Source organism: Corvus kubaryi, unplaced genomic scaffold (assembly GCF_017639235.1).
Source record: "Corvus kubaryi isolate FWS band 111438036 unplaced genomic scaffold, C.kubaryi_AGA036_p1.0 37334, whole genome shotgun sequence".
Taxonomy (NCBI): Eukaryota; Metazoa; Chordata; class Aves; order Passeriformes; family Corvidae; genus Corvus; species Corvus kubaryi.
The window spans coordinates 17887557-17958883 of NW_024581108.1; the positions used below are offsets into that span (position 1 = coordinate 17887557).

At 45.6% G+C, this 71327-nt stretch overlaps 2 protein-coding genes across 9 annotated transcripts; both read right to left on the reverse strand.

Annotated features, from left to right (window-relative positions):
• Positions 1-7663: 7663 nt before the first annotated feature.
• On the reverse strand, positions 7664-16333 carry TMEM275 (transmembrane protein 275). Its single transcript, XM_042030623.1, has 2 exons — positions 15601-16333; positions 7664-11337 (listed from the first exon to the last, which is right to left on the reverse strand). The coding sequence occupies exon 2, from the start codon at positions 11245-11247 to the stop codon at positions 10699-10701; it is 549 nt and encodes a 182-aa protein (XP_041886557.1). The 5' UTR covers positions 11248-11337; positions 15601-16333; the 3' UTR covers positions 7664-10698.
• A 28482-nt stretch (positions 16334-44815) lies between these two features.
• Positions 44816-67481, reverse strand: MKNK1 (MAPK interacting serine/threonine kinase 1). Of its 8 annotated transcripts, XM_042030619.1 has the most exons (15): positions 67379-67449; positions 66684-66826; positions 66390-66479; positions 63796-63890; positions 60686-60784; positions 59931-60028; positions 58410-58489; positions 56915-56988; positions 53729-53833; positions 50649-50704; positions 49997-50092; positions 49026-49220; positions 48243-48407; positions 47581-47624; positions 44816-46648 (listed from the first exon to the last, which is right to left on the reverse strand). In XM_042030619.1, exons 5-15 carry the CDS (start codon positions 60780-60782, stop codon positions 46420-46422), a joined length of 1239 nt encoding a protein of 412 aa, XP_041886553.1. In that variant the 5' UTR covers positions 60783-60784; positions 63796-63890; positions 66390-66479; positions 66684-66826; positions 67379-67449; the 3' UTR covers positions 44816-46419. The 8 variants fall into 8 exon arrangements, with proteins under 8 accessions (XP_041886553.1, XP_041886549.1, XP_041886554.1 ...); XM_042030615.1 differs by lacking the exon at positions 66684-66826 and having other exon boundaries at positions 67379-67481; XM_042030620.1 differs by lacking the exon at positions 66684-66826 and having other exon boundaries at positions 66390-66501; positions 67379-67448.
• Between the last annotated feature and the right edge of the window lie 3846 nt (positions 67482-71327).

The following is a 71327-nucleotide window of genomic DNA, read 5'->3' on the forward strand; positions in this document are numbered from 1 at the left end:
TGTGGCTGCCCCATCCCTGAATATGCTGGATTGGGCTTTGAGTGACCTGGTGTGGTGGAAGGCATCCCTGCCCATGGCAAGGGGTTGAATTTGGGTGATCCTTGAGGTTTCTTGGCACCATAAACCTCATAGCAGGTTGGAAGAGACAAACAGGCTTGTCTACATGACATGCAAGAGTTACAGGCTCAGCCTTTAGCAGATACTGAAGTGTGTTTTGAGGACTTTCACCCTAATCACAGAATGGGATTGATGGGATCACATGGAAGGATGATGACACTGTAGCCCAGATGGGGACGTTGCAGTCTTCCAGCATTGCATTTCCTTGTCCTGACTGCTGCTGCACACAGGCTGGATGGTGCTGTCCTGTACTGCTGCTGCCTAATTGGATCAAACGGGCTCTGATTGCATTTAGGGAGCTGATAAATGGCATATCTGAAAGCCACTGGCGCGTTACAGCCAAAGTGTCTCTTGCTGTAGGGAGTTAATTAGAGCCAAGGCTATAAAGCTCTTTTTGCTGCAGTGGAACTTGGCTTTTGGGGGCAGCTGGAGGCATCAGTCTGAATGGAAACAATCTGAGGAGCCCACACAGGCTTGCCTTCATTTAGAAGCAGAGTTATCACAGCAGTTCCAAAAAACCATGAAGCTGAAATGTGAAATCTTGCTCAGAGCTTGTGTAGAAATCATCACCAAAGCAGGTTGCATTAGAATATGTTGACTCCTTGACACTTACATATTTGGTGAGAGTCCTTGGTTTTCACTACATTTTTTCTGCAAGAGTATCATTGTTCTAGGATATTGGATACAGAGGGGAAAGGCAAGGTTAGAAGATAATGAAGAAACTGTGAGAGTCAAATGAACTTGAGGTATTTTTTTGGCTCACTCATATGAAAACCAGAAAAGCCAGTTCAACCCTTCAGTCCTTCCTTTTGGTGAATCCCCTTCCCCCAAGGCTCTCTCGGCCCATGACAGCACCAGAGACAGCATCAGACATCTGTGAACGTGAACTGGAATCACCATGAACCCACCTGTGTTGGTGACACCTCAAACACAAAGTCACAGGCTGAACTGCTGCCATGCAGGGGCAGACAGACATCAGTCCTGGGCTGGGAGGAGCAGGAAGGTTCTTAGGTCCTCCCTGGGTGCCAGGGGATGTGCAAGAGCCCCGTGGTGGAATGTACAGCATCCCCAAAGCCCTGGGGAAGGCTGTCCAGCCCTAGCCATGCGCTGTCTGCTGCAGCTCTGTTCCCATGAGACACACGAGCTGGTCACCTCACCCCTGTGGCCATGGGGATGGACTCAAGGCCATCAGGCATTTGCTTGTGGCTTGATACAAATAAGTTCCTTTCCCATCACCATCACCCTGCTTCACACATCATGAAAGAAGACAGATCACCGCTGTTCTCACTCTAGACAGCCCATCACCTCCTCTGAGTGACTCTTCAGTTTTATTCACACAGATCCATGCTCATGAAATGCATGTACCTTGCATCCTCCCCCCTGCCCAGACCCATGACACATCTGCAGGGTCTGTAATTGCTGTTCCAGGCGGGTGCTGCTCATCTCAGCAAATATCACCTTCCTGCCTTCAGAAATGTGTTTCATCACTCCTGCTCCCCAAACTGAAACAAAACCTTTTCCCCGTAACTTGGAAAACAACAGAATAAAAAAGTCTCACACAAACCCACCCCCCCAGGCTGGACTGTGGCACTGTTGATATGAACTTTTTGCTCTGCCATTTGCCTGCAGGTACTGAGCCTTGGGCAGAGGAAATACAGATGACTGGGAGAGAGTTGATGTACTTCTGTGACCCCAGCTACATTCAGTCTGGAAGGGTGGCTGTGTGCTCCTGCACAAATCACATCTAGGGAAAAGGGAAGTCTGGTGGGTGAGTCACAAGATGCACTGACTCTAAGCAGCATTTTCTCCTCTGCCACCAAATCCTTATGTGACCTTAGTCACATCACTTCATCTCCTGGTACATCCAGTTCCCTACCTCCAAAGCATCCCCTTTGCCTGTTTATTTCCACTCAGACTCCCAGGTTTTGGTGGCACAGCTTCCTGCTGTGCTTTGTACCTACAAATCCCAACACCTCTGGCTCCCTACATCACTCTGAGCACTAATGCACTAAAACTCAGAGTGCCTGTCTTTCAAATGCCCTTAAAAATGTGAGGATCAAGATGTACACCCTTACTCCTATTCACTGCCTCCACCTGCTGCTACCTTTTCCCCTGTGGAGAATAATGAGGCAAAATATTTCATATGGAATGGGCTCTCTCCTTTTCTCTCCTCAGCAAACGCACTTGGCACCTGCTCATTAATGAACGTGCACCCTGCACATCGACTGGGGCTGGTGCTGAATTGAACTTTGAATGCCTTTTCAGTGCCATAGCCTAGTTAATAATTACTTCTATGACTCACTCAACTCCATGCTGCTGGAGCGCCATTAGGAGAATTGACAGCAAAATAACAGAAACATTAAACCTAATGATGTTGCCAGTGTTAGTCCTGATAAAGTGTTCCCAGTGTCACCAAAGAAGAGCCTTTCCCTTTAGCAGTTGTCCCTCCCAGGGGGGTGTTTTCTTCCCATCCCTGGCGTCACAGAGGGACGTCAGCTGGCTGCTCCTTTGAGTTTTGGCAGGGGGAGCGTGGGGTGCCCATGTGTGTCATGTGTGCTCAGGCAGTGATCATCCCCATTTCAGAATAGAATCATAGGATCTATTGGGCTGGAAGGGACATTAAACATCATCCAGATCCAACCCTGCTGTCCTGGGCAGGGATGCCACCCACTAGACCAGGTTGCTCAAGGCTCCATCCAAATTTGCCTCGAGCACTTCCAGGGATGGGGCATCCTCAGCTTCTCTGAGCAACCTGTTCCAGTGCCTCACTGCCTTCTGAGTAAGGAATTTCTTCCTAATATATAAATCTCTCCTCTTTTAGTTTTAAAAGAGGTTTTAAAACCACCTCTACCCATCCTATCACTCTCTGCTTGTGTAAAAAGTCACTCTAAACAAATACCTTTGTTCCCAATCAGCAAACTTTGGTATCTTCGGTTTAAGTGTGGTCCTGCAGCTCCTTACCACCCTTACATGCCCCTCCACCAACCATGCCCTGCCAGAGACCACAGGCTCACTGTTAGCTTGCTAAATCCTCAGGGAGAGCACTCTCTTGGATTTTCCTCCCTGTTTCACATGGACAGAAGGTTGCCCACAGCCTCGCCAATGGGTGGATGGTAACTGCCATGATCACAAAGCTTTTTGAACGTGGCAACAAACCTGATAGATTCAAGAAGAGATTTTGGTTTAAAAGGAGTTTCTCCAACTGTTATTCCCAAAAGCAGAACTGTTTTGGTGAAATGGGCATTTCCTTTTTTTTTAACAGGAAAATTCAATTTCTTTTCCTTTTTTCTTAGCCAGTTCCTCCTCTTTGCCTTCATTGCCACAAATTCCCTAATCTCGTTATTCTTGGGTGTTGGAAAAGTGTAATCATCCGAGCCATGAAATCGAAGACAACAGCATCACTTCCAGGGAGGTGACTTAAGTCAGAGGAATTAATTCTCCCAGCAGACAGCTCTTATTTATAACAAATGTGATTTTCAGAACTGAAGATATGTATTTAATGAGGCTCTATGAAAATATATGTAGCCCAGAGCTGCTGGGAAATTCAGTGTTGTGCCAGACAAATGCATCAAGTCAGGAAAACAACATCCAACAGGATTGTTCAGCCAGTTCATCCCTCAGTTCCCTGCAGAGAAAACCCACCTCTGTTTCTCACCCTCAGAGACTGCTGCCCTGAACAAGGGAATCTACATGCATTTATTGAATGTCTGAATCTGGCCCAGCCACAAGGTGCATTTTCAGGTTTAATCAGGAACAGAGATGCTGTTTCCTCCCTCTCCTTCAAAGAAAGCCAGCACGAACAGGTGGATCGCCACACAACACAGGATCAAGGCGCGGAAATCCTTGCCCTGGGATGTTACAGATGTTGAGAGTTGTGGTTTTATTCTTTCCCTGGGAAAAGCTGAGTTCCCCCTTTTCAGCTCTGTGTCTCATTTTCCTTTCTTGCGCGTTGTCTTTCTCTTTACCCAGAGCAGGGACTTGCAACCACAGAGCAAAACAGCAGGGGCATGGAGGGGACTGCAGGTCATCTCTGTGCTGTCAGACCACATTCAGAGAAATTTCCAGAGATTTATGGCCATGAAAATCCATTTATCCAGCAAGAATACAGCAAAAGTTTTGGGGCAGGTTGGTGTTTCAGACAAAGGATAAAAAAGAAAAGCCATTTGAAAGCCTTGGGGAGCTTTCCATGCTCTGCTGCCTGGGTTTACCTCTCTGGAGCAAACAGCTCTGCCAGGTGCAGGTGTAGTTGCCAGATAAATGTTGTTTTTCTCCATGGCCCTGTGAAAGGTTCCCAGAAAGCAAATCTGGCTACTGATGTACACAAGCAGCCTTGGGGTGCAAGCAGCAGCAATGTGCCCACCCCTAAGTGAGCTGCAGGAGCCAGATCCCCTGGGTTTGCCAGCAGCACGTCCTTCCCACATGTAAAATCTGCCTCCAAATGGAGGGTGCAGAGACCTGGAGACAGCAAACGGGATAAAGCATCAGCTGCTTGCCATGGGAGAAGGAGGATCAGCTCTTAATGACAGCATCGTGTTTGCCTGGCTCAGCTGGAGATAAAAAGATGAACCATAGATCATACTGATTTCTCATGCCGAGATAACATCAGAGAGGGATTTGTCTCCAAAAGAAGCATCTTTTCTGCCTATGTGCCAGCAGAAGAAATCATTTTTCTGTCTGGCTTTGTAACTTCATCAAATATCCATCTGGCATTAGTCCAGGGAACTGTGTATGAAACTGTATTCACTGTCACAGCAGATGGATGTGAGAAACTCCAGCGAAGATTTCAGCAGGAGAGACCTACTGTGATAGTTTGGGGAGGGTACACACATCTTCAGAGGCATGGCTCATTAAAGCACTGTTGCAGAGAAATTTGGCTTTTTGGATTTGATTGCAAACAGGGGGTCTGATAAGGAACTGTAGTCCCAAAGCTGCCTTGGAAGTTTGGTCCTGATGTGGAGAGAAAGTTCAGCAAGATCTTTTTTTAGGGGTGCCTGGAGGATTGAGTAATGGAGCAACTCTCAAGTGTTTGGATCGGAAATTTCATCTGGAACCTGGGAAGTTTATTTCCTGGCAAAAGCATCATGAGAACCAGTGTATTCTCAGGACAGGCCAATTTCAAGAAATCAAGATTTCCAGATGACTTTGGGCTCCCTGGAAATACTCCTGGGGACTCTGTGAGCATGGATGCCTTGAAAAACCTCATCTGTCCTCCCAGGCCCGACACTGTCTGTGCTCTGAGAATCCAAAGCCATGTCAGCATGTGCAGGTGTGGCAGAGACAGGCTGAGAGCGATGATGAGTAGCAGGAGATCTGCTGATGGAAACAGCGACATGTCCTCTGCACAGGCTTTGTAAATGAGATGGAACAGAGCTGTGAGAAGGAGCCTGTGTGGAGAAATCGTTGCTGACCAGCCTTGATAGCCCAGCTGCCTTCTACAGCCTGGGGGTTTCCTGGGTGAGCGGTGGTCCCCTCCTTGCTGGAGCTCCCTGGGTCAGCAGTGGGGGCAGCTGGGACAGCAGAAGCCTCTAGAGTGGCCACCACTGCATGGAGTCAGTCTCCAAGACCTTAAATTCATTTTAAAATTAAAGGAGTCAAGCTCCCACCTTCCTTAGGAAGTGTGTGAGAGCAAACTGTGTAAGACAACCCTGGGGAGATGCTGCACATCCCTGATGCATTCAGAGGGCTGTGCTGCTGGACAGGATGGACATCTGCTGTGGCTTCACATCGCTCTGGGGACATGTGGCAGGGTGTCACTCTGAGGCCACCCCAAACAAGGAGCTCCTTGGGCTCGTCAGTCTGAAATCCAGGAGTTTTAAAGAAATGCTCAAACCACTCCTAGAGCACATGGTGGGGGTGCTGGCAGTGTCTGAGGGTCTCTCCCAAGGCTGCTGAAAGCTCAGCTGAGCTGACAGCATCTGACAGTTGGAGCAAACCAGCCTTTCAACCTTTAAATTGAGCACATTTGCCACGGGCTCAATGGAGACTAATGACATAAAAGCTCATTTTATTTTTTTTTAACAGAGAGACTCTGCAAATGGAAATTTCACATTTTCATGGATATTTTTGCTTTTTCATGGATTTTTTTTCTCTTCCAGGACTTATCCAAGGAAAAATGCCCCATTTCTCACACAAGACAGACCTGGAAGGTTTGTACTTTGCTGTGGACTTGTGAGTTCTGCAAAAGAATGGCTGTTCAGGAGCATTCATGGAGCTCCTGAGCCAAAATCTGAGGAATAAGCCAGAGAGAAGTAAGGGCTCCTGGGCAAAGGTGAGCACTTCACAGGAGGGAAGGATGGAAGGAGTCAGCCAGCTCAGCCTAATGAAAGGAAAGCTCTAGGAGATCTTCAGCAAACCTAAAATGTTTCAGGGATAAAAATTTCCAGGAGGTAAAAAGGTATCTTGGTTAAAAGCCATTGTTGGTACAAGGATAAAAGGAAATAAACCAGCCACAGATAAATTTGGGCTAGAAATTAGAAAAAGCTAATTGCATTTCATATAATGTTTCTGGTTTATTCTTCCAGATGGAAAGAGAAGCTCAGGTTAGTGTAGAGCAGCTGCTGTGGCAGGAATGCTACAGGCTGCAGGTCCAGGAGGATGGCAGTGGATGCTCAGCAAACACTCCTCTGCGCTTTTCTCTCTGGTCCCTCTTTTAAAAAAGAAAAACCTTTCCAGGGACCTTTTCCTAATGGCCAAAAAAAATCCTTTCTGAAGGGAAAAGGTTTTCATTTTACACACATTGTCAGTGGAGCATTCTTAGCCAGCTCATTTCTCAGGTCTTTAACCAGCCAGGCTGCCTGGAATGGAGAGATTTCCTCTCATCTCAAATCACTTGCCTGCACATGGGAGAGAAGCCCTTTGACGAGGTGAATTTGCAAGGCTCTCAAATCCTCTTTATACTCACTGTGCTATCCCTCCTTGACTCATCTCCAAGAGACCATGTTGGGCTAAGCCCAGAACGAGCACGGAAAGGTGACAGCACTGATCCTGGACACGCACAGGCACACACAGATACAGCTCCCAGCCCTTCCCTGCCCCACAAACTAAATATCATCTCTACCCAGGACTGGGGAGGAACAGCTGAAATAATCCAGTCCAGTCCTCCATCACCAGAGACACTGAATCAGAACAGCCCACAAGTCCTCACCCACCCCAACCCACAGCCCTGCTCCTCCTGTGTCCCTGAGAACCCAGAGGCCCACAGTTCACATCTGGCCTGTGCAGGTACCCAGCTGGGGGTTAAACACACACATGCAGACAAAAAAAGGGCAGAATTTGGTTATTCCTGTGTTAGTCAAAGCAACGATAGTGGGAGTCTGCTGTGGGAGTAGTGTTTAGGCAACCAGGACTTCAAGGAAAAGTGGCACTCAAGAGGCAACGTGAATTCTTAGGGACACTTTTTCCTTGCAGCTCCTTGCACTGTCTGGGAAGTCAAGCAGGAGAGTGAGGAGCACGAAGCAAAATGAACACAGGCAGGATTGGGGCACACACAGTCTGGGGATAAGGGAGAAGGCAGTTGTTAGAGTGAAAAAGCAGGCAGGACAAATGCTTTCTGAGTGCAATTATTTTAATGTGTCTGTCTTTTCCAAGTTCCACATTGCACACACAAGAATAGCAATTTTTTAAAAAAATACTCACACCAGAAATGCTGACTTGGAGAACAAGGGACTCTCTCTATCTCCCACTACACAAGCAGGCACGAGATTCACAACATCAGTCACAGCTGCTCATGGGGGTGAACAGACAGACATGGAAATTACAAAAGACAGAAAAAGGCAAGAGTGGGAAGGCAGCAGACGTCCTCATGGCCACCTTGCTGGGCAGGCAGGCAGCTGGGGTCACAGCTTGGTGGGCAGGCCCACCACACCAGGGGATCAGCATCTCACTGGTCCTACCCCTCTGCCTGCCCAGGTACCAGCTCTGCTGGTTGTCATCTCTTGGTCAGCCACTGTGTTATCCATCTCTGGTGGTACTTCACAGGGCAGCTGTGGTAAGGAGGGATTTCAGGATGCTCTTCAGACTTGGCTTTCAAGGCTTCAGCGAACAAAGAAAGGAGTTGTATGGTTATAACTTGATTTTACTAATTTTTTGGCTCCAAGTGCTCCAAGAGAAGTCCTGCAGTAACCATATTCACATGGGAACTTGAGCCCACATCTACCCAAGCCCACACAAACATCCTTCTCCCAAACCTGCTTCTTCTCCTTCTCCTCCTAATCAGGATAGACCATCCCTGCTAAAACCACAGATATAATTCCTTGGTGGAGAAGGAGCTGTTGAAGGCAGCAAACAGCTGGAGCACTCAGGGACTCACATTAAGACTGAGTGTTTGGTTAACCTTTCGTCAAGGAATTATTTCAAGTCAGGCTGACTACCTGTCATCCTACCTGGGCTCATGCAGGGACCATCAGCTGCCCAGTGGCTCCCCAGAGCAACCAGGACACCTCCTGCATGACCTGTACAGCACCGTGGCTTTTCTCTCCAGCTCCCTCATGATCACATGTGGTCCATGGCACAGCATCCATGTGGGTCTCACAGCCTGGCCTCACAGAGGTAGCTGGTGGCACAGGGGAGCCTTGGCCATGCCACAACCCCTCTCTCTCCCTCAGCATTTCCCCTTCAGCCCTCCCACCTCTCTCCACACACATTTCTGATGGCTAAAGCCTCAAGGCTGTGTCGTCCTCAGCCAAGCAAGCAGCTGATGCTGGGCTGAATACCTCCCTGTGGCTACAAGAGATGTAAAGTACTGTAAGAGAGAGATGACTGAAGGGAACGTGGCACGGAAAACACATCTCAGGAAACCTGAGTGGTGGTGAGGGCATGGACTTTTTGCTGACCCTTCTAACCTGGGAAATTTGGGGCATCAAAGGGAGGTAGTAGAATGCAGGATGAAAATAAGCCAAAGTGTGCAGCTCTCTGCTGCAGGATCACAAATGATGAGGATTGACAGACAGTCAAGGTGCAAATGGATTATTTCATGGAGAAGAAATCCATTCAGGGCTACTACATACAGGCACCACTTCCAGCTCCAGGAAGCTCCTAAGCAATAGCACATTGGAAGCTGGGAAAGCACTTTGGGCAAGCAACATCCTGGTTTTCCCCTGTCTTTATGTTCTACTCCAGACCTCGCTCTCAGCCTTGTCAGAAACTGGATTCTGGGCTAGCTGGGCCATTGTAGTGGAGTCAGTGGAGTATGGTCCAGACGACTTCCTTGTCATTCAAAGTTCCAAAAACTTAGTTTCAAATACAGAGTTTCCATGAACAGAGGACCTGTGCAGCCATTCCTACTTGATAGCCACTCTCCTGCTGCTGCCTCCTCACATACAGGTCCTGCCTAGCAGTGCTGTCCTTCCCCACACTGGTCCCACATCCCACATGTGAACAGGAGTCAGAGGCAAAGCCCATCAGTACAGCACTGTGTTCCCAGCCAGAGTAACCCAGAGAAGAACACAAGTCCTTTGCAGCACTATTCCATCAGATTAGGGTCTTTCTGGGGCAGAGGGGGTGTCTTTGCTTGGAACAGCTTTTGATAAATTCTCTTCTGTAAACTCATCCCACTGCTTTGCAAGCCCATGAGCACACTGAGCAGCCCATTTCCTGCAGCAAGGATCCACTCCTGGGTGATGGATCTCACAGTCCCTTCAGGCAAGGAGGTACAGTCACCACCTTCCAGCACAGCTATTCTGAAGCCCATACAGTTATCTATGCCCTGCCCCGATGTGTGTCCCACGCCAACCTTCCACAAAAACATGGGAAGGAAGTTGCCTGGTACTCAATACATAATGATGGCCCAAAAATTTAATTTGCTGGCTCCTCTTAGTCTCTGGTTACCCCAGGAGCTTATCCCCAAGGGTTCAGCCTGACTGATCTTCCAAGAAATATACTGTGAGGAGTAGCACAGCTGCAGCTCAAACTCATTACCACGAGAGGAAAATACCAGTGCTAATTGTGATCCTTGTGGTTCCTTCTCTTAGAATGGGCAGTAAAATCACCCAAATGAGGGCAGGATGAGACAAGAATTTTCAACAGAGGGGAGATGGTTTCATACTGCCTTTTCAGTAGCAAACACATTGCTTTGTCCCTACTGCCAAAAGGTCTGGCACTAAAAATGGTGAAATCTTCTTGTGACTGAGTGGCAGCAAGCTGTAATTTACTGCATTCCTGCTTCTTTTATGTCCAAGAATTGCTTCACTTCTGAGAAGAAAAAGCTGTCATTTGTCAGTCCCATGTAGCCTCTCCTTCCAACTGTGTTTTTTTTCCACATTGTGTCAGACAAATTAATTCATTCCCCTCTTTCTATCTGCTCCCCAGAAATGGCAGCGTATTTCCAGGAACTGAGATTCATCTTTTCACAGCAGCATCATTATCAGTTTTCCTTTTAAAACCGTATAATGAGCATTTTTCAGCAAAAACCTGGATTTTATTTTTTTTTCTGCTGTTGCATCCATCTCCCTTAAAGTAGCTCAGAGAGACCCGACTGTCTGCTGGCTTTTCACAAGCACCTTCCCCACACCTCTGACTGATGGTACCTTTCCAGCTCACCCATTGCAAGGTTTGGCTGGCTGCTGACAAAAGCTTTGCCCAGGTTTAGGATGTGGCCAGGTCCCTGGGCAGGTTGAGCTGTATGGCCTCTCCTCCTGTGGTGTATTTGGCCACTGGCCCATTGCCTTCCATTGTGAAGAGTTTGCAGGTCTTGGTGTTCTCATGAACCGGTGTGGACTTTTTGGAGGAGATGGGGGAATTGGTGGGGCTCAGCTGGACAGCAGTGGTGTCCTGCACCGTGTGCTCGCTGGTTTCAATTTCAAAGGCTGTGTTGCCAGGTTTGATGAGGCCAATGTTAGAACCTGGCTTGGATTTCCGGGCCCCGTGGGCTGGGGGCCTCCGGCTGCAGATGCAGCAGGCACCGAAGAACGTGAAGGCCACCACCAACAAGATGGGTCCGATGATGATGGGAGGGTTGTTCACAGGGAGGAAGGTCCCAAAGGCAAATGCTCCCACTAAAGTGATGTTGATCCCTGCTAGCATGATGCAGAGTCCACAGGCGCAGCAGAGAGCAGGGGAGGGGAGGCCCTGGGGTCGGGTCTTTTTCTGGGTGGGTTTTTGGGACAAAGAGCCACTGCTCTTTTCACTGAACATGCTGGGAAGGGTCTTGGAGGTCACTTCAGTCCTCACAGGGTGAATGCTGTGTTGAGAAGGTCAGTTCCAGTCTCCTGTTACCTTGAGATCCTGGAGAAGAATGAAGAATCGGTTGTTAGAGCACTGAACCAAGCACCTTTTCCCCACCATTCCTGGTGACCAGCATCTTCTCCAGGTTTGCTGGTGCCAGCAACTAAGCACCAATCCAAGCCTGCTTTCAAGGCTGAGCTCTCCTTGACTGTAGTGGTCACATGTGGTCACCCTCAGGCTGGAGCATGGAGCCCAGTGTGCTCCATGTCCTTTGCTATTCATGTGGATGATGCCCAAATGAATCCAAGCATGCGATGGCCAGAGCCTGTGCTGCAGCTGGTCTCACAGTGTTTGTCACCACCCACACAACACCTGCCCAAAATGACAACAGAATCCAGCACAGCCCTGAACATCCCTCACTGCAATATGAGGTCGATATATTTTTGAATGGGTAATGGTCCACAATTGTGACAGAAAGGGGGACTCTTTGTTCCATGTCTCAGTTGTCCAGCAATTGAAACGAGTCATCCAGGTTGCCTTTCCAACCAGTGGAGAATAAAATGTCACAGAAGATGACCCAGAACATCCCCAAAAGATGTCCATACTAGAGGGCTGAGCTGACTAGAGAGGCAGTCTTGGAGACGACTCGAGCAGATAACATGTGGATGTTCGGTGACACAAATGCCATCAACAGATGCAGAATGACACCCTGTCAGTCACACAAGTCTCTAATAAAATGGAGCAAATGTGAGTGTTTTGTCAGCTAGACCACGTTTTCTACCATGCATCTCACCATCTTCAGTGTGATCACAGGAGACCCCACAGAAAGGGGACTGGGGACCTTGTTTGCCTCAGCAACCACAAACCCAAACTTCTACAAGGTTCAAACCTCTACAAGCAGTATCACCTCCAGGATGGAGGCCCATGGAAACTGAGGTGCTGAAGTTGAAAAAGAGCCTGTGTGGGGATCTGTCTAGGACCCAAGGCAGTAACACTTAGCCCTGACTGACAGTAGCAGCTTCTCCATGAAGGAGATTATTGGATGTGATGGGAGCTGGCTTTGTGTTTGCCGTACTTGCTGGGAAGTCAAATTGCCAGCAGCCAATTTGTCAGCAGTTTGCTGGTGATGTCTTTGATTTTACAGGCAGGAGAGCATTTCTCTTCCCAGCCTGATTGCAAACAACAGCAGTCTGCTCTTCCTTGCTCCCCGCCTAGCTCCCTAGCTTCTTCTCTCCTCTCCTGTCAAATCCCTTTCAAAAGTGTTGTCAGTGAAAAACTGATACCGCTCAGTTTCTATGGCAAGAGCCAAGAATCTCTGTTGTGCTATCAACACTCTGTAGCTACTAAATAAAAAAAAATCTCCACAAACCAACAAATAATAAGCCATCACCCATCACACTGAAACATGCCAGTGGGATCAGCCGGGCATTTTCAACTTTTTTCCCAGGTTATAAAATTTTCTGGCACCTCCAGCTGAGGCAAAGCTCTCTGCTGCTCTATCGGGTGTCATATCTCATTTCCTTGGCTTGGGCTTTTATTTAGACCTGAATGCATGCATCAGTCAACTTTCAATGGAGTTCCTATTCAGTGAGACATCAGCTGGAGCTGACAGGGACAGGTGCTTCAAAAGGATTAAATGCTTCCTCGTCTGGGGATGCCTGACTGGGGAGGGGTCTCTCAGCAGGCAAAGATTTTTCAGGATACTGAGAGTGTGTGAGAGAGAAAGGGCATTTTCTCCATTAGCCAGGCTAACACATGTGCATGTTTCCCTAGCAGTGTCCTTTTGTTCTGCCTGGGAACCCTGGCATGCTAGTGTGAGCTGGAGCCCTGATTCTGTCTCCTTCACCAGCCCTGGACCAGCAGCAAGATAGCTTCTGGTTAAAGATACAGATGCACAAACTGCAGACCAGATCCTGCAGATGCCAGTCTGAACCTCTGGCACACAGAGGCTGCAGACACCCCAGTGTGGCTCTTTCCCTTGGTTTGCCCCACATTCTCCCACTGCAAAGTGCTCACAGGGCACTGTGTGGCTTCTTGCGGTTAAAAAACATCACAGATTCACTCCATCAGCTTTGTTCCTCCTGGCTTCTCAGCACTCACCTGCTTCCAGTCTGAACGAATTCTCCCTCCTGGAAGAGCCAGGCAGCTGGGCTCCAGCAGGACACAAAATAAGCCAGCTGCTTCTGCTCTTGGGCAAGGCATCACCAGAGGTCAAGCTGCTACTGAGACTTTCAAGAGCAACTTCAACCCATCCCATCTGTCAGGGGGCACCTGTAGTCACTCCAAAGAGACCCTGCTGGTTTCTGGCTGCTTTCAAGGCTGCAGCAATAGCACCCAGAATGGTCCCTTGTAGCTCATTTTCTCTGCCTGGTAATTTTTGTTCATCATTACAGATCCCTGAGCACAGGGGCTGAAGCTTGGGCAAAATCCTCACTGGACCTCCCCAGGCTGTGAGGGGAGGAGTGGGACAAGAGGGCTTGTTCAGGCACCATTGGCAATGATAAATCAGGGTGGCTCATCCAAGGACAGCTCACCCCAGCAGGTAAAAGAGAACCACAGCTCCACTCTAGAAGGATAAGTGACACAGGAGAATAATCCAGCTGGGCTCACACTGGGTACAATCACCATCAGCTTCCCAGGCATTCCTGGTGCCTTCCCAGAAGGAGGGAAACCAGATCTACAGTAGAGAAATAGGGATGTGGCACAAAAAGGCTGAGACCTCTCACACTGCAGCTTGACTGGAGGAGGTATTGGCTACTCCTTGGGCCCCCCTAAGACACCTGACAGGTTGTGCCCAGGCTCAGGAAACAGCCCCTGCCTTCTCCTGGCAAGTGTCAAGGGAAGAAAGGAGTCAGGGCTGAGATCTCATCTAAACTGTGTGAGCAATTCTGGGGCTTGTCACACCCTCTCTATAGCTGCACCATAAGTGTTCTGGCCATGCTATGTCCACGGCAAAACTTCTTTCCCCTCCTCTTTGCTCGGAGCACCTACATGGGGTAATGGACCCTCCCCAGCAGAAAGCAGTGGACTCACTGGAGATTCCTGCCTGGAACCTCTCCCATCAGCTTGGGGGCAGAAGATCTTGGAAGTCAAGCATGATTGCAGGGCTAGGACATGATCTGCACGCACACCAGAAGGTGACCAACAGCATGCAGAAGACAGTGTGTTTGGACCAGGAACATTTAGAAAGTAGATCACTGGTTGCTTTTGTCTTGGTCTCCATATAAAACATCAGGGATTACACACAAGGGATTCCTGTTAGAAAACTAGATGACATAGGGATGAGAAAGCCAACAGAGCAGTGGAGGATAAAGCAAAAAACAAACCAAAGCCACAGAATGCCTTACACTATCCTCTACCTAATAAGGCCCCACAACAACATAAAGTCTGTGTTTATTCTGATTGCCATGTACAACAGAAGCATCTTTGCTCTTCTGTCATCTCCTAAAGCACAGGCTGATGCTTCTCCATCCCCTTCTCAGCCACAAGAATAGGCTGATGTGGGTTCAGCTCCCACTGCTGACCTCCCTGAGGATATCTGGCAGCTTTTACCTTCCACTACAGGAAAATCAATGGCTTAAAAAATGACCAACTTTTCAGACAAATTAGTCTATGTAAAATGAGTTACTTCTGTTCCATCAGGAGTGGAAAAAGTTCTCTTTGGGCTCTTTGTCTGAAACAGATTCTTTTCTTATCAGTTAGAGTGTAGATTTCTTCTGCAAACAGTATTTCAGCTTGAAATGCACTACTGTGAGCACTGCTGTGCAAAAAGAAAAGCTGCACACTCAAGCTGGTGTGATGGAAATCCAGAGGCTCTAATGATTCCTTCCAGGGGAATATCCACCCCTCCCTATCCTCTCAGGGGGACAAAGAGAAACTTTCATCCATATCTGTGAGAGTTCCTAGAGCTTGAAGGGCATACTGACATATTCAGCCAGCATTTTAGGAGCATCATTTAAAGCCATAGCAGCAGCAGCACGTACAGCTAAGCACGCTCCCCTCTTAGTTGTAGTGGAAAGAAATTGAGCTGTCATCCTTCCACACCATCTCACTGCAGCAGCACAACCAAAATATTTGACAGACCCCAGATGAGTCTCCTTTCCAGGAGTGTGATGGCACAGAACAATAATGACAGTGATCAGCAAACAGAAATTGCAGTCAGACAGCTACAACCACCCCACACACAGGCAGCCTCACAAACGCACAGGCACACAACGTTTAGCTACCAGGAGAAGAACAAGACTTTTTTTTTTCCTGGGTAGAGTGCTGGGAAACTCTCTGGCCCTGCCAGAGCCTCGGTGTCTGGAAGGGGAGGACACTTACCTGGGCTGGAGCGTGGAGACAGGGAAGGCGATGGAGGGAGCGGGTGCCCCGGGTCTCCCCTTCACTCTTCAGTCGGGGATGACAAAGCCATGGCTAGTCCCAGCAGAACCGGGGCTGGAAGCCCAGCTGTGCGCTGGGGGGGAGAAGGATCTCACATCTCTCCTCCCCTCTCGTTACCGAGCTCAGGAAACTTTGCTGGGGTGTCAGGCGGGCAGTCCCGGGGAGAGCTCAGCGGGCTCTGTGCGAGCTCGGCCGCTTTCCCCCGACTTTCTTCCTTCCCCTCGGAGGACGATGTTGTTCTCCTTAGGCAGATGGGTGCTCAGCCGCAACATCCCTGCCCCGCAGCATCCTCTCCTTCCTCCTCCTCCCCGAGCCCGCGGTGCCCAGGAGGCTCAGCCCACCGCCCACCGCTGTCCGGCACCGCTCACCCTCTCCACGCTGCTTTTCCTTCTTCCTTTTCTACTTCAAGGCTACAGCTCCCGCCCCCTTCAGCTGACAGAGGTGCCCGGAGCAGAACAGCCCCTTTTTCCCCCAGGGAGTGGAAAAAGCCGGGAGCGCATCTCCGCCGAGGGTCAGCCCCAGCCGCGCTCCGGCGGCCCCGGGGCGGAGAACGGAGCGCGGCGGCCGCGGGGAGAGAGGGAGACACGGCCAAATGCCAGGCAATAGGATGCAGGCTCGCCGATGCTGCTGCGAGGCACGGATCTCTCAAAGGTTTGAAACGCACGTAACGAATTAAAAAAAAAAAAAAAAATATATATATATATATGTATATATACTACCGGTGTGTGGTGCCTTTGGATGATGGGGGGATGCCGGAGGGATGCGTGCAGAGAGTCTTTGCTGTGAGAGGTACTGAGACAGGACCTCCAGAGCTGCAACGTCCAGGGTGTGGGGAGGTGCTGGAAAAAACAAAAAAAAACCGTCCCCAGATGTACAACTAATATTTCAAACCAGCAATCAGATCTATGGTACACTTAGAGGTGCTTGGTCTAAAACCATGCCTCGTGCTAGACCCTGTTGCAAGCACAGCCAAATCTTAACTCCCATATTAAGAGGCCAATCTCTCTGTTTGCAGAGTTGGTGACCACAGGGAACATGGCAAACTGCGAGCTGTGCACTGGATGAAGTACAGATAATTCTTCCAGAGCTTGAGAGGTGCTGACACTCAAATGTCCTCGTCTGCTCTCCATGCCCACACTGCTGTAACCAGCCTGGCTGCTGCCACTGACAGCTGAGCAGAGGCTCTTCTCCAATTTATTGCCGAAGAATCCTGTATGAACCAGGCTGGAGCTGATTGAACATTAATCATGCTCCCCTCTCTTTCAGATTGTTGCTTTCATGATAGAGAGAGAGAGAGGAGAAAGGTAACAGAGGCGGTGAAAAACAAAGGTCAAGGAGAGAAATCACTGAGGAGGAATGAACACTCCTCTCTATTCTCCAGGCACCACTTCAGCCTGAGGATTCTTAATACAGCAGCATCCTCTACTGCACCATATCGCATTTCACCTCTGAGGTCATCCTAGAAATTCAGGCAAAACCAAACTTTGCAGAAAGGGGTTCAGTCTCTGTTGAGGAAGACAACTCTGTTTTCTCCTTAGCTTCAGCAATGCCAACAGCACACTGCATGGCTTGAGCAAGAGGGCAGGAGGGTATCAGAACAGCAGCACTGATCAGATGTGTTGACTGCCTGGGCTTCTAGAAAGAAATAACTGAAATCTCATTTCAGACCTTTCCAGAGATGCAGCGTCTCCTCTAGGGATTCCCTGGACCTGTAACATGAAGTTCAAAATGGCTCAGTGTACTCAGCCCTACCAGAAAAGTGATGAGAGAGTGCACAATGGAAGATTTGGTAGAGGAAATCTCCCCCTGGCACCTCTGAGAGAGACAGTTCCACGTGTGGCAGAATTGGTGTTTCGTGTTTGCTGATTGTTGCTGGGTAGAAAACCAGAGTGGCTGAACTCATTCTTGGTGTACCTCCCCAGAGTCCAGCGGGAACAGTCCAATAAGGCATGTTTATGTAGGAACAGCGGCTGTCAGAGAGGGAGAGACTGTCAGGGTCATTGATTCGAGCCCATTGCTCTCACATTGTGTAATAGCATCCAAGGGGGCCAATTAATACTGAATGACCTGTCAGTTGTTCCCTAATTGCACAAAAAAAGATGAAGAAGGCTGCTCCTGCTTCCCTTTGGCTGTTACATGACTCTCCATTACACTTTCTCCTTAATGGTCCATAAACCCCAAAAAAAGGCTTTACTGAAACGTTACATATTTCGGGCTCCACTGAAGCAGTAATTCTGTGTTTCGCATATGTGGCCCTGACAACTGGCAGGCTGCATTCATGTGATTAAAACAACTGCTAATTCAAGAACTAAAATTAAAGGCTAGATTTCCCACTGGTATAAATCAGAGCAGATTCATTTCCTTGCAGAGCTTTGATAGCTCATGAGCATTCATGATTTGCCAAGGGGGTTCTGCCAGACTGATGGTTTCTAGCTTCAAACTTGCCAGGAACTGGGAAGCCCTGCCTTCTTTAGAGGAAAGATCCCAACCCTTTGCTGACTACAAATAATATTCCTCTGGGAGAAACTGTTTGTTCCCAGCTTCTGCTGAATCCAGAAATTAGCTGAAGTCAGAAATTTCTGAATGTGAGGCAACATTGCCTGCTTGTCTGTTCCCACTGTCAGTTCCTGACTCTGATTTCAGCCCTAAGAAATCTATCTCAGGCGCTCTTGCACCCACCAAGGCTGGGCCTCAGTGCCACCTCCTCCTGCCCTGAAGCAGGTCAGCATGGTGACTGCCACAATATGAAGCCCTTAGATATCACACTGGCTATGTGAGGTTTTTCTCCATGCAAGAAGGACTAAAAAAGGGTGGGAAGAGTGAGAATGTTCTGTAGAAGTTTCAAAGGATTTTGGTTGGGACTAATACTTGAGGGAAAGCACATAAGCAGCATTCATGAGAGCAGCAGCAGGCCAGCAGCCTCAATCCCTCAGCACAACAGGACCACACTGCACAGCCCATGTTGCTGCCTGCTGGACCATGCCCATCAGAGACACAGAGTGTTGGGGAGTTTGTGGCCTTTAATAAGATCATTAGACAAAGGTCACGGCAGAAACGTCCCCCTGCAGATTTCCCTGAGGTCTCCAGATCTGGCACCTCTCTGTGAGTTTACAGTTTAATTGCTTTTTATGGGAAGGAAATGCCAGGTTGAACCTGCTGTTGCTCCAAACCAACTCTAAATGCCACCATGTCTGTGTGAAAGTTTGCACTACAGCAGGATCCTCACCGGCTCATGGTTCTGTGTTCTGTGCTGTCTCTGGAAATTCAGAAGAGGCAAATGCCAGTTTCTGCAATGTTTATGTGTCTATAATATCAAAAAGGAGGCAAAAAAAATTAGTATTTGTCATTCCTAGAGGCAGCTGTGAAATTACTATGCAGAAGATTTAAACCCATGAAGGACACACCTCCCTGTACATTGTGTAATTAAAATCACAAGACTCTTCTGTGGACAACACCAGTATTAATGTGCTCGGGCCCAAAACACAGACACAGCTGGACCCATCAAACACAAGACCAGCTGCAGCTCCAGGCACACAATGTTAGCACTGGGAATGACCTGAGGAAGAGAGCCTGCTCTAGGTTTGCCACCGTCCTCCTAATCTGTGATACTGACAGCTGTTCAGGCAGAATAATAGGTAAGGTAGATTTTTTAACATAGTCCCATATGGCTTTTCTCATTTCAGGGATGAAACTTTTGTCTTTTGTGAATATGGACCCAAACTGGCTTTTCTGATCAGAGAGACCTGGCAGCCACACTTCATGCCCAGTCTCCCTCAGGACAAGCGCAACCCCCAGTGTACTCGGTGCATCTCAGCAGGGATGATTCCTACTTTTTTCCTCCTGGGAGCTCTCTCACCATGAGCAGCACTGTCTTTGTGAACTAAAGCATCAGGGCCAGCTGTCCCTGATTCCATCAACTTATGCTCCCATGCCCAGAGCTTCTCATGCTGTACATCAAACCCTTCAGAGCAGGGTTCAAGTAACAGTGCTGGAAGACAGCCTAAGAAAGGTGTAAAGAGTTGTCTTCATGCCACACTGCTTGGGATTTGGGCCCTGGACAGGTGGGGATCTCAGCTGGTACCACCAGCCTGACATCCAGCATCACTAAAGCTTTGCCTCTAGCCTCTGATCTGCAGGTCTACCGGAACACTTTTGTGGTTTATTATGGGTTTTTAAATAATCTGGAGATAACTTTTTCCCCATCACACAAAAAACCAACCAACCAAACAAACTAACTAAACAGGCTTCTGGAATTTCAAACAAGTTTCTCCTTCCTATGACATCTTCTCACAACACTGAAAGGTTAGTGGACAGGAAACATCTGTGCAAGTGGCTGTCCTGTTACACAAACAGCTCAGTAATTTTTTATAAAGCTTTCTCAAACAGGAGGAAATCAGTGGGTCAGTTATCAGCGAGGCGCAAATATTTTTAATTACTTTGCAGGGGAGATTATGTCTACTCTGTGTAATTTTCAAAGGTTCCCACTGACAGTCTAATTAGCAAGCAGCATCATTGGAAGAGAAGGCCTGGAACTTTGTGGTTTTATTCACCCAGGAGGCAAACACCCACTTCATCCTCCTCTGTCACATCGTGGTTCTCTCTGCCAGCCAGATCACACCAAAGTGCAGTTGATCTGGAAGAGACAAAACCACGCAGTGAGCCCAAGCTCTGCTTCATCATTTCAAATGCCGTTCATCACACACTTCAGTGTTACATCTTCCCTAAAATAAGTGCTGGTAGAGATTTTAGTTGAAGGACTGTTTGCTCCTCATAAACTGAAATCAGAATGTGCTTCATATGTTAGAGATGATACACTGGATGTTACATGTTATAATAGTTTTCCTTATTTTTCCCTTCTATTGCAGGAAGAATACACCAACACATCTGATCTGCTTTTGGGTGTCACCACAAGAACCACTGATGTACATGGGAACAGAGTCAGGCCCCAAACTGGAGGCACCACGTGAAGAAGGAACTGTCCTTCCAAGAGGATTTATGCTCTGTTGTTGAGAATATGCCTTAGGTGAATTTGAGGACATTCCTGAGGATGGGACTCAGGTGGCATCACAAACCAGCAGTGGAATTTTGATAATGAAGGAAAACAAAGATGATGGAACCTGAGAGGAAACAATAACCATTCTTGGGGCTGAGCCCCACACACAGGGAGAGGCCAGCCAGCTGTGCCACCGTCTGACTGCAGATGATGGACCACATGAGTTCAGTCTTGGGAACCAAATCCACCCAGGGATCCATTGTCCCGCCCACAGTGTTTTCCTGTCCATCCAGGCACTCCAGTACCCCTTTGAGCAAGGTACTGCTGCCCTGTTGAGCCATGGACAACATCAGAGCCTGACTACAAACATGCTCTCAGGTGCCTCAGGTGCAAATATGTTCATTTCTCTCATCCCCATGGGGAAAAGCAGCCACATGGTGATTTAGACCAACAGAATCTATTTCCCAGGGGAAGCAGGCAAAGATACTATGGGTAAAATGAGGGATTACAGCTTTCCACATTCAACCTGTCCCTGGACGTGGAGACCAAACCCCCTTTGGAACAGATCTGATGCTGTTTTCAGAGCCAACAGAAAGAAACTTAATTTGTGCCTGTTACATCCACCTGATGGTCAACTTGTAGCATGCCAGACCACAAGAGATACTAATTACCAGCACCACAAATCATGTTACTGTCGCCAGTTTGGATTCCTGGAAAATCTAGCTTTGAGGGATGTCAGATTCAATATCATGAACAGATGGTGTTTCTGTCTGAAGAGGAGACATGCCCTTGATCAGTCTGTCAGTGCTTAGGGTGCTGATGCTTTTGGTTCTCATCCAACCATCTTCACCCAGGGGCTGAGGCTTTACAAGGCAGCACACAGTCTACAAGGATGATTAGGACCTGGAAATACCGGCAGAAAAGCAATGTCAGGGTGATAGAGTCCATGTCCCTTCAAAATATCTAACAGCTTGGACACAGGTGTGATCTGTTAAAAGTTTTTGTGGCTTGCAAAAACTTTCAAGTCTCCCATGGCTTGATCTACAGTATAACAGAATACTTCTTAAGGTGAGTCCTTAGCTCTTCAGAGCAGCAAAATAAGCAAGGATTAAGTGAGAGTTAAAGATCAGAATTGGAAGGTCGCTTATGTGAAGGTCCGAAAAGCTTTTCGATGAGTATCTTATCTCCTCAACTGCAGAGAGCATAAAGAACTGTTTGGATTCTTCTGTGGCTTATCCAGATCCCACAGATCTTCATGGAAGTGGTTGCAGTGACTTCAGCAGGCTGTGAACAAGGTCTGCAGGACGCTGCCCTGTGAATATTTACCCTCTGGTGGAGAGCAGCTGTCTGCCACCTCAGTGTGGGATATCGAGTTACACCATGACCGAGCACAGGTCATTAATCACATCCTTCAGTGAAGTGGTTATAAGGTCATCACGTCAAACCCTGCCTGGCACCTTTGTGCCTGCACAAGTTTTATTTTACACAGAGCCTGGGGAAGCATCTGTTTAAAACACTTGACTCCGACTCATTAGCTCTGCCACAAAGCCTCTCTCCTAATACACTTAATCTTTCTGCCTCTCCATTCCTACATCGCCCTCCCAGCATCATCAGCAGACACAGTGAGCAGCTTCTCCTCTCCCTCCAAGTACCTGCTGGCAGGAGGGATTCAGCCCTCAGACACCACAGACCAGAAGTCCTGTGTTTGCCTGTAGTGGACACAGAGAGTCACAGCCCCCTCAAGTCCCCATAACCACCCACTGGTCTGTAGAGAGCAACTGCTTCCCACAGGTTTGAGGTCTGCTGCATGTGGTAGACGTGCCACTAATGGATCCTGCAAGAGCAGGATCCAGAGCAGTAAAAGAAATCCCAGGATAATTATGTGCTATGAAAACTATGGCAGCTCATACACAATTAACTCAGCAGGCTTTGGAATTGGATCCTCAGCAGAAAGCAGCACTGTGATCCTATAACTCTTGCAGAGGTTTATCTACAGTAGCTGAAGAGAGAGGTGAGGTGCCCCAAGTCAGACAAGTTCCAGCTCCTGCAAAGAGCAGTCACCTTTTCTTTTAAGCAGCAGGCACACAGCAGAGGCTCCTGTTTCACCACACCTTTACAGAGTGATGGGATCCATAAAGCAGTGAGCTAGCAAATGTACCTCTCTCCTGTGACACCATTCCAAGGACATGCCAGGCGGTGTTGTGCCTGTGGGTTTGGAGCAAGAGGGATCTGGATGAGTACCACCAACCTGTAACTCTGCCAGCAGATATGGGGAAGTGCTGCTCGCCTGCTACAGCTGAGTGAATAACTGATGGGGCAGGACAGGAGCCAGACAGAGACACCTTTCTGGAGACACTGTTTAGTGCTTTTTAATTTTGTAAGTTGCTGAAATTGCACTATTTCCCTCTCCCATCCCACATGCAGACAGTGCAGGCAGGGAAGAGCTGCCTTGAGCATCAGTGAGACCCTGCTAACTCCTCACCCAGCAGACTGATTCAGACCAGAATTAAATAAAGGATGCTTGGCTATCATCACTACCACGATAATGTGAATTTCTGATTAAATCTGACATACTCTTTAGCAAGATGTGTGGAGCTGAGAAACCATAAAGTGCTGCTGAAAGCAGATGTTGATTTACCAGGAGCACTTTTCCAGCAGCACAGATGTGGTCACAGCCACACATCCCTTCCCTCATCATCTTTCAGTCTGCTTTTTGTAACACTGACATTTCAGCCCTTCCACAGAGCTCAGGGACCCAATGTGTGTTTATGTGCCAGGTGCTGCATATACACACAGATGTAAGGGATTTCTGTCTCAAAGAGCACAGGGGAATGGTGATACACACATCTGGCACAGGAGGAAACTGAGGTGCGGAGGCTTCCCAGAGTTTGTGCAGCATCCAGAGACACAGCACAACTGCAAAGATACTGTGAACATCCCACCCCATCCCACTGCCCAGGGGACTGGCAGCCACCAGCTGAGCACTCTCTAAGGTCTGCAGAAGATAAAGGGTTTCACACTTTTTCACTAAATCATGTGGAAAAAGAGAGTAAGGAAACTTAACCTGTCTGTGTGAGGAGTCGCTGTTTATCTTTTTTTTGGACAGTAGAAGTGGTGCCTAGAATTATTCACCACCATTTTAATCAAACCGGAAAAAAAGTAGTCCATGCATCCAACATCTTGAAGACCAAACTGTGCAATAAGAAAACCAGCAGCTCAGGCTGAGAGTAAGAAACTGGATCTGGGAGAGAAAGCCTGGCTGGCACTGGCTTGGCTGAGGGATGTGGTTAGTGCTAAAGCAAGCTGCTGGGGAAAGATTTGCAGGACCTAATGAAGCCAGAGTGGGATTGCAACTATTTCTCACACCCAGCAAGTGAGAGATTGCCCTAAAAATACTGCAATATGTTTGGACACCGGATGAACTCGCCAGCTGTTTTCTGAAAAGCCTGAGATGCTGCAAACATGATTAAAGGAAGAGAAAGAAAAATTAATAAACCCAACTGATTGAAAGACACTGGAAGACTGTTTCTGTGATAATGTAAAAGGAGTGAAATAGTCTCCTCTGAACACAAGATCCCCCCTCATCTTTCATATGTGCTCTTTAATTGATCATTAATTGCTCTAAAAGAGGAAAGGGGGTATGAAAGCATTCCCCTGGCTTGCTGGTAAGATGAGGACTGAACATTCCCTGCCTCCTCAGAGACAGGAATGGGGATCTGAGCTTCTGCTGAGTGCTCCTTTGCAGTTCTGACCTGCAGCCCCTGCCCAGCCAGCACAGAGTGTTTCTCCACCAAAGAAGCCCCCTTCTTAATGACTGCTGTTGCTTTCCATGCAGACTTGCTTCCCTCATCCCTTCTCGGGGTCTGACTCTGCACACTCCCATCCCTTTCCAGTTAGGGACTGACCTGTGCTGGCAGCACCATGCATCAGTTTTACTGTGCATGGCACAGGCTGGGAGCACACACAGAGGCAGCTCGGGAGACTCAGCTAACAAGGGGCACCTCATTAGGTACCTCGGGGAGAGCTTTCAGCTGATGTGTGTTTTTCTTTGCACCCAAGACAAAGGCCTGGGGCATTCTCAGGGAGTGCTGAAAGGAGCCTGCTCATGGCTGCTACCTCATTAAGTGCAGCAGCTCAGTGACTTGACACATCTTTACAAAATTTGTAAATAATTAAGCATTTCCCTTATTGCTTCTTTCTGCTCCCTTAGCAAGGTTTCTAGCCTAGCCATCACCTTGCCATCATCTTTCCTCCAATAAAATTATTGGGGGGGACTTCCTGTGTGTGCCCCCAGCCTTCCTCTTCTGCTTCCCCAGCTCCCAGGCTGCCCACAAGAGAAGTCAGCACTGCTTTGGCAGGGAAGAAGCTCATCAGACAGTCCCCAGCATCTTCTCCAAGGCCTCCATCCTCCTGACAAGCTTCCCCTTACCAAGGGGTCAACATCTTCTCTCTCTCCACGCTTTTACCACCAGCTCAACCATGAGGAAATTCAGGGCATCCCCAGGCACAGAAGGATCACAGGCTTGCCTGGGTGTTTGTCACAATTAACCCCATTTTATAGAATTGGAGGCAAATGCTCTCCCTATCCCTAACTCAGCAGGGAGGAATCTTCTGCTGGCTCCTCTGCTGTTCAAATGGGTGCAATTTGGTGCTGGGTGGATTGAAAGTGCACTGGCACTTCCCTGTGAGATTTTCTGCTCGCTGCTGGGGCTTGTACAACACCTACTCATCTCAGTGGGAAATGGTGTGTGTTTCACAGAAAGAGCAGAAAGCCAGAGTACTGAGTATGTGCATTTTTCAAATAGTTCTTTATGCAACTGCAGCTTATTCCTGATTCAACAGCACGGTGATCCCACTTTCTGGAGAGACAGGTTAAATCAATGATTAATTTAAAGTAATTTATACCTTTTATAACCATTCAACCCTATTTCCCAGGCACGAGAGCTGCAAGCCAAGCTGGATCAATGCCTGGAAATCTATGAGCATTATTATTTATCCCCCATAACACAGCAACCTCCTCGCTGCTAAGGAAACAGTTCAGCCCTTGGCTCAGTCAGAATGCCATTTTCTGGCATTTTGGGTCCAGTTCACTTGTTTGCTCCCTCCAGGGATCATCCAGCAGGTCATCCAGGGGATGCACAAGTGCAGTACACACAGAGATGCTTCTCTCATCTAACTCACCCCCATGCTTCCTCCAGAGCTGCTCTGGTACAGCCTCAGCCCACTCTTGACCAGGAGCCAAGGACCAGGGCCCCTGAGGACTTCAGCTCCCAGCAGGCAAACTCTCAAGGGGCTCTGGAGCAGCAGAGGGATCAACAGGCACTCCCAAACTCAAACCCTTCCTGTCTTCATCACACAACAGAGTTTTGGTTGTTTTTCCTGTTCAGGAGATTTTACTCAGCTCCTGTTGATTACCACACCACCCACAGCACAGAACAGGGATTCCTGCACCAGACAGGGACTGAGAAAAGATTGTTGTGACTTCGGGAATGCCTTTTCTTCCTACCTCTGCTCTGAATCCCACATGGCACCTTTGGAATGACACGATCTCTCTGCACCTTGCTCACCCCTTCTGCAACACATGGCTAATTATATTCTGAGCCTCTCAGTCTCCCTGGCTCATCTGTCCAGCCATAAGCTCTCCTGCTCTGTATCTTGCTCCTGCCACCTGAATGACCAGAGGAACAGAAACAGCTGCAGAGGGACTGAACTGACAATGACCTGGTTTTATAGACGACATAAAGGTGATTCTGATACCCTTTAGTGGCAGAAGTGTCTGTGTGGGGAGGGAGGAGAAGAAGGACTGACTGCAGGAGAAATAATTTTTTTTTTTAAATTAACACACCACACTTCCCCCAGATAGTGCTTGAGTGGATTGTTGCATCACGACTGGCAGGTTTGCTAGAAAGCATCAATAAAACATGCAGTATAATCCAGGAGAATTCATAAGAAACACTATATGGGAATTTATGGTTTTGCTGCAAAGTTTTATACTCTCAGTACTGGGGCTCATTTCCGGAAGAGAGACTCTTGGGTGGCCTGGAAGCTCTTTCTGCTCTCCAGGCAGGAGGAGAAAAATAGAGAGAAAGAAGCGTATTTTGGGGTGGCAGGAATCTTTGTCGGATTTAGCATTATTCCAGTGAGGTACCAGAGTGTTTGAATTGATTGCTGGTCCCTCCAAGGCAGACAGAATTGCCCCACACATTGATTCAGGTTTGGATGCGGCTTTTTCATCTCCCAGAGCAGAAATCAAATGAGTGTTTTACTTGATCCCTCCCAACCATGCCCCCAGTCCTTGTGAGAGCAGGAGGCAGGACAAGGAAGGGCAAGAGCAGGGCACCCTCAGCACAGAGCAGGGATGAACAGAGAGAGAAACAAAAGCAAAGCAGGGAGACACACAAAGACACACACATGAACAGCACCATGCGAGCCTCAGTTCTGAGGGAAACTGGCCAAAAAAAAAAATTAAGACCTACTCATACCCTTGCCAGATGGACTCAGCAACAGGCATGTGCCTCTGCCCAGGCATTTCAGAGCTCTCATTTCAGACCAGCCACAGGTCTGTGGCAATGGGCAGCCAGGTGTGGCAGGGATGGCACAAGGGAGAGGTGATGCTCTGAGCCTCCACCTCGCTGTGCAGTGAGCAGGGGCTGCCCAGCACACCACAGCTGCATCCAGCCCCACCAGGCATCCAGAGATCCCTCTGCAGCAAAGTGAAGGAAGTCAGCAGTGTAAAAGATGGAGAAAAATAGCAGGAATCAGCCAAGAATTAAATACCCTGAGAAAGTGCCAGCAACCAGCCCTTCTGCTCGTTACCATTCCTTTTCCATTTGCTTTTAATTTGCTCAACCTGTAATTCACCAAGCGGGCTGCCCAGTAGGTATCACCTCAGAGCTGACTGCTATGCAGGTGCTGCTGCTAGCCTGGAGCAGAGAGAAGCATATCAACACCCAGGCTGGGGCACAGCCAGGAGATCTGCTGATTTCACTGAGAAAATACTGAACATCACCTGTGTCCTGCTTCCTGCTGCTAACAGCAGCATTAGAAGTCACAATGAGGCCAGGACAGTACACAGACCAAAGATAACACATGACAGGAGCAGTGCAGGGACTCAGATCACACAGAGGACCCACTTGGAATGCAGAAGGCCCAACCCACACCAGAGTTCCAATTTTTCAAGGCAGGAAGCTGTCTCTCTGCTCTGCATTTGCACTGCAGCACTGGGTACCAGGGTTCCTTGAGTGGAGATGTGAGTAGCAGAACCAGACAGAGCTGATCAGAAGCCTTTCACACCCTTGTTGCACCAAGAAAACCGTGCAAAGTTTCACTCGAACTATCTTAGATCCCATGAATCTCTGCTGATTTTTTTTGCAAAGACTGGAGGCCTGCTTTCCTCCTAGATTGCCCAAGGACTGGCACCAGGTCCCACAGCCTGCTGGCATGTGGATTAAACAGGGCAGAGATCCCAGCTTTCCAGCAGAGACCTTGGAGCCTGGCCACAGAGATCCCACAGAAGCATCAACCCCTAAAAGCCTCCAGCAGCTACTAAAGGAAACCAGTCAGTATAAAACCCATGGACATCCCAAGCAGATACCAGGCCTGAGAGCATCAAGCTCACACAAAAACATGACTCCAAACTGAAGTCTTCTGTCCTGAAGAAAAATTGGATTTTTAAGCTCACTTTAGCCTCTCAAGGAGAGCTGCAATCCCCAAACATAAATAACAAGATCTATTTGGCTGCTTAGATGTTTCGTGATGGGAGGAAAGTGGCGTGGCTGAGACCAGAACAGCCATCAGTTCATTTGGAAAAGGAATCCACAATAAGGTATCAACTCCTGACACCTGCTGAAGCCTTATTTTCCCTGCCAAGTGCCCCTGGACACCCAGTGAGTGTTCCAGGTTAGGCACCCAGTGCCTGAGGGCGATTCATTGGGATGTGAAGGACACAGATTGACTTCAGGCCAGTTTGCAAAATGAGCCCAAGCTCACACTTTACCTTTTTTTCCTTTTGCTTTCTGTAAAATTCCCCTGGCTGGGCAGCACCACTGTATTTTAGACCCTTCTAAAGACATTATTTTTAGATGTTTTTCATGCTTTTTGGAGTGCAGTCCCATGTCTCCAGCACTGCAGGCTCCCACCCCCACTGCTTTTGTGTCCCCAGTCCTGCTGTGTGGGCACTCACTCAGGTCTCCTAGGTCCAGCTGAAGACATAAACAGTGTCAGCAGCAATTTCTGTCAAACAACACACAGCTCAGCTCACCCACAGGTGAACCCACAGAAAGCAGAGGAGTAAAGGCAACCTGTGGTCAGCCTGCGAGCTCTTTATAAATCAGGATCCTGTGATGTTCCCATAGACCAGGTGCAATCCCCACCGTACTCTGCAGATGTGTGAGAAATGCTGTTCGCCTCCTCTTTCTCACTGATTTCCAGTGACACAAGACAGTTTTGTGGCCAGCAGTTCCCATCAGCTCCAGCCAGAGCTGTAGGTGTGGGAATGGGGGAGACAGCTCTGGCATTAACAAGACCATTCACCCCAGAACCGCATCCCACCCTGTCCTGCCAGACCTGAGCTCTCAGGGGCTCATCACATTTTGTACCAGCATGATTCCCTCCTCTCTTCCCCACCCGCAGCCTCCGTGAACCCCACCCTGGTCTCCCTCCTCTGCTTCACACACAGGCACCACCATCCTGGGCCTCTGGGCTGGGAGAGCAGAGCAAGGCTGCCTGGGGAGAGGGGCCACGAGGGAGAGGAAGGCTTTGTGACTGGTTTAGGTGAAGGTCTGCCACTGGAAAGCAGAAGATGGAAACAGATATTCATCACATGCTGAGCTGACCCGTTTGGGCAGTGATTCAGAAGGCAGGAACTGTTCCCAAGACTGCAGCTGACACGTCCCACCTGTAAAGCTCTAACTTTGCAAGTGATTATCTCAGGATGAAGATGAGCTTCTGTTTGTCTCTGTAAGTCTTGTGAGGACAGTGACCCGGTGTTTTTCACCACTCTCCTCCTGTTTTCATATGTCATAGGAAGCAAACATAACTCTCTGAGCCCAGACAACTTCCACTCAGGTTTCACCACCAACTAATTATTACAAAGGGTTAGGAAATAGAAGCCAGCCTGGGATCGTAACAGACGTGGGCTAGGAAAATTCTCAAGTTCATCTTCTGTAGTTAAGCTCCCTTACACAAGCCAAACAAGAAAGATTATTAAAGATAATCGTTGTTGCTGTTTTGAGCCAACAGAGACAGCTTGTACTGGGAGGCACAACACATTGTGCCTCAGAAAAACTTCTGTAAGCATTAGATTACATTTGCTCAGAAAGGTATCAAGCTGAAAGATGGAAAGGCTCAAATCTTTGGTACACCAAACAGCTGGAAGACAAAGAGCAAGCTGGATGTCCCTGGAAATGGGGAAGATTACGCAGAGCAATAGCGAATGTGGCTGCACTAAATCTTTTAGACACTGCAAAACCAGAGCTGCTGGGGGAGTGGAAGCAAGGGGCTGCAGCAGCAGCGAGGGATGTTGTGTAGGATAACATAAACACCTTGCCACTGCCGCCTTGCTTCTGATGAGCAAGGCCAGCTCTGTGTGCTACATTCGGGCCTTGCAAAGGTTACTGAGGTGGGCACGACCACTGTGGTCAGTGCAGCTGAATCTGCTCCTCAGGACAGGATCCAGTCCCTACAAGAGGTGCTGACAGGCAGCTCGGATGTGCCATGGAAGCAATCCTCCTGGCCCTGTTCGACATGCTGAGATGAAATGGCTCGTGCTGGATCTCGTCACTAGGCTGTAGTAGGAGTGAGGACTAAAACTGCTTTTTCCAACCATTCTCCCTCACCCATATCATACTGATAAGGTCTTTGTCCTCATTTTCTGTCTCTGTAGCAAACCATATACCATCTGATCGATCTGAATCTGCAGCTTGTAAGGACACATAACCATTATTGCATCTAGTAATGTAGAAAAGTACATGTGCTGAGCCTAATAATGCACCAAGCTTACCTTGGGATGGCAGGAAAGTCTTCACAAAGCCCTTTTTCCAGTCCCAAAATCTATTTCTACTCTTCTTCCTTAAGTCAGAAGCTGGGAGGGAGCTGAACAGGTTTTCTCATTCTGGTGAGACAAAGAGGGAAGGCCAGTACAAGGCCAGGTGCTGAAGAGAGCAGGCAAGCACAAGCATTGCTGACCTGCACACAGCACACACATCTTCCTTCCTGCATCAGCTTTGGCCAGTTTTACAAATGACATTTAACTAAAGAGAGATTTTTTTTTTCCCCCCAGGTTTTACTAGATCCGGCCCCTCCGTTTGTTTCACCTTTTGCATGAACTATCCAGATGCTCAGAGCAGAAAAGGACGAGGTTCTCCGATAGCTCATAAGACCCTCCCAGCCAGTCTGGGAGAGAGGCTGTGTTCTTACAAGTTTTTAAGAAAATAGGCTGCTAAGCAGAGAGGGAGAAATGCGCTTGCTGAAGAAAGGGCAAGAGTTGGCTGCTTGTAAGGGAATTCGGATAGAAAACGAGGCGGTCTTGGCCAGGTCAGCCTGAGGCTGCTCTGCAAACGCTGGGTGCTGAGACAGCCGAGGCGATGGCATCAGTAGGAGACAGGAGCCGGCTCAGGTGCCCCGCAATCCCTCCAGTCCCCGCCCCACGGCAGGTCACGCTGGAGAGACAATGCGTTCTGCGGCCCCCGTAAGGAGACACCCAGGGCTCTGCATCGCTGCCAGAGTCCTTAACAGCCCATAAATAGAGCACTTGTGTCGAGAGACAGCCCATTCCTCCCGCTTAGAGCTGCCCCCTCCTCCCCGAGGCGGGAGCACTGCGCAATAAAGGACCTTGCCCCTTGGAGATGGTGCCTGGTTTTAGCTTCAGTAGCGGGGCCCTGGTGACCGGGAAGGAGGAAAAAGGAACAAACAGCAGTGAGAGCTTTGTGAAACCTCTGTGAAACCTCACTGTGAAACAGCAGTGCTCCCCATGAAATGCCCTGGGGGTTTGAGCTGAGCTGGAAGGGCTGAAAGGAGGAGAAACTGCAAGGTCAATGAAGAGCACAGCTCATCCCTGGAGCCAGAGGGGCTCCCCACAGCCCAAGACTGCTCCCAGACCATACAGAGGAGCACTGCTTTAGTGCTGACGTGGTTTTGTCAGAGTGAAAAATGACAGTCCCATAGTGTTAGGCTGTGTAAAGACACAGGATAAGGTCCTGAAGAGTAGATGTCCCGAATGAAAGAAGGAGACAGAAGAAGATTAATTATCCCATTTCCTTTCTTGGAACTGGAGGCACAAAGCAGTTCCCAGGACAGGCATCTGTGTGCACAGCTCAGGTTAGGGATGCCAGGGAAAGCTACCATGCTTTATGCCTCAAAATCTCTAGGGCATCAATCCAAAGGAAAGGAATACTGCTTTCGGTGACTGCATTTTTAAAATACTTTGGGTATTTTATTACATTTCAGAAATCGCAGCACGTATGTTCTTGTGCTGTACAGACTCGGCCCCTGTCAGGCTTCCAGCTTCAGTCTGGAAATAAAACAATGGGGAAAATCTGCATTCCTCTCTGGAAACGTTCCCACAAACAGCAGCACAACTTTAATTAATATAATTAGCACTCATAATATATTCTGTTCTTACAGCTGTGACAGCACAGACACCTCAATCTGTACTGCTGCCTCTCTGGTGTGAGCTGGGATGTTTTGTCCTTTTCCAGCGTGTTATGCCACTGCCCCAAATGAAGTTCTTCCTAATGGGTTTTTCAAGGGAAAATCAGGACAATGGAAGATCTGCCGTTTCACAGGAGCTTCTGATTCCCCATCCCAACCTTAGAAACAGCCTTGTTAGATCCTGTCCTGACCACACTGCTGAGAAGCCCCAAGCTGTTACCCACTCCCTGAAGTGGGCAAGCAGGTGCCACAGTCTGCATCCCTGGAAAAGGCTGCGAGAAACCCTGAGCTGGGCTTCCAGCTGAGAGGGCTGAGGTGTGCCATCAGGCAGGTTCACACATTGCTAGACAGATCAACAGGGATTGATTTTTATGAGCAAGCCAGATACAGAGAGCTGAGGTGTTAGCAAACTTATTTTCCACTTCCCCTTTTCAAAACACCCTGCCAAGGACCGTGGGATTTTAGGTTGGTGGGCTGTTCATTCTGTGACTAAACTAGATACCTAATGTCCCTAAGGGTAGCAGTTTTTTCTGGAAGTGGGGGTTTAAAATACATTTGTTTGGGTAACAGAGACAAAAATGGCAGGGAACAATGGATAGGAAATGCGGGAAGAGTGCAGGCAGAGGCAGCCCCCAGACCTTCCCTTCTCATCTTTTCATTACCAGCAGGCTCACAGCTGTGCACTGCAAGATGCAACTTGGGGAACTCTGATAGCTCTGGAATAAATCCTGAGCGAGGACCAAGGATGCAGATTGAAAGACAACATGGATATGTGCCCCATGGGCAAGAACCAAAAAGACCCATTATCCCTGTGGAGCGCACAGACACACAGCAGCAATCATTAACTGCAGCCAAGTGTATTATCTCTTCATGTGCTCCTCTCCTGCAGACCCAACAATTCATCTCCTCCTACACCTTCAAACATCCCATAGCTGGCAGATGCAACAAGTGACATCTCGCACCACCAGACATCATTAGTCTGACTACATCTACTCAAGGCTGTTTATTTTTCTTCAATACAAAGCAGAAACATTTAAAACCTTGATGTGCAGTCATGAGAACAAGTGAACCGAGTGCCCAGCACATCTGACAGTTCCCCTCTTTTGCACACTTTGCTAATTCATGCCCGCTGATGTTATGTGACAATTCTCTCCCTCATTAGCAATTACTTATCAGCCGCAGAACTCACTCAGCCTCCTCACTGATGCCCTGTGAGATGCTGGCTGCTCCCTTTCCCAAGGGGGCAAATACACCTCTCACAGCCTCACTATCCCCTAGATCAGACTTTTTTCCTCATCCTCCTGCTCTTTTTGTTGTTGTTTTAAGAAATAAGTTGAAACTAAAATGAGATTGTTTCTACCAAGAGATGGTGTCAGCATCTCTGAAGCTTTTATGAACTAAATGTCAAAGAGGATAAGCCTGCTGGGAATGGGAAGATATCGCTTGCTGTCATCAGAGGACCTCGTGGGAAGAGCTGAGCCCTGAGTGTCCCAAAAATTAAGAGCACAAATTGATATGTGCTCCTTTGCTTCACAGAATCTGTGCGTCATATGAAGTGGGGGTAGCTGTTACCACGGTAACTAATCTAATCTTTATTTTAATTTCGCTGTAGTCAGATCACAGCAGATAGGGAATAGCTATGCTCAGAATTAGAGTGACTGTGTGTGCAAACACATACATGGAAAACATGCAATTGCATATGTGGCTGTAACTTAATGTAAAAAAAAAAAAATCTTCTAAAATGGGGGACACACTTTTTGAGGAAATAGAACCAAATTTGACTCAATCTCAGAGTCACACAGAACAGAGATAGCTCCATACACAGCTGTCATGTGCAGTGTAACTGAGCCTTTTGTCATCCTAGGGAAAGGACAGTGTACAAATTCCATACCTTCCTTTTGACAAAATACCTTACACCATCCAAAACCGCCTGTCAGCTCATTGTCCATCCCATCTCAGAAACAAGGCTTCTTTTGTAGAAGAAACACAAGGAAAACTCAGTTGTGTCCGAATGCAAAAGCTCTCTTAAGCATGTTCCCAGGGATCCAGGTATCTTGGTGGTGTCCTGGTTTCAGGACACTATCCTCTAGCTGGGATAGAGTTAATTTTCTTCCAACTCACTGGTGTAGTGCTGTGGTTTGGATTTAATACCAGAAAAATGGTATAAAATTTTATATATAAAATATAAATCGGTTGCTAACCGATGCTTTAGTTGTTGCCAGGCACTGCTTACACTAAGGCAAGGCCTTTTCTGCTTTCCCTACCACTCCACCACTGAGGAGGCTGGGGGTGCATGAGAAGCTGGGAGGGGAGAGTCAGGACAGCTGACCCCAGGTGACCAGAGGGCCGTTTCACACCATGCTCATGAGTCATGCTCAGCATATAAAGCTGGGGGAAGAAGAAGGAAGGGGAGATGTTTGAGGAGATGGCGTTTGCCTCTCCCAGTTACCATCACTCATGATGGAGCCCTGCCCTCCTGGGATGGCTGAACACCTGCCTGCCCGTGGGATGTGGTGAATGAATTCCTTGTTTTGCTTTGCTTGCGTTCATGGCTTTTTTCGTTTGCCTATTAAACTGTTTTTATCTCAACCCATGAGTTTCCTCACTTTTACTCTTCCAGTTCTCTTTCCCATCCCACACGGGGGAAGTGAGCAGCTGTGTGGGCCTGAGTTTCCCGCTGGGTTTAACCGTGACAGTGGTCACCAGTCAGGCACCACCTTAGGCCACTGTCACCACCACAGGCTTCCAAAATGACAGGCCGGATCATCTCCTGCTCTGACCTGAGATAGTTCTCATGGCATCATCAACAAAGCTCAGTTGTTTTACATTAACTTTGTTTCATCAAGGGGTCCTTTTACAATTACTCTTGAGCTGGCTTTTGTTTTGTTGTCATTTCCTTTTACCTGGAGAGCAGGATTTTCCATGAAAAGCTCCCGGCTAGAACACCACACTCTGACACCTCTGCTATCAATCCAGATCTAGAGGGCAGCTTGCCAACTTACAACTTCAGGAGACAGCACACAGAAAAACTCATAACCAACAGGACCCACCCTGAAACATCCTGATTCAAGAACAACATCAGCTAAAATTCAGCCTGTTTTCTTAGCCACGAGACTGCAGGAGGGTTGTGCTGTGTGTGAATCAGACAGGAGGGAAACATGGAATAGGAGGTTCTTCTTTAAATTTCTTGAAGGCAACTGAGATCGCTGCCTTTTCCTGACTGCACAGCACACATGAAGTCCTTAAGCTGCTGATTGCCAAAGGCTGGGGGTTACCAGCAGCGAAAGTACAGTGATTACACGTCTTCTTTCAGCATGTCCTCCTGGCCTCTGGCTGAAAAAGGATCCAGAGTCACACAGGATTCAGCTTGACCCAAAACAGCCCTTCTAATTCTCAGCAAGAAGCCAGGATGTTCCAACATCCAATTTAGAGGATGATGGCATTATCAACCTTCCCTTCAGCCAGACCCCTATCTTGAGGGCCAAATTTCCTCTTAGCGCAGGAGGAGGCAAGTCAGGACTATGGAATAACAGGTTCCCTAAAGATGAAGTTCTGCTTTGAAGCAATGACTTAATTTGGGCAGAGGAGAGAGGTGTTTAGAGAGAGATGGATGTTTGTGCCTGGAACAAGAACAAGCAGAGGAAGCAGCTCAGTAAATGATATGATTTTAGGTATTTTTAGTAAGGTAATGCAGCAGTAAGAGGGGAAAAAAAGAAAAAAGAGCAAGAAACAACAAACAGTTTGACTTCAACCAGCTACAGCGGGATCGCACTGGTGCATCAAAGCAAGCTCCTGGTCCCCACCTTTATGGACAGGCAGAATAAACCCATTCCTATGATCCCACTGTCCCACAGAAAGCCTAAGCCCAGAGTGGGACTGAGCACATCCCGTCCCAGCAGATTTTAATCACACCCCACCAAGACATGTCCCTCTTCATCCATCTGCTCCTGGTTGCTGCTGGGAACCCTCCCATCACCTCTGATTGCAAAAACAGCAGCTGCAATTTAATAATGTGGAGACACTCTCAAATGCTCGTCTTGGCAGCCATCTGGCTTGACATCACACACACCCCTGCCAGGCAAAGCAAAGGGTATTTCATCTCCTGCCGCCAGTAGCTGAAGGATGGACTAAGACAGGAGCAAGACTGATGTGAAATGGGAGACAGATTATAACCGAGCATGAAGCAGAGGGAGCGTGCTCAGCAATACATACATGCAAACAAAAGGGGATCTGTCTTCCAGAAGCAACAATTGTGAGTTTGCATTCCCTGAGGGCCTGTTTTGAACAATGCTCCATGAGCTCTCAATCACTCTTTTTGTCTGTTTCCCCCCGTTTTTCCTTACCATCACCATTTTTGCTCATCTCAATTTCCCTTCTCCAGGCTTTGAGTGCAAACAAACATAACAAGTCAGATCTTTAACCTCTCTAATTTGATGCAATTCCCTGGATGTCCATATAGCAAGGTTGATTTAACTCAGCCTTGTATCTTCAAAGGACACTTTAATAGCAATTACAGACCAGATGAGTGGGATTTTATTTTCTAATCAAGCCAGGTTAGCTCAGTTCAGAGACACCAAATTTTGCCCAGCTGTGCCATTCAGCTCAGAGTTCTGCATTTTGTGCAAATGCTGGCAGCATAACAGGAAAAAAATGAGAAAACACGCTTCCTGAGATTAGACTCTCTTGGACCCGTGTTTGTACAGTACCTAGTATAACTGGGACTTGCCATGTGTGAGGTTTCTAGATGTTCATTTTTAGGTCAGTATTTGAGATAAAATCCTCTTATCAAATTAAGCATCTCATCCTGCATCCACGGGTGAGAATTTGACCCCAAGACCTAAGATGAGTATCTTCCCTGCACTGCAGAAAACATCACAATGTTAACAACATCAAACTCGGATGTAGCACTCAGCGTCATTTTAGTTCAGCTGCAGAATTTCACTGGGCAGGAATTTGAGATGAGAGTTCTGGTGTCAGACAAGCTGCTGGCTTGAGGGAGGGCTCGTTTGAACCACATCAGCCTTTCTGCCTGCTCCCCACTTACTGTCCTGCAAAGGAGACGAGGGATTTTGCAAATGTCCTCCCTAGTGGGACTCCTCAGGCACCCAGAGCTGCTGAACCCTGGGCATCCAGGAAAGGACAAAAGCAGGGAGGACCACGGACTAAACTGCTCATCTGAAATATGTCAGTGTCTGAACAAACTCAAGAAAAAGTGATGTCAATGCCGTTTTAAAGGGGATTCAGCAATGTGCAAAAAGGCATCACACTGGATTTTTTTTAATCCAGTCTTTGTCACATGGACCATAAATGATCCAGCTTTAAAAAAAAATAATAAAGTTGGCCAAGGAAAATAAAGCTTTCTATACAAACTTTTATTCATTAAAACATGGCAAGAAACAGAGCTGCCAACAGCTACACCTACACTCATCCTCTGAATTAGGTCTCTTCAGCAAGTTAACATCCTTTCTCCCATACAGCTTCTCTCTGCTTGCAGATATTGAGACAGAATGGGGTTGCAAAGAGATTTCTATTACCATCACTTCCTTCCACTCATGCTTCACTTTCACACTTTGTTTTCCCGGGCAGGGCTTGGGTTTCTTTTATTCTGTTTATTTTTCCTTCCTTGCCCACTTAAGTTAAGACAATAACATTTTGTTCTGTATTGCCACGGCCCTTCCATGGTGATTTGTTAATAATGTTGGGTTTGCAGTCAAATGACTGGAAAGATAAAAAGCTGGCAAGCTGCTTCCCTCATTAGGGAACAGCTCTCAAGCGCTCCAGTGCCAGCCTATTAGCTGAATTATTCAACAGAAGAAAAAACACACGACAAATAAAAATAATAAAAAGCTACAAGAGTAGGGAGGGAAGGGCAGTTCATCAACTTTGGTGCTGTTGTAAAAGTTTGGCAGCATTCCTCAAAACTCATTTTGGGATTAAACCCATCTAAGGAGCTCCGGCAAGGCTGAATGGCTGCACGGCAGCAGACAGAGGCTGGCATTCATAATTCAGATATAGGACTGTATTGTTGCCATCTTGAACTGATAATGAAGAAGCCCAAGGGGGGAATATTTCCAAGACCATAATGTAAGGGATCTGTCTGTGTGCAGTTTGCGAGTAACTGGTGGTGTTGGAAACCTTCCATATCCAGCCACAGGCTTTAAGCATTGAAACAACTCACCATGAGCAGTCACAGCAACAGTCTGTGTGTGTTCTTATTGTGCAATAAATACTCTGTAATTCAGGGGAGCTTAACCACCCGTGGCGGAGGAGAGGGCTGCCTCGCATGTGCCAAAGGCAAGGGGAGCTGACATGTGGCTGCTTGTGCCACAACAAAGCTGTGAACTGGACCAAAAACTCTGATGGGAAAGTCAAGATTGCCCAGCACCTGTTCTCATGTAACCTATAAAGTGCTTGATTCAGGCACAGAATTAAGCAGGGTGGTCAAGACCCTGAGGATCCTCATATTGCCAGGAAACTGCATGAAAGTGGGCAAAGCTGGGGTCTTGGTCTTAATTCCTGAGGGAGATGACTATGGACACAGCCTCTGGTGAGAGATTTCCTCCACCTGAGAGGTAAAACAGAGCTGGTCACCTGGAGATGCCTCCAGATTATGGACCAAGTCCTCCCCTGGAGAAGTCAGTATGCAGACTGTATGGCATAGAAGAGCATGGACAACTGTCCATACTCCAGAAGCAACATGGCCAGGGAGAAGGGTGTGAGTCAAAGCATAAACAGGGACTGTGTGATTTAGATATTGACTAGTTAGCAAAAGGAGGAGGAATTTGGACTTGTTAAAGCAAAAATACTCAAATATTGGGAAGAAAACAGAAAAAACACACAGGAGATCTCTAACTTTTCTTACAGCTGTATATAACTTCCTGTGATAAAGCAAAAGGCACTGAGTTTTATAAATCTTCACAAGCTATAGGGATCTGCTTATTTTAATTGGAATATTAGGAAGGTAAAATGTGAATCTGGAGGACAAGAAAGCACATCCTTTAGCTACTGCAGAGCCCAAAAGAGCAGCACTGCTTATGCAGCGGGCTGCCACCCACACACTCATTCCCAGGGAGGTTCTTCCTTTCACCTAGAAACACAGCACAAATATATTTCTGTATATTTTCGTGAGGAGATTGGTCATACATACATTTTGTGTAAAAGTAACTTCGGTGATGTGAGCCCCTGAGAGGAATCTGCACAGCAGCCAGAATTTTATGCCATGCTTGTGCTGACAGGACAGGATCTAACAAGTGAGGAGAAAGCAGGAACAATGGAATTCATCAAGCAATTAAATCACTTTAGCTGATGACCCAGACAGAAAGAGAAGTCAGGCAGTGAGATCTGGTGATGACACCGAGCCCTCATTTAGAAGAAGATGCGAGTATCACAAGCATGATACCAAAGAGCACCTCGGTAATGTAACGGCTGAAAGTCAACAGCAGACAGCCCTGCTCTTAGGGAGCAATTAGAATTTTTGCTGTGAAAACGTGACCTCTGGTCTAATGTTCCCAGAGTGGAGGAAAGCAGAAACAAGCTAGTGGCTGCAGATACCAAGATACCAGAGAAAACTTATCAGCGTCAGGTGAGAAATTAGAGAGATTTCTGTGGAGCAGGGAGGCATCAGGGCAGTGTGTCAGGGAGTGACCTGCCTTGGTGCACACAGCTGGAACCAGAATGGGGGAGTTCCCACCCAAAGGGCTCAAGGCACTTACCTGGACACGCAAAGGCTCAGAAGGAATGGATTACAAGGAGTAACATTCAGAAAAGTAGAGATACTTACATTGGAAGATGAGGTTATTGCATGGACTGAGGGGTAGAGAATGGCTAAAGATACGCTCAGATGTCCCCTTCAGGCTCTCCTCCAACCTTCACAACGGCCCAAAAATTTCATGGAACTTTCACAACAGCCCAAACCTTTCATGGCATTTGGACATGGCTTTGAAGGTGGGAAAGGCAAGTAGCCCCGACTCCCAACAGATAGATTGAGGGCTTATATCACTTCTAGCCCTGTAAAGAAGGGAAGGGATGCCAGGAGAAACAGGCTGAAAAGATGGAGCAACTCTTCTCAGAGTAGCTCCAGTGCCAGCTTAGTGTCTTCCCCAGAGATGCCCTACAATCACCATCCCTTGGGATAATGTGTGTGGAAGGAAAGCACACCAGTAGTAGGATCACTTTCAAGGGACAGTGTTTGTAATGTTACACTGATGATAGCTGACATCTCCATATCAAAGAGATGAGTCCAAGCTGCCAACTGATTTCCTAAAGATCTCCCTCATCATCCCAGTCTTTTTTAGAATCAAAAGCAAAATGGCTTCGCATACTTGGCTGAGACTTGTATAAATTCCTACACAGAATCAACAAGGCAGGAGAGGAACTGCTGGTGCTGAGGAATGTTTGGCTTTGCCATTGATTAAAGGCCTTGCTGCTCCACACACCTTGGGCAATGCTTTTGGCAGTAGGAAGTGTGCTGACATGGTTCAACTAAGGGTGATTAATCAGAAGCCAGTGTAATTGAACACTCTCACTGCTGCTCAATTAATCTGATCACTTCCCCTATAAATTCACAATCGCAGCCTGTGACTGCAGCAGAGCTCATTGATATGCCAGCAAGGTTTCCAGTTAGGATCAGACAGACTGTTCTGGCATTTCCAGCCCAAGCCTTAGGACTGTGTTCATGCCACCAGCACAGATATAACTGCTGGCTTCCTGCAATGCAATTGCATGGGGAAATCAGCTGCTCCAGCACCATGTTTGGTGAAAAATAGTTGGATGAGGGCCTTCAAAGCTGCCCAAGCTGTTCGGGCCTAAAATGAAAAGTGGGATAGTCAAACCTCTAGGACCCTCATGGTATTTCCTGCAGGAGTGGGAGCCTGCTCCAGTTTCAAGTAGATCTTGAAGTAAATTGCTCAGAATAAGGCAGTTTTACAGCCACCCTTTCCTGCATTGCAATGGATCTGAGAGCAGGTGTAGGGATGGGAGAGAACACACTCTGTGCTGATGTGGCACCCCAAAAATGGCTTTGCAGGGCATCATGGCACTGTAAGGCAGTTTAAGGCCAGTCATGAGGAAAAGCTGCATCCTGGTGCTGCTGGAAGAACATGTTGGGGATAAACAGGACCTTCCCAAGCCAGGGGTGACATGATCTTTTCACAGAACACAAGAAGTTCTGGATGGCATACTCCACTTAGCTTGGAGAGAATTAGCAGATTGCTGTAAACTCAGCTTGAAAAGACCCAAAATAGGTTAAGAGTTCTCTGTAGAGCAGCAAGGATATGACACAGCTCAACATAAGAGAAGATCAGCCAGTGTGGGAACACCACTTGCTGAAGTCAGTTGGAAGATTTGTACCACAGCTTGGTGCTTAGGACGAGCACAGAAAGCATTTTCTCCACAGAAGTGTTCCATGGCAGGGATACACGTTTTTCTCTGAAGGCAGCATGTCCCCAGGGATAATGCCACACAGCACACAACACTCACTTGTGAGTTATCGAATAGAGTCCACTCCGGGATCATCCCAGCAGTGCTGAGTGCAGCCAGTTCTGCTCACCCCTCTCCAGCACCACTCGTCTCAACTCCTCTGCTAGAGAAGAAAAGCCAGTCTGCTTCATCCACCACCACCAGGAGTCCCTGGATTGTTACTGTCACCAAAAAAATCCCTTGGCACAGCTCAGTGACAAGCAGGACCAGCTGCACAGGTCTCCAGTGAACAGCTCCAGGAACTGTTTCTCCACTTCATCCCACAGCAGGCTGCAGGAGCATCCCCTGGCTAAGCAAGTGGTTCTAGAGCTGCTGCAAGAACATCAGGGTGAAAAATAGGGTGAAACAAGAGAAGGAGAAAAGGAGCAGGAAATAGATGAGGCAGCTCTGCTTTCCCCACAAGCAGCCTGGAGCTGGGTGCAGGCGCTACAATTCTTAAGGCAGCTGACAAGAAAAGCTCTCAAGTGCTGAGGGTGATGATTTTGGGCAAGGGAACGATGAGGGAAGCAAGATTCCCACCCATACACACACACAGTGTTGCCTCAGAACTGGCCATAGGACTCTTACCAGATGTGGTGCCAGTTAGGTCGTGAGCTTTGTTCTGGATTGAAGGGAAAGCAAAAACAAAGCATCTGACTCCAAGCTCCTCTGTACCCCGTGCCCTGCAGAGTCTTTACCCTCGCCCTGCTTCTTGCTGAGCAAAACATTTCAGGAGGCCCAATTCCCCCTTCCCTCCCACTCCAGGCTGAATCAGAGCAAAGTTGCTGAACTGGGGCTGCTTGTCAGCCTGCCAAACTTTGCTAACCAATCTTAGTGTGAAAGCAGCTGTGACAGGCAGCAACAGAAAATCTGGTGTCAAATTAATTAGCTGGAAGGGACCCAGCACAACACTGGTACTGCGGCTCACAACCACTGGATGAGTCAATTCTCACCCTCCTCAGTATTACAGATGTTGGGCTGGGTGCAGAGTCCAATTTCCCATGACAGCAAGTCCCCACAGAACAATCTAAAGATGAAGCATTTCTTTTAGAGTTGGGTTTTTTTTCCACATTGGAGGAGAGTTTGTGTCTCAGTGACATCTCCCTCCAGACTTGAAAGAGCTTTATTTTTTTTTTTCCAAACAATGGCAGTGAAATGGCACCATTGGTTTTACAACCTTTTTTGTTCTTCCCAGAGAAATTAATTTCTATGGTTGGAGAATTTTAAATGTGCTGATGGAATCTGGCAGGGGGAAGCAGGGAGAGAGGGAAGGAAGGAGGGAAGGGGGGAAGGAGGGAGAGAGGAAGGGAGGGAGGGAAGGGGGGAAGGAGGGAGGGAAGAAAGAAGGAACGGAGGAAGGAAGGGAGGAAGGAAGGGAGGAAGGCTGATTGTCAGGCCTTTCAGTTACCATGGCAGTATGTTTCCATGGAAGCCAAATTTGAAGCCTGTTGCTGCCACTGGAGTGGCCCGAAGAAAATTATTAGTTTTGAAAATTAACAAAGCTACTCACTACCTTGAAAGCCAGCCCACCCACAGCCCTCCAAATAACAAAGGCATCTTTGCATCCCTGATAAAGGATTTAATAAACATGTGGGGAAGGAAGAGAGAGCAGAAAAAATACCACACAATGAAAAATAGGAGCTTCCTTTTATGCAACCAACAATACAGAAACCACACTGGTAAGCGCAAGGCTGATTGCACTTCGTGAAATATTGCACATAAAGGTCAGCAAAATCCTACAGAACATCCTGTGTCACTGGTTCCCGAGGGGACTGAACGGGGGAGCTTTGAGACTAGAGCTGCTTGGTTGCCATTTGTTTGAAATTAGTTCCCCATAAATCACGCTGATGGCTCTCCCTCGGTTTGCTCACTCACCTCCCAGGAAAACCTCAGGGAGGGAAAGCAGAAATTTCTAAAAACATTAAAGATCAGTTTACCTGCTTTGATGCTCTCCTTGCTGGTCAGAATATCTTTTGGAATTCTTGAAAGCCACCTTCTGCCTTGCCAACCCCATTTCCTCACCAAGAAGACACTTTCCCATCATTTTTTCAGAAGCCAGGGAGCTCACATAAGCTGCCTGGTGTGGTTTATCACATGTAACTGAAAAAACATGGCACAGATTCAGCCCTTCCCAGAGGGGAGGCACTGAGATTCAGTGATGAAGCAGTCATGTCCCACAGGCTGCCAAACAAGACTTGCAGGGGACACAAGCAAACCCAGCACCACCTCAAAAGCACAGATCAGAGTCCCTGATTTAGTGACTTCCCACCTAGAAGCAAGAGCCTCTTCCTCACTGACATGAAAAAAAGCATAGTGAAAGCCTTCCAAATTAAGCCCTCTGGAGATAACACACCTGAAGAAAGCTGAACTCTCAGTGAAAGGTACAGATCAGAGGGAAAGAGGCACCTGTTGGATCATCAGCTGAATCTGACTTCTTGCTTTGAGGCAAAGGAAGATCCAAGACCTTTGGCCCCACTGAAACATCACTCCTGTACCCCTACCACAAGGTCACCTGCGCTCTCTGGTACCTCTCTTGCCCAGGAGGAAAAGGGAAGGAGAAGCAGATCATCTTAAAGCACAGTTCAACTAAAAGCATTTGATGTGAATATGGCAGATTTCCTCTGAAAGAAAGGCGAGTGCAAATAAAGGGCCTGGCACCTGGTTTGGGATTCCTCCTCTGTTCAGGTTTCACTCGAGGCATGAGCTGCACAGAGCACTGGGGAGTGCTGCATCCCACCCCTCCAGGAAAACAACCTTCCCCACCCAAGAGCCACAGACCTCCAAAGAAACTAAAAAATAACTCTGCAAGAGGCACTCAAAAGTAGACTACACACGAGAGCTTAAGTTAACACCTCTTCCCTGCTTGGGGCGCTTTTCTCAGTTCCCAGAAAGAAATCTGAGATCAGAGACTGATAAATAAAATAAATCAATAGAAGAGGGAGGTATGCCTAGTCCTCAGAGACTTCAACTGTCCTAGATCCAATGTCACACAAAGAAGTAATTCTCTTTTCTGTGTCACCAAAAATAAAGAGGAAAAAACCACAAAGAACAGTCAAATGTGTTAAATACATAACTTAGGGCATTTTAATTTAAAAAAGCAAAATACATTTCATCATTCATCAGCTGGCACAACGTATAAAAACATTTAAATAACAACTTTAATATTAGTCACAAAATACAGCATGTTTTATAAAAATAGCTGTATGCACTGGTACTACTGATAATGTAAAACCACCCTGAATAGGCCATGCAAAGACATTCAGCTTTGACCTTTCAATTTCCAAGTGCTTGTTGCATCTGCTACTTTATTCCTTCTCACTCTGCTTGGGAGGGTTTTGTGCTGCCACCCGGGGGCCTCCTCCTCCCCCCCTGCACACAAAGCCTCAGCAAAAGGTTTCAGAAAGGGCTGACAAGGTAAGGTGCATCATGGGCATCTTAGCGCCCAATTTTCACAGCTTATGTTTCAGAAAGTGCTCAACATCTGTGTCCTCCCTTTGGTCACTTAAAATCTTCAGCTTTTCAGCCAAAACCCTTCCAAATTATTCTTGGCTCTGTTGCACCATAGTATTGAAACTGGAAGCAAAAATCTGGACACCCAGCCTGAGATTACTGCAGGAGGCAGAATTCAATGGCTGCAGCACCATTTTTGTACAGTTGTACCTCTGCTTTTGGCATTTCTAAATTATTCAAACACCAAAATTCACTGAAGTCTGTCCACTCGCATTAGGAACTCCAGGTAGGACACACAAAAGGTCATGGAGAAATTCCATTTTATAGAAAGGAAGGTTTAGCTGAAGATAGCATTAATACAATAAAACCCCAAATTAATAATAAAAACCCTACTTAATAGTAAATATAAACTGTTACATAAACAGTCTGTTACATCTGTGGTTACCAGATTTAAGAATGTAACTGTTCCAATGGGATATAATGGACATTAAACTCCAGAAAATTAAAAAAGAGATGGTATGGAGTACATTATAATTAAGGGCAAAGATATGTCAGATAAAAACCCCACCCCTCCCAGTTTTCACCCCACATGCTGACACACAAATCATCAGCAACATAAAAAAACTACACAGCTCTCTCCATCTCTAGAAGTATGAGCAATCCTTGCACCATTACAGTACCATCCTCATTCCACTTAAGCCCAATGAATGCAATGGAGACAGAGATCCACCCAGTCATCATCTTCATTCCTGAGTCTACAGAAAGCGAGGAACAGCACTGGTTGGAACAGTCCCTACTGCTGACAAAAACAGCAGCACCTCCAAAATGTGCCATCAAGGAGAGCAGCCATTGGCAGGGAGAGGCTTGATGCTCTGCTAGGCAAAGTGTGGGTTTTTCCTGATGTTTTCAAGTTTGCATTTTAAACTGTGCTCTTCTAGGAAGAAAATGAGGAAAACTTAGTGATTTATCACCTCAGATAATACAGCAGCAAACTCATCATCTGCAGTTTAAAAAAATCAGTTGAATTATCTTAATGCACTAAATCTGACAGGCAAAAAACATTCCCATAAAAAGCTGTCCCCTTAAAGTTACAACTCACATCACAAGAGCAAGCTCCTAATCAAAGTGTCAGAAGCAGAGCAGCTTTTATCAGCGTTAAAAACCCAAGTAAGAACACAGACTGATCCTGCCCCCCACAGCAGGAAGGAGCTCTAGAAGGCTTTATGGGGAGCTGGCTGGAAGTCGCTGGTTTTGGTGGCGTGTGCCATGGCCCTGCGCTTGGCCAGGCGGGATTTGGAGGGAGGGGACAGTTTCATGGAGCACACGGCGTGGGCAGCACTCTCCTGCTCGGCGCTCAGCTCGCTCTCGTGCTGGGACAGCTGCCGGTTCAGGGCTATGGCCTCGGCAGCAAACAGGGTCAGGTCCTTTGTGCTGCTGTTCCTGGCCAGGGAAAGAAAAGGAGGAGGCAGTGTCAATCCAGGCACTTCACCCACTCGCCCTCACAGCAGAGTATCTGTTTCCAGGCATGTTTATTTCTTCTACCAAATCATTGATACAGCAGGTGAAATGACCAGTTAATATGTGCATCTATCCTCTCTCAGAGGATCAGCAATACATGACAAAAACACTCTGGGATTTTGGAAACAGGCACAGTACTACTCCTCCTTCTGGCAAGGACTTCTGATATAAACCCAGGAAGCTGCCTGAGATGTCATCCCTAATTTCTACCTGTTCTCAAAGGATGGGCACATGGGGCCATACTGCTGTCCTTCTCCAGAGAACTGCAGTCCCACTATAACTGTACCTCTGGCTTTAAGGAAATACCTTTCTGTTGGGAAGAACCACCTGCAACTGCCAGCAGCAAACATGTAGATAGAAACAGATGTGTGACTCAGGCTCTCTGGCATACAGAATCTCCCATCAAATCACCTCCAATGAGGCTTGCCCTGCTCACAGTAAATGGATACTGTGAGTACCACCAACTGCAACGAAAGTCAGATCCAAGTCTGTGTTTATGGTGATTATTCACCCATCAGAAAGCAGGCTCTCTGGCTAATACATGCCTTTATGCCTTTTTCTCCCCCTCCTGGGCAGCAAGCTGACAAAACCATCATTATTTTCTGTCTAAGATTAACACTGCACTGCAGGAATTCCCTCTAATGCTTTTCCAACAAACAAGCAAGATGAGATCATAAAGAAAATTCAGAGCTTTAATATTTCTGATGTTCTTAACAAAATTAGTGCTGTACATTTACGAAGTTCCATTCTCAGCCAGGGATGTCACCTCCTAATTTGTCAACTCCTCTCTCTCACACATTCTTTCAGTAATTATTCTTGACCAAGTTTACACATGTTTAGAAAACAAACGCTACCTTTGAAGAACTTGAGGGGTGGGCAATCCCCTTTCAGGAGCCTGCTAGAAGAAGCAGTGAAGAGAAGTTAGTTACATATTAGCAGCTGGCAACCAAGGTTTCCCAAGAGTGACAAAAACCAAGTAGCTCCCCCAAATCTTTACAACTAACACATATTGCATATAAATTCATTCACTGTGAGCTTACAAATCACTGTTTGCAAAGCATATTTCATAATCTGTCTCCCCTCACAAGAAGATTTCACAGCTTGCAGGTATAAGACTACAGCTTTGGAAGCTCTCCAGAGGCTCTATTCCTTCTTTCCTGAACTGGGAACTGAAGCAAAAAAGGACACTGCTGTTCTTTCATAACCGTATTTACCAGTATTCTGCATTATTGTATTAAACACAATAATTTGTGTACTGCCGTGCTTGCTATTCACAAGAAAGCCATTTAAAATGCACAAAGCAATAATTAAACAAAACAAACACTTAAAGGATGACATATTCATCCAAATATTTACCATGCAAAATAAATAAAGCCACTGTGTATCATTTAATTAATCAAGATATAAGCACCAAGACACACAAGGACTCTAATAAGAAGTTCAGTGACAGGGAACAGCTTGTTTGACCCTTTGGAAGAAGAATAACCCTTAAAATTATACTAAGGGGGATACATACTCCTTGAACCCACGAATGTTGCAAAACTTGAGCAGCACTAAGTCGTTCTTTGGCATCACAAACCAGCAGCTTTGAGATGAGATCTTTGGCCTCAGAGGAAATATGTGACCAGTCCTTGTCTGGAAATTCGTATTTGCCTTCCTGAATGCTCTCAAAAAGCTTGTTCTAGTAAAGGGAAAAATTACTCAATTTAAATACACTGCAACCAGAAGGTTTCTCAGGGGACACTCTCTTTTATCCACCTAATGTGGAGGGCAACAACTGAAACCATCCAGTCTCCTTATGGAGTCAATGGAGAGTGACAGGCAGCTCCACAGAGTGGTTCAGTGCATCCTAAGATGGACACAATACACAGTCTGCTGAGAACACTTCCCCCCACCCCTAAGAGGGCAGCTAAAACACTCAGTTTTTAGAAAGAATAAATTCAGGCCCTGCACGGCAGCCCTCCCAGGGCTCAAATTTTATCTGAGGAATTGCAGTGACTAACATAAACCAGATCAAGGATTACAGAACAAGGCAGGATGGCAGGGTGGGGAAGAGGATGAGGAGAAGCTCTGAGATCTCACATCAGGAGGAAGGAGAGGCAGTTGCCCAACCTTACTTTAGAAACTGACATCACTCAACTTCTATACTGCCACCCTCACTTCTCAGTGACAGATCATCCTCCCAGCTACCTGCCAGGGTCAGGCACAGCTCTCCACTGCTGACACGACAGCAAGTCCTACAACCAAAGCTCACGGGAGAACTCTGCACTCCCCCCATGCCCAGGACATGCACACTCGCCTGGCAAACTCTGCAAACTTCTCCTCTGTCCCAGCCACAGTCCGTGCCACAGTTGCCCACAAAAGGGGGGTACCCACTGAGCATGATGTAAAGAATCACTCCCAGGCTCCACAGATCACACCTCTTGTCATAGAACGTGGCCTCCTCCATGAAGACTTCCACCACTTCGGGTGCCATGTATTCTGCAGAGCCACACTACAAAAGCAAATTCAAGCAAGTTTTCAAAGGGAGGGTCACATCAAAACAAGTCTCAGGTTTATCATTTTCCACTCTTTATACCAAGCAGCTTGGTGCAAAAGCAGAAATCAGGCATCAGTGACTACTAAAGTTCCTATAGTTCTTTAGCAGCACCATAAGCTGTTCCACGTGACTGTGAACCTTTGATCCAAGGTCAAAATATTAATTTACATCTTTCAGGTTTTTAAATCTAATGCATTAGTTATCAGACAAGTGTATCAGGGGAATAGATTTCTGTAAGATTTCTGCAACACTGTCAAGATTTTTCTTTCACAGTAAATGGCAAAAGCATAGGACTGTAGTTTTTCAAACTAATGTGTATTATAAAGCCACACACTGATTAGAGAGCTTGCATTCTCCTTAGCTCATTGGCTTAGCTACAGAACCAAAACATGGGGAAAAGAACACAAAACGAAGGTTCAAAGTCTGCCCATAAGCACACAAAAAATATGCACAAAAAAGTTTCCCCATTTGATTGTGTAAGAGATAAGCAGGACCTATGTGTCACTTGCTGTGAGTGAGAATTAACACTGTGAGCTCCTGTGCTTTTAGTGTATTTGTCCTGTGACTGGGAAAGCAAGACAGTATTTATCACAAATACACACTTGTGGAAATGAACTATCCAGCACTGAGTGTAGTGGCAGTAAGCTCTTTGGAAAGTCTCCTCTGGAGATAAGAAAAGTTGGTCTGTAGTAGAACAAAAAAAAGCACGAAGTCACAATAGGTTCTCTCACCGGCGTTGTTAGTTCAGGAGTTGTTATGGGAGTACATGCACTGTTCAGCTTCACCCCACTGCCAAGATCAAAGTCACATATTTTTACTGGTGATATCTTAAAAAAAAAAAAAGAAAAAAGAGGTCAGGAAGACTGGGATTAATGCAAAATCTATGAATATGTACATATGTGAAGTAGAAAACCCCAGGACAGAAGAGTCCCAAGCAAGACCCAGTCTCTTACAGCCACATTCCACTCCTTGCATTCAGCAGCACCCACACCACCAGCATCTGATCCTGCAACATTGTTTTTTTTCTTTGGTTAGGCAAGTGCCAGTACACATCAGAGCACTTTGGAAACAAGTCATATAATGTGACCAGCTGGCTTCTAAAGGCTGCTTGTCCATCTGGGTACTGGCTCAGAACAGATGAGGCACTAGAGTGTCATTGCTGTGCCCTCTCTAAGGCCAGTTGGCTTTTTATGTCTTAGCCAGATGTTCACATTTTCACAGCTCAAAGAAGAATTTAGTCTCTTTTAAGCTTCAGTTCTGTTAAATTTAGTTGAAGTTCACTAATGGGTTCAAAAGTTTTCAAGGAGAGAAAAACCACAAGGACGTTTTTGGGAACCAAGTTAAAAAAATATAGTTCAGAAGGTTAAGAGACCAGAGGAGCACCTTTTCTGGAGATTCACACAGGATGTTTTCAGGCTTCAGGTCCCTGTGAGCAATACCTGAACAGAGAGTACAAATGTTCATTAGAAAGGATACTCCTCTGTTTAATTTCTCATAACCTCTCTTTATTAGAAGGTTGCCTGGGAGATACTCTAGGTTTGAGCATGCTACACACACCTGTATAAATATAATAATTTAATTATTTTTAAATATAATAATTTAATTGTAAAGTGTAACTGTTAAAAGTCACTGTTGTATCCTGCTATACCTTTATCCTCCTTAACTGTACAGGAGAGTCTGTCAAGCAAATAAGAACCTGCTAACACCAGGCCTTTTTGTTAGCCCAAATTAATTACATTCCTTAAAACCAGCTTATTGAGATGACTGACCTTTAGGAAAGTTTAATTCTTTACACAGTTCAATGAAATGATTTTTGTGCCTTTCACAGTAAAGTTCTTCTTTCCAGATGGATCAACTGGCTTGCTGAACTCCTACCAGCACAGACAGTACTTGAGGCACTCTCCCCTGCCAAAAAGCCCCCGAGTTCCCAGATGAAAATATCCCTTTTGGGTATGTACTCATTGCTGAAGCAAATGAAAAATTAGAGGTTCAGTTAGAGATACAGAAGAAAAGCTAAAGGAAAACAACCAAAGGGCTTCTTCCTTTGACTCCTATCAGAATAGGCAAACCTAACAGGGAAGCACAAAGTTATCTGTGTAATCCACATGCAAGGTGGTTCTGTGTTGTCAAAGAAATTCTTCAAAAGCCTAAGTACACAACTTCTGGAAGTCCTCCATTTAATATGATCAAGCTCAATTGGAAGGTAGAAAATGAGAGGCAAAAAAATCAAATCAAATGAGCAACTTGGCTGTAACTTAACTGGAAGCTAGCCTTGATTTAGAAACTTACACTCCAAGGACACCTGATACTACTTCAGAATACAGAAAGGAAAATCCCACCAAACTCTAAGCAAGGGAGTTTTTAATATCTTTTCTTCAGCACACTCCAAAGACGTGGCTTAAAATATAACATAACAGCAGAGCCCCGATCGAAAGGAATCAGAGCGTTCACACTGACACAGTGCACACGGCTTTGGCACAAAAGATGGCACGATGAACCCACCGAGGCGGCCTGTGCTGACGTTTACAAGGCTGCCCCAACTCCCACCAGCTGGCTTGGCTTGCAATGGGAAAGCCAGCAGTGTCCTTTTTGTATTACTGTTTGAATTCAAATGTCTGATTATGTAACATTTGATTTCGCAGTTGCACAGAGCACTGAGAAAACAACTGCCTTTATACACCCCTCCAGTAGGTTATTAGCAATAAAGCACACACATCCCAAGTGGGTGTAAGGCAGGATTATCATCCAGCTGAGTTTTTAAACTACTCCTGGCAAAAGAATTAGTTGTCCTTGTTCAAATTTTTTTAAAAGCATTTAGCTACAGCACTTCACCATTAAGCTGTGCAATAAAACTGCTTTAATTTCCTGTTTACTTGAGTGTTCTGTATCCTACTTACTAATTATTTTAATGTCACACGGAAGAACCATAAAGAGAACAATAAAATGAAGAGGGGATGGATGTTGCTGTAGCTGATTCTGCAAACCATGTCCCCACTGTCCCAGTTCACAGCAAACAACAAGAAAGCAGATTGCTGCTCTACAGCCGTTTTAATCAATCACCCTCCTCTCATTTGGGGAAAGGGAAATTAAAACTAAAAGCTGAGAAAGAACTACAGGAAGGTATTAGCTGAGTCGATGTTAAACCTCTTGAATGGGGTACCTGGACTTTCAGCTGTTAAGAAACCCACTATAGCCCTGCACATCAAAAAATAATTTTTCCACATATTCAGCCTAAGTTTCCTATTTCTTATATATTCTGTATCTCAAAGTTAAAATCTTCTAAATGCAGCTATTCAAGAAGTACCTTCTCTGAAGATTTAAAGCTGAGTTACCACATAGGCAGGCTGTGACGATTACAAAAGCTCTTAATCCAAACTCAGTTTGGTTTCACATTCAAATTAATTTCTTGTAACAGTCACAATATGGGACAAGATCCATATTCCTCAGGTTTACCACTTTCATCCCTATGCATTGCTACAATTTTCTTTTTAATGGGTTCAACCTGTTGAGGTACCAGTGCTGTGATTCCAACTCAGCATATACACAGTCCTGTGACTTAAAAGTACAGACTACAACTAAACATTTATTGAACCAGGGCCAGTACTAAGCAACTTAGGCAGCAAATGCAACTCTGCTGAGATCTACCAGGCTAATCAGAATGGCAAAAAGGAAGAGAAAAAATGTATCAAAATACATAACCAATCAACAGTCTCCAATTACATGCCCTTCTATTCAGAGGTAGTCACTGTAACAGCAACTGAAGCTGCAAGGCCAGATAATCATGACATAGGAAAGACTTCAAAAGTCTCCATCACATTCAGCCCAAAAATATACTCTGGGATGACCACATTGCACATCAATTTTGGAATTTAAACCAAAGTATTCCCAAGTCAAAAAAGCAGCAGAAAAACACTTTTAAGATTAAAAAAAAAAGTCTCTACAAACATAACTGCTTTTAAATCTAAGCAAATTCCAAAAGAATTGAGGACACTTTCAAATAAATGCTATGGTTCACTTAGGTCTCTCAATTTAACAGTGAGAGTCAAAATGTGGGGGCCAAAAGCTACTAAAAACTATCAGGTCTTGTAACCAGGAGAAATTCTGAGTAATTACAAAAAAGTAACTCTGTTGACCTGAAAGAAGAGGAAATTAATATTATATTAGATCCCTTTTGAGTAAACTTTATAGGGTGGCTTCTGTAACAGGAACAGACTCAACCCTAATGTTAACTCTCCCTGGATGCTGATTTAAGTTTTCTCCTTGAAAAGCCTGTAGCATCTTAACACACCCAATTAATTAAAATACAACAACATGAAAATAATATCATAGAGGAAAGCAGCCTAAGTCATCTGGCATTGCTGTAAATGGAAACACTAGCAAAAGCTGGCTACTTAAAGATAAATGTGCTTCATAACCTGAGTGTACAGTATCAACTAGTCAAGATGGAGGCAGCCTTCTCTCACCTTTTGTGTGAAGAAAATCCAGAGCAGAGGCAATGTCTCTCACCACTTTGCTTGCTTCTCGTTCATTGAAGTGCTTCCTCTTTTGTATATGGGCCAGGATTGAACCTGTCAGGGTAACAGGGGAAAGAGGAAAACCTCAGTATGAATGCTGAACTAGTTCCAAGTATCATGAATCCATAACCTTATTTTCACATTCTATAACAGCCTTTCACAGCAGACAACTTCTGTGGAGCAAAGGGGAATGACTAAGAAGAAAAAGGCACAACTGAGCAGCTTCAACACTTAAGTGCGCTAGAACATAATTTTCAAACAGTGCAGCTCTCTAGTTTAAGCACAGCATGAGAGGCAATCACTTTTTACTGCCCCAGGACATGACTGGTCAGTTTTCCACACACTTGCCAATAGTACCAGTAAAACTCAAACATAGCTAAGGAGATACAGAAACACTTCAGCAAAACCCAACCTACCCCAGGTCATGGGTGGTCATACTCAAACTCTCCTCATTTTCCATAATGTCACCACTGAAACCCTGCACTGAAAGTCAAGGATACACGTTTTGTGCCTCAACACCATCAAAGGAAGAAGAGATCTGACCTTTAAATACACATCAAATTTCCCACAGGCATCAAGGCAAGGCTCCTACACTGACTTAAGGCAAAATTTGCCCAGGGATATAAAATCTGACAAAAGACCTCTAAATTAAAACATACTGAAGGGCTGGTAGCTTGCAGGCAGAGCATCACTGGTATCCCTTTAACAAAGAATAAAGGGAGATTTGATTCCTCATCTTCTTAGAGTGAATTCAATCAAACCTCTCAAAAGATTAAAAATGTCTTCAAAAAACCAATTCCATGTAGTCCACAGAGATCCAAGCCCCTTAAGTAGCCTTACTATTGCCTTTTATTTTCTTATTCAGAGCAGTGTACTTGTAAAAGCACCCAGGCAAAGAAATTCAAGAAGTAACTGCCATTTGTTATTAGCCCCAATACACTCAACACTTTCTATCTCAGGTGATTTCACTTCTTTTCAGTTCTAGATGTGGAAGGAAATCTCCTACTGGGTAATTCCTATTCTTACACCATCAATGCTATTGCCACTCCTCCCCAGTGAGCATTCAGGGACGAGGAAGAACATCCAAAAAGAAGAGATGGACAAAAGACTGCTCAGATATGCACAGCCATGCTGTGTCAGATGAGTAGAGGAAGGCCACTTTGGACCAGGTCATTAGGTATCAAACACAGACATTTTCCCTTGCCAAAACCAACACCTTCTAGTTTGCTACAGATTTCCTGAGTGCACAAAGTTCAAAGGCGTTTCCTGGTATAGTTTTCTTCACACCTTTAGAAAGTAGTAACAGTTCTTCAATGTTTCCATCCCTGTGGAAAAGACCCCACACTTTGCAGGAAACAATACTGAGCCACCTGAAGTGCTCATTTCACTCAGCAGGTTTATTTGAAATTATGTTTCTGAATAGAGGTGATGTTCAAACTCCCTCAGATAAGAATTGTATCGATATCAATTAAAACATACTCTACTGTAGACTTTATATTCAGCCCACAAAGAGAACTCTCATAAAGAAAGAATAGCAGGGCACTCCTGCCACAGTTGTTCCTAACTCTCCAGTACTCATCAGAGAGAAAGCATCATATGCCACCTCTCAAAATACATTTCAGATGGGAAAAAAAAAAGAGGAAAAGATTCTTAAATCATGCAAATTCAATATAATCAGCTGGATCTTAAATCTTTCAATTATAAAATTCTGTCAGATGAGGTTGTTAAAGGGATTCTGCACATCACAGTGAACTGAACACAGATAAAACAGGAGCAGAGCTCCTTCAGTTACCACAGCTATTGGAAGGCAAAGTTGAAAATGGAAAGCCCAAATTATACTCCAACACTGTAAGTAACAGCAGCCTCGGAGACTGGAGTTACTGAAGTAAGGCTTGCATTGAAGATGAATGCTCTCATTCTCGTCAGCCATGCCACTCACATCAGAATCTGCAGTGCATCAGATCTTACCCCTAACTCCCATTAATTCTTTCTTGAACCCCACACACCTAACACTTCAAATACTGATTTTTTTTTTTAAGAGAAAACCAGCCTCAGCCCTAGCTGACCCTGTAAAAACAGTAGCTAAAAGGGAAGGAGTAGCATTATCATCCTCTCAGCAGCCATGCAGGTCCACTGACAACCACAGACTCACAAAGAAGAGGGTTAACTAATGGAAGAATGGGAAATTAGAAAAAAGACAAATGCATATTCTTCTCAATCAAGTCCTATTACAGCTAATTTGTCAGAAAAGTCTGAGCATCAATACAAAGTGCTATGGGAAAACACAATGAAAAGATGCAGCAATTTTGAGCAAAGCTAAAAAAAAGCTTTTACTCAAGACAAATATACATCCATCTCTTTTAAAAATAGTTCTGCATCTATGCAGAAAGGCTTTGTACAGTTTGCTCCTGGAAACCTTCCTGACCAGAGAAAATAGATGATGTTCTCTGGGTATCAGGATACTCCAGAAGCTCAGTTTTCCTTTGAAGGGTTGGCCATATTAACTCATGGTTTTGCACAGCCATGCAATTAGTGGCTACAGTAATTATACTCAGTGCAGACAAATGTGAGAAAATGCACAAAGTGCTTGCTGCAGCTTTCTCATTCCCCAGGTGAGTGGGAAGTGCTGGAGCCCAATGACCACTCAAGCTCACCTGATGGGCTCTTAAACACCCACAAGCACAACTGGTTCTCAATTACAGCAACCCTAGGCACAGGGAAGATGGTTTCCCTAACAGCGTTCCATGAGTTTCAGGAAATGAAGTCAATCCTACGCCAAGGGAAAACTCTGCCAGAGTATATAGATGCTGCACTAGGATCATGCATAACACCTGACATCCTGTGTGTCTCCCCTTGCCTGAAGGTACTGTGACCTACTGACTGTATTTCAAACCTTCCACTTTAAGAGAGCTGATATTTCCATCACTCAGCTTCAGAAAGGGACTGCAAATGCATGACCAAACCCACCAATACTCAAGAATAACCATATTTCAAGCTGTGTATAATACTTCCTCTACTTCTTGTATTGAAATTCTCAAGCATTTAAAATAAGTTCTTCAATTACTACTTTAAAACACTGACACTAACAGGAACCAAAATGATTGAATGAGCAAAGGCACAGTTTCTGCACAGTACCTCCTCGCAGTTTTTCAAAGACCAGGTAGTATCTTGTGTCATCTTCAAAAAATTCTATTAGCTCCAAAATGTTCCTTTAAAAAAAGACACAAAAAAGAAGGGAAATAAAAGGAACAAGCATGGAGTGTACACACAGCCATGAAGAGTTTCAGCATGGATAACTAGGAAGTGCCAGAAGCAACCAAAAATACAAGTTCTAGTTAAACAAGTTGCTTTGGTTGTCTGTGGCATTAAAACCATATTTCCAACTCACACTGAAATTTAAGCACGCAAAATAGACCAGACACCAAATTCAGACAGGATTGTGAGAACTCTGCTACTGCTCAGCTGACAGGAAAGTAACTGATAGTGGGTTATATTTAATAATTTAAAACATTGCATTTGTGCTGAAGGCAGAAATAAAGAAAAAATAATTAAATTGGCATTCTTTCTCTCTGGAAATCACAAAGCAAAACACACAGGGCTCAAAAGAGACAGGCACTTGTCAGCAGGATATTACATCCAGCTCCTTAGTTGCCATTTTTAGACTAACTCCTGCTTAGCTCATGTAAATTCTTTGCAGCACAAACACCCCAGGTTGCTTTGAGAATGTCAAATGTGTAAGCCAGAACTTTTTACATTTAACAGTACATTCAAACCCCCAAATTCTGCATGTGGTCGTGTGAGCTTGAGTTTTTCATCAGCTGTGTACTGGATGACCATATGCTCGCAATCTCACAAAAGAAAGACTTGGTCTGCTCCTCTACAGCACAACATAAGCCCATGGGTTTGGTAAACAAGTTGGTTTTTAAATTATTTTTGTATCTTTTATTAAGTATTTGTTTGAAAAGGGTCAATATAAAGTGCACAACTGCAATATAAAGAACAGCTGTTGTACATACAGTCTAGATTAACAGAGACATCTAGAAGTAACTTCAGAATGGGCTCAAACCCATCACAGAGCTCCCAGAGCATGCTGCCAGTGCCTGCACAGCTTTTCTTCCTCTTCAGGCATCAGCAGCAGCTTTACAGTTGCTTCATCCTGTGGCTATGAAGTCAGCACACATCCAAATGAGAACTAAATTAGCTTTTTGCTGATCTAAGAGCTTCAGTGCAAAAGCAGGAAGGCTGACGCAAGGAGGAGGACAAACCACATGCCAGGGAAAGGAATGGTAAGACTTCCTTTCCACAGAGCAGCTGGTATCAGGTCAGCTTTTGCTGATGGTGAAATCACAGGGGAGAGTGTCAAAATGTTAATTTCTCATCTTGAGGCACTGAAGCACAATCAAGCTACACTGACCCGGCTGCTAATTGAGTGATATAACTTTCAATCTGTAAATAGTTCCCCTAAATTTCACACGTAAGAGACGGGGAAATTCTTATTCTGAATAGGTCAGGTCTAAATTACAACTGGTTTTAAGGAGACTACTGCAAAGCTTCTAACCTTGTCACACATAAAAATTTGAGAACAAATAATCATAACACTCTAAATAAACAAAGACAAGATTATACTTACTTGTTACCCTGACACTGGTACAGAGTTTCTATTTCACGAAAAACCCGACTCCGACTGTGCCCAGCATTTTTTTCAATGATCTGTGAAAAAGAGTTAAGACCTTGTATTTGAAAAATTACTGTGAGAACTATGCAAGTAGCTCTGGAATTAGGTAGCTGTTCCAAGGTTTGAATCTAGGGCATGCCCACTAGAGAAGAACACTCCACCTTTGTTTGTTTGTTTAATTTCTCTTCTGGCATTTGTTTACAGAGCAGAGCAGTGTCAGCAGAGCTCTGGAAGGCATTCAGAGGACAAGAGAAATTAGGGCAGGAAGAGAAGAAAGGAACTAAATCCACACCTTACACAGCCAGTGACCAGTTACCACAAGCTCTTTCTTGCATCATTTTAACTTTGCAATGTGCAGAACAGGATATCCACTTGAGTTCTACTAAAAATAGATTTGAGTCACATCAGACACTGAACAGCCAAAAAGAAGAGATTTGTCATTACAGGCATTTAAGCAAAAAGTACCAAATTCACCACAAAACGAGAGTTTAGTTCATCGTGTAAACTTCATGGAGACCCAATAATAGAACCTAAAGAAAACATACATTCAATCTCAGAGCCATCAGAAGTCACCTTCCTTCACACAGTCCTCTGACTGAAAAAGGACAAGAACAAGAGCTTTCCACAGAGGCTGAGCCTGAATGACTGCTACATAAACTGAAATTACCACAAATATCACCACCATCTGTATCCAGGACAGATGTATACAGCTTTCTTATTTCTGCAGCCTGAGTTCTCTGGTGCAGAACAGGCAACCATTCACCAGTACTACAGGACTCAGCGTCTGATCACATCAAATTCCTAATGCAGAGCTTTGTTTATTTCAACCTTTCAACTTCAACAATTTTACAAAGTACGGACAAAATTCTAGCATCTATAGAGGTGCATTTTTCAAGGGGCTTAAAATTTTGTGCCTATTTTTGACTAGAATAATACATAAAGCTTCCCTATTGCTATTACTTGTGTTTGTAATTAAAAGGGGACTCAGGATAACAACAAATCTGTAAATGAGCCCTAACACTTTACAATGATATTACAGAAGATTGGCCTCTATCTGAAAATAAAGAGACAGCTTTCCATGAACCACTGGCAGTACTTGATGCTCTCTGAACTCGGATCAGCACCCAAAAGTTTGCACTGTTTGGTAGGCCATGCTGTGACTCAGCCTCTTCATAAGAAGAGACAAAGGTAGGACTACAACCAAACCAGGGCATGAGAGGAAAGCTTGCCCTGAGATCCAACCATCCCAGTGAGTTAGTTTGTGACTTTTACCTGCAGCTGATACACCAGTTCACTCTGGAGACATGACACTTCAGGTGACAGGTTTTCTCAACAGTTATAAAACAGGCTCATTTCAAGCACCAAAAATCTCCTAGAAGGTTTTGCTATTACCCATTCTATTGCAGGTTTTCACTGAGATACTCAGAAGGAGAAGACACATCACAGACAGAAGTGATGCTTTTACTCTATACTTACTTTCACTGCATATTCTTTCCCAGTTTGGAGACTGACAGCACCCTGAACTTTAGCATATGCTCCCTCACCAAGCAGCTCAGCAGTCAGCTTGTACAAGTCTGCCAAAGAAATCCAGAAGAAAGGACACATCCATCAAAGTGAATTTTGAAAGTTATTTTAGTGAATAACATCAAGACAAGCTCTTCATCTGATAAGCATCCCTCAGATTTATGCAGTATTAAAGCAGACATGCCAGTCTTAACTATGCTTCATTTTTCACCTCCCTCTTTCAAGTACCAGAAAAATTAAGCTTCCTTACAGCATCAAAATGACACATTTGTTCACACTAGAAATGTTTTGTATCTCAGCAATATCTAGGACCTCAGCCACCTTCCCTGTCTTCGTATAAAAGTCAGGAACCATTTTTTCAGGTGGAAAACAATTATCTCCTTGCTCAGAAAATGCCCACCACACATAATCTACTTGCAGAGATAGTGTTTTAAGTGTAACAAACTTGAGCATTTAAACCTAGAAGGCTACTACCACCTTCATTTGCACTTGCCCACTAAGAAGTTTTGTACTGCTCCGTTTCCTCACTGAACTATATTTCACTTACAAAGCTTCACAGTGTTTATGCTCACATTTGTTCAGTCAAAACATTTTGACATCAGCACTGTTCCTACCAAAAAAAGAGCAATGTTTAGCTAAGAAAACTGAGAAAAACAGCAGAAGCAAAGCAGACTGTAACAATTAAAAGCTTTTAAATTGTCACCAACCTTCAAACTTCCCAGGGACCTGATCTGTGGCTCTGGTTCTTTTTTTCTTTTTCCTTTTCCCACTGTCTGCTATGGGGACAGGCTGACTGCTGACCATCTCTGTGTGGCAGAACATAGAGGTGACTTTAACAACCAATTACTTTAGGAGGAAATGCACATGCTCTTGTGTGTTTAGTTTCTCATCCATCCAAAAGTTTCTCTGCTTTTCTTCATCACAGGCTGCCACCTCTTTTCCAAATATCAGAGGAAACCCAAAAAGGCAATTCTTGGATGCCAATTAATAGTTATGGGGAGACTTGATAAACAAATGTAAAAACAGGAGGAAACAATAATGCATCTATACTGAATCCTTACCTCACAGCCAAAGCATAAAATAACCCACAACAGAACACGTGCCCTGATACCAGACAGCACTAACAGCCCTCACAAGGGCACTCTTCTCTGAGCTGTTCTTCTGTTTCACAAATAGATTTTTTTCAAATCAGCTCAAGAAAATGAGCCTCCGAAACAGCAGGAAGGTGTGGGGAAGTTTCAAACCACTCAGTGAAACAAAGCAACCACAGGAGTTAAGAGAGCAGAGGAGCAATCTAGGTCAGTTTATTCTGCCATAAGGCCAGAAAGAAAACCATTTCTCACAGAACCATAATGTACCTTTCTAAACCACAGATCAGTGGGTAATTTATGCTCCAAAGCAAGAAGTATTTATGGCATTTAGATTTTTTCCTACATTACTAGCTATAGATACTATAAGAGCTTAGTCAGAGATAACAATTCACTGATGCCAGATAATATGGCAGAAAAAACCACCTGCATATTGTTACTGAAGGCCTAAATAAAAAGACTGCCATATTTGTACAGCTAACCTATCTCCAAAAAGGTTAAATGATTCCACACCGAGGTTTTAGGAGGGAGCACTTCACACCAGTCACATCCAGTCAAGTTTGCCTTAACAGTTTAAAATCTCAGCTCAAAGTCTTCAGGGCAGCAACAAAGTACAGCTAAGACATTTTACAGCCAGGAGGAATTCTGATAAAATTAACTTTTAAAGATCTTGTACTAGAGAAATAGCTAAATCCACAGAAAAAGTGTAATTATGACAACACTGATAATGAAAGAGCAAGTCCCAAAAATTCCATCAATTCTCTTTTAACAGAGATTGTGAATAGCAGTTTCTCTGCCTTTCACTGTTTCTAAAGTACTCAAAACATGGGAGAAGCTCCAAGGCAGAAAACATTCCACAACAATCTACCAATACATGAAATACTTTTTCTTTGCTCCATTACATTTTTCTTGTTCATATCTGTCAGTAATAGCTGACTGTGAATGTCACTTAGAACCCACATGTCTGAAAATTTAGGACGTGTTATTTTGAAAGTCCTTTCTCCTTAACAACTTAGTAAAACACTTAAAAATGTATCACCAAAAGCTTCAAGACAAGAGTAAATCCTCATTTTCAAGTCTTAGGCAGAATGTGTTCAGAAATCATCATGTTGGATGACATATGTGCTTTCTTAAATACAGTAATATAAAGCACATTTTACCAACTTCTGAAGAAACAGCTTCTTTTGAACTCAAACTGACACACATACAGCTTCAAATTTTAACATAAAGAGAAGGTGAGCCTTTGATAGCTAATTCCAGCTCTCCTCTTTTTCAATTCCATCTGCATCAGGAATTATTCAGAACTGGGACTGAAATGACACACATTAAACTGCTCAGAGAGAGGGCTGCTCTGCTTGAAGGAGGTCCTTGATTTCCACAAGGTGTTGAACGAGTAACTTTAATGCCCTGACCTCCTACAAGTCACAGCTAGACAGGTTCTATTCCATTTCAAATATCACAGTTTCAGAGCTTGTAACAGACTAAAAATCAGCAAAAACCCCAGGATGTGAACCCCCTATCTTAGCACAGCTGATGTATTTCTTCACAACCAGCTCCTGCACTCTACCAGCTGACTCTGATATTTACAGTCGGCTGTTTAATAACTCACTACATTATTTAAATTCCCTTTAGTCTGACTCAATTCCTAAATTACAAAGAATTGTTTCCCTGAAAACAGGAAGTTCACTAGTCATGTATACAGAAACCAAATGGCTGAAAAGTTGGTATTTTTAACCTGTAATCTTGACTAAATTTGCCATCAGACTAAAGCACGAAACGTTTGCTGTATTAAGATTCTTATTACTGCTCTGGTCTGCTATTTCACATCATCGTGTAGCTCATTTCTGTCAACACAGCTTATCCTTTAAAGGTATCCCAGCTTCACTCTCATTACTCACTTTGTTATAATGAACAACACTTAAGTAACAGCTGGTACTACAAGCAAATACCTTTAGTCCAGCCAAAGAGACTTTTCAAGCTTTCAAAGAAATGCTTTTTTTCTGCAACTGCATAACCAAAGAGTTTCTGGTGACACTGAAGGACAGTGTGCCTCAACCATTCAAGCACTGCTGAGGTGTTCTGCATATTCCAGGAGTGCTTCTGGTGACAGGGACACTGTGGGCTCTGAGGCAGCTCACCCTGCCAGACACAGAGCTCAGGGACAGGACAGACTGCTCTGGAGGGAAATGGCCCATGGACACATCAGGGCCAAGATTGATGTCTTCAAATTCTGATCTGTCCTTCTCCAGTCAGGTTAGGATTATTACTCACAGGGTAATGGAACCAGTAGAATCCACATGGTAAGTAAAATGAGAGCAAGTTTCTGTCTTAGCTGTGGTTTTGTTGAAGTCCCTGAATTTTATTATCATCATCATAACTCTGCGTTGAGGCAATATTTAACACACACGTTATTCAGAGCCTGTGTGGGATGGTAGTTACAGCCTTTCCCTTTTGCTGTAAAGAAAACTTGTGAACAAAGCCAAGAGAAGAAGAAAGGGAACAATTACCACAAGTTTCACTTCATTCAGACCTTAAGTCGTCTTTCGTCTCACTTCCTAACACTCCATATATGAACATGCCAAAATCCACTACCCAGACCTAACTCCCCTCTCATTCTAATCTGCTTCCCAAAGGAAGGAAGGGTATATTTGGAAAACAAGCACATGTGTGTAACAGGAAGCACTTGGAGAACACAGTAGAGATGCCTTTTTCTATCAAGAAGAAGATACCTTGTTTGTGTGTTTGAACTCAGTGGAAGAAAGCAGAGTCCAGGTACTACCACTGCTTCAAAACTGACTCTTGCTTGAGCCAAGTTGTTCTGGAGCTGAAAAGAAACACCACCACGTTACCAGTCAGAAATCATGAAAACACTGCTACACATATTCAGCATGCCCAGAGCCTAAAGGCATTGCAAGGACCTGTTGTGGTGGGCTTCACATGAACACACAGCGAAAGCACACCCCTACAATTTCAATGGAACAAAATGAAAACAGCCTTCAGTCCAGTTTTCCTCCCAGCTCTGTGTCTCCCATTGTTCCTGGACCCTCCCTTCTCCATCAACTCTGATTCCTGTAGATGTGGCTTATAATGAAACTGGATGCACTCAGCAGGTGCTGATTCTACAAAAACCATGTGGTTGCAGGAAGCTCAGAACAACCCAAGCTACCCTTATAAAGCAACTACATAGTGATTAATTGTGTTTGCAACGTTACACATCAAGGGAGATACAATTTGAAGAGGACGAATGTGCAGTGTTGTATGACAGTCCTGTGTCAAATCAGAGACATTATTTTATACTCATTCTGTATTAAGTATACTAATTTCAAATTCTAAGAAGTAAATACTCATACTTGATTTTTGCACTGGTTTGCCACAATTCGTTCTTAGCTGTCAAAAGTTACCTTCTCATTCCACTTACAATAAAACCTTTAGTTTCATTTAATTTGAGTTATCCATGAAGGGAGAGGAACTTAAAAACATTCCAACATCTTCTCAATATACAGGAGCATTAGCATTTTCAAACGAACACCTGAAAGTTCAGAGAAAGCCCAAGCAATCCAATTTCAGGAAAGAGCAAATCTGACAAAATTATTGATCCAGCCTTATCACAGCATTACTGTGACAACTCACAGTGTCACAGCTGCCACCACCCGTCTGAAACCCTTCGTGCTGGGGAAAAGGTTACAGCAACCTTTCTCTTTAGCTCCATACTTCCCTCTGCCATTCCCTCTGCCACACTTTCAGGAGATCAGCGTCGCATCATCCCCGGCTTGCGCAATTTGCAGAGTAACTTTTCGGTACTCCCAGCTAACACTTCCCTCGCAAACTAAGAGGGGGTTTTCTGAAGTTCCAAGTCAAACCCTTCAGCAGTGAGTGGATCTCACTTTTCAGGATAGCACATCAAGTTATTCCAAATAGATTCCTCCCACCCCAGTTTCTTACTTCCCCAGGGTTACTGCTGGGGAAGCAGGGAGAACCTTAATGGAGAGGAGAGCACACAGCATTCCTTTCCCTCTCGTGTTGGAGAAAACAGCGCATTTTGACACACATGCTGCAGACATGAGATCTCCTGAAATCAGCCCGTGTTGCCCCAGGCACACATGCATTTCTTTAAAAGCATTAGTTATCATTCAGAATGACAGCAAAAGAACTATTATCATCCCCACTGCAAAGCCAAAAGGCAAACAAAAGAAGTATCCTGACCCAGCCAGGAGTTAACAAGTAAGTACTACAAATTAGCCTGAAGGTGGCTTAAAAACACACTGTAATCTTTTTTATTTCTTATTCAAGGACAACGTGTCTCCAAGGCAGCCACATGGATGGGAGGATATAACAGGGTGTACTTCACAGGGCTAACAAATAGTTGTGAACAGTGAGCCCTGTTGGGGACAACATGGCACACACACTGGTTACTGCACTAAAGAACATCTTCTCTCTTTCCACACCCAGCAGAACAGTCAAACAGGATATTTAGTGCTACTGACCACTGGCAGCCAGTTCATATTTAAGACTTACCCTCACAGGGCAGTAAGAACTTAGCAACAAAGTTATTTTAAACTCCATCACACATATTCTAAATGAGAAAACTCCTAGCAATAGCACATTGGCTCAGCTACTTCAACTTCTCCAACCCCTAGAGCACTTTTAAATTAAGGAGATATACAATGTAGGTTCTGAGGGCCAATTACTAAACAGCAAGCTGTTTACTCTCTTCTACATCTGATGGCATCAACAACTCTCAGAAGACTGTCTCTGCATCACCAATTAGCTCCTGTAATTCTCCTCAGCTCCTTTGCTACTGTAAAACAAAGAGAAAACCTTCTCAGAAGACAACTTTTCATTTCCTACAGATACAAGATAAATATTTCCTGTTCTTGCTCCACACCCCACCAACGGTCAATGAGATCTGATCAATGACATCTGTCACTGGAAAAAAAAAAAGCTACAGAACACACACCCTTAGCAGAAAGCAGCCTTGTTAGGAGAAGCTAATCTAACTTAATGGGTTTTTAAACTTTGAAGGAAGACTGATTTTTCTTCATTTTCCCCTCCTCTGTGCTTCCAACTGTAAAATTAAGTCATTAACCTCCACTGCATTGTCACATTTGATGTCACCTAAGATTTGTACCAGTGTTTTAACATTTGTTACCAGGAAGGTACTGGAAGGAGAGAGGAAATTCCTCATAGCAATAAATATTTTTTTTGAAGTACAGAGTACTGGTATAGCAATCATACCACAAAATAATGTCATAGAAGCATTTTGGTTGAAAAACACCTTTAAAGAACCAAGAAAGGTTCAAATGTACAAGGCACCCCACTTTACCTGTTAGGCTGCCAAACTCAAACACCTTTAGAACTGCAGTGAAAGAGGTTCAGCTCTGCGGGAGTGTTTTGCCTTGCTTCCATCCAGCACCTGGGAGGCATGAAGAGGAGCTCTGTTTAGTTTAAAAAAAAAAAGGCAAACTACATTTCTTTGAAGTTATCAGAATATACACCAATCTTCCCAAGCCAATTGTGAGGCATAACATTTTATGATAAAGAGGCTTTTAGAAGCCACCAGCCTGTAAATGATTAAAAAAAAAAAAAAACCAAAACAGTGGCTTATTTCTAAACAAACCTGACACTTCACAGCCAAGTGCCAGTGGTGTCAGGGAATGGGCTGATTTTTGGCTATCACAAGTCCTGCTGATGCCAGCAGCCGAGCTGTCACCCAGGGCTGTCCCGCTGCTTCTCCTGCCTCAGAAGGTCATCCTGCTCAAACTAACGCCACAGAGCACACATTAGGCAGTTTTTCAATGTTCCTCGGGGTTCACAACTCTCCCCGACTGATGCCAGCTGAAAAACACAAGAACTAAAAGACTTCTCGTGATCACACCTACGAACCGGTTCATTCACCTTTGCCTGCTCTTCTCCCACTCCAGCAATGTCCTCAATAGAAAGCAGCTGCCGTAGGAGTGTAGAGACTTACCACCCTTTACTGAAAAACCCGCTATGTACCAAACACAGCACTTTAAAGCTTCGGCGAATAAAATTTCCAGCTCCAGACACGAGGAAACTCCCGCACTCCTTGGGGAGGGCCCCCAGACCCAAAGCTGCCGGCCGGAGGGCTGAGGCACCTTCCGGCCGTCCCGCAGCAGCCGGGGCTGCCGCCGCTCCCGGCGTCCGAGCGCTCTGCCCGCCACACTCCCGAACGAGCCGCGGGAGCCCAGCGTTTCCTGCGGGCACGGATCGCGCCCCTGAGGGCTCCCCTCCCTCGCCTCCCCTCAGCTGACCGAGCCGGGGACCGCCGTGACCACAGCCCCCCACCCTCACCTCCATGGCGGCCGCGGGTCCCTCCTCGGCGGGGCGGCACCGCCCGCCCCCACCCGGTGTGCGCCTGAGGAGCGGCGGGAGCGCGCGTGCGCGCGGCACCGCCCCCTCCGCACCCCCTGCCGGGAGCGCGCCCGGCCGCCCGCGCGGCCTGCTGGGCGCGTGCGCGTGAGGCGGGGCCGCGGCTCCTCTGAGGGGACGGGACGGGACGGGACGGGACGGGACGGGACGGGGAGTGTCGGTGCGGGACAGCGGGGAGCGGGACCTGCTCCCCAGGCTGGGCTGGCTGCTTGCAACCTTCTCCTTCCCCCGTGAGCGATATCACAGAATCACTTCGGTTGGAGAATGGAAGATCGAGTCCGGTCTGTGACCAAACACCGCTGTGTCAACGGAGTGCCACGTCCAGTCTTTCCTTAAGCACCTCACATTCAGTAAGCCAGGTGTACGTTCAGGCAGGACAGACTAAGAACGGAAAGGAAAAATAACAACAACCAAGAGCTTGGATAAACGTCGGGAGGCAGAACATGGAAAGCCTGCTGTTGGACAAAGTGTCCACAGGACTCTGGAGGGTGGTGCTGAAAACCTCCTCAGCAGCAACTCTGTATCCCAGCCTCACTTGCTCGTAGCCCCTTTGGGATAATCGCAGTCCTTCTGTATTTTTTCTACTCTTCCTTGAATAATTTAGATGCGGCCTATTTTCCTCCAGCTAATTCCTTACCTCCCCGGAACTGATCCCTCTTTTTACATTAGCAGGAAAGCTTATGTCCCCTTTGTGGCCAATACAGCTACAGAAGAGAGGTAGCAGTGTAAGAGAAGTGGGGAAAAGACAAACATGCCACTCAAGTACTATTAAAAATATTTTTTAACAATTGCGATTGAATTAGGCTTTTAATTTGTCAGTTTTATCCCTTTTCAGGTTGGTTATATTGCCTGAAAATATATTTGATTGGAAAAACAATCAGGTTTTCTTCTCAGCAGAGACCCAAGGCACCTGCTTTGTACAAGATCTCCAAGAGATAAAATAATAGCAGAAATCTTGCTTTGGAGTTTGCAGATGAGTCCCTTCTTTCAGTTTTACAAAGAAAAGTTCTGATCTACTTCACAGGTGTTAAAAAGGCTCAGGAAGAGACAGCTGCCAGTGCTATTTCCCACTGTAAGGCTGAGCAAGAAGGTGGATTCATTTGTGGAGAGGGTGGCAAGAAACAGCTCTTTCCCATATTAACTCAGATTGGCATTTTATGAGGCTATTCTCAGTTTGGGTGCCATTTCAGCTCTCTCATTTTAGTAGAATAAATGAAAATATATAAACTTGGTAAATTTAGAGTTTGTATTAAGGCAAAAAGAATGGATGAACTCCTGTGAGATACTGCTCCCTGCCTCGTTTGTGATGTAGTATCTTTTCTGTAAGGATTTCAAACATCCATGGAGATGCTGGCTTTGCTGGGAAGTGGGAGATGTTGATGCCTAGAGACTGCAAGTATTGCACTGTGTGGCTGCAGGTATCGGAACGATAACGGGAGACTTTGAAGCAGAACCTGATCACGCCTGGGAAAAAATCAAAGTCAATTGCAAGTTAGCAAGCTATCAGGACTTCAGAAATCACGTAGAGATGTTCTAGTTCATTTTAGTTTGCATTTGTGAAGATCTGGGAATTTTCAAACAGTGTTACCCCGTTTCACCTGGGAGATGGAAACTGCCAAATGGCAAAAAGCCTTTAGGACAATGCATGGCAAAAGCCCTTTCCACCTACAGAGCACCAGAAACCATCTTCAAGCTGCCATGAAGTGAGAACAACCTCTTTTAGCTCTACTGGCCCAAACCTTTCAACTCTGCTGCCACATATAGGGTCAGTAACTTGTTGATAACAGTATTTTTCACCCAAAGCCGTTCAATTCCAGCAGTGTTTGCTGTTGTTGAAATGGCTCAGGTTGAAACACAAAATTCAGCTTAGTTAATGAATTACAGCTTTAACCCCTGAGCATCCCAGCACTGTACAGTTTTGGTTTGGACACGCAGCATGATATCCACAACTCTCAATGCCACAAGCTCAGCAAATCCAAGGCAAGTCAAGATGTATTTTACCTACTCTTGGTGCCTTCTCTGCCCGGGGGCCAGGAAGATGCACCACAGTTAGAGAGAGCTGCCAGTGCCTCGCCTGGGTTCAAAGGACACAGCTCAGAAGCAGAGCAATGCCTGAGACAGCCGAAGCCCCCAGGTCCTGGGATGGGATGGGGTTACTGAACATCAGTGGTTTCTCTGTGGTATCCTCTCCCAGGATGAAAGCATCCTTTGTTCTTGCCACCAAGCTGGCAGTATAAACAGCAGAAGCATTGAAGCCTGTTTTCTGAGGGATGCACTCGTGCAAGTTGGTGCAGCATCTGATCTCTAACAAGGTGCAAGCCCAGGAATATTTCTCCACAGCAAAGCCTGTCCCAGCAGCCGTTCCCCACAGGAATCTCTGGTAGCCCATCCAGGTTGAGGATGCTCCCGTTTCCCTCTCTCCCCTCAGGGAAGGTATTAGTAGTCTTCACTCTCCACTAGCTGCCCACCTATTTCCACAACACATCAAAACCTTTTATCCTTGAACGTTTCGGGACTCAAGTCTGTACAACTTCCCATGTAAATCTCCACTTGAACAGAAGTAAAGGGTAGACTGTGTGAGTAGCCCAAATCCACACAACCACATTCAGACTCTCAGCATTCTTGAACAGTATAGATTCAGGGGAGGTCATGCCAAACTTCGGTAGAGTGTTTTCAAATTGAATTCATTGTGGCTTTTAATTCCCATCCATTGCTTTTTCTTCCACCTTTTTCTGCTGGGTTAAAGGGCTCTTACTCAAAACAGCATCTTCTTACTGTGGGAGCAGATGTCTGGTCTCAAAGCAAGGTGTATATACTTGAGTTGTTGTTTTTCTGCCCCTTTTGTTCCGCGCAAGATAACCCAGCTGCACAACACACTTAACCAGAGGGCAAATCTTGTTTCAAGCTAGTCTGTTATAAAGCAGGAGGGCAAAATAAAACAAATTTTAAAAACCTGTATTTTGATTTTCATTTTGTTGTTTTTAATAGAATAGGCATGGTATTTCTGGGAAATGTTTATGCTAATATTTCAGGGGTAAGTCCCATGTAAAGTGAAGAAGAAAGCACCTCCTCAAACAGTATAATTAGCTTTTTAGCTACAATAAATTGTTCTTCCACATTACTTCTCCTTTTATTTTTAATAGCTTTTCAAGTGCATGGATGCTTTTTACCCATGCAGCATGCAGCAGAGAAGAGAAGGAGCCATCTGTGTTGGCTGTTAGGCAAAATAAGAAGTAATTACCAAAGCTAGTTTTGATTTAGCAGTGTTGCAAATGGATCACAGTACTTTGGCCTATGTTTTACTGCTGAAATTATTTCAAGCCTTGACTAGAATTACTCTGCTCTTATCTGCCCACAGCCAAGCACCTGAATCTATATTTAAGCACCTGCAATCTATTCTGATTTTCAGGACACACAGCATGTACTGTTCCCTCTGCTGTTCAAGGAATCTGTACAGGCTTGGCTTCTCTGAAAATTTAGGCAGTTAAACCCAGAGAGGGGCTTATGCAATCACATTTGCCAGGATCAAGCTTCTGTGTCATTCCTTTGTTGTCAATGTCCCTTCTTCACCCCCACCCCACCTCCTAAAACACACCAGAAAAAAGAGAGAAAGCACTGTTTCTTGCAGGAAACCTTACAATTCCCATGTAGTGTTATCAGTAGCATGGGATAGCTCTACCCCTAGAGACCATGTTTCAGTGTTCCATTGGCAAAGCTGTTCCCATCAGGGGACTGGGAAAAATTCTCAAAATGGGCATTAAAATATCTGTATGGATGTGAATGCCAGGCTGAAACTTGCTTTTCCAAGGAGCCAAATGCGTGAGGAGTACTCACAGCTTCACACAGTGCCACCCCTCTGGGACAGAGATCC

Excerpts from the sequence above, each read along its gene's own strand:
- TMEM275 (XM_042030623.1), bottom strand. The coding sequence starts at position 11,247 with ATGTTCAGTGAAAAGAGCAGTGGCTCTTTGTCCCAAAAACCCACCCAG.
- MKNK1 (XM_042030614.1), bottom strand. The coding sequence starts at position 60,800 with ATGTTCTGCCACACAGAGATGGTCAGCAGTCAGCCTGTCCCCATAGCA. Across the intron at positions 56,989-58,409 it reads TACCAGTGTCAGGGTAACAA|GAACATTTTGGAGCTAATAG; the intron begins GTAAGTATAATC and ends CTTTTTTTAAAG. Across the intron at positions 50,705-53,728 it reads GGATTTTCTTCACACAAAAG|GTATTGCTCACAGGGACCTG; the intron begins GTGAGAGAAGGC and ends CTCTCTGTTCAG.